Source organism: Musa acuminata, chromosome BXJ2-6 (genome assembly GCF_036884655.1).
Source record: "Musa acuminata AAA Group cultivar baxijiao chromosome BXJ2-6, Cavendish_Baxijiao_AAA, whole genome shotgun sequence".
Taxonomy (NCBI): Eukaryota; Viridiplantae; Streptophyta; class Magnoliopsida; order Zingiberales; family Musaceae; genus Musa; species Musa acuminata.
Genome location: NC_088343.1, coordinates 40,074,651 through 40,143,520, shown reverse-complemented (window position 1 = coordinate 40,143,520; position 68,870 = coordinate 40,074,651). Strand labels below are relative to the sequence as shown.

Below are 68,870 nucleotides of genomic sequence, written 5' to 3'. Positions count from 1 at the left end.
TAGTTTATTTGTGCTTTCAAGATGAGATTGCTTACTATGACTAGTTTTTTCACTCTCTTCTCTTTAGAGGGATCTTTGAATTTGCATGAGTTTGAAGTGCAAAAAGTAAGGCAAAGCTTTCTACTTGCCAACTAACATTGTAGGGTCTTGAGCTAGTTACTGTTACCTAATTTACCTTTGCTTGGAAAATTGACTCCTCCTTCAGAGATATTCACCTTGTTAATCAATCATGGAATTTGTCAGTTCTCTATGGAGCATTTTCTGTTTATTTTTCAGTTATGCTCTATAGCTGATCCACTTAATGGGATGTTAATTTTACCAATTTATTATTGAGTATATGTGCTGTGTTTTCTTAAAGTGCTTGGAATTTTGATGTTTGTCAACACGTCAGTTTTCTTGATACCTTGACTGTCACATTGCACCTTCGCTGTGTAAATTCTATCTGTTTCCTTACCCTTGGTGTTGTCATTTTATGTCTGCTTAATAAACCCTAATTATAGTGTCTCTCATGTTTCTTCCCACAGTAGATAAATGATTTAAAAAATATAGAAATTTTGAGCAGCGCTTAGTTTATATTTGTTGATATTACTTAGTCATAAATGTTTTTAACTTAGGTACAAAGGGGTGCTTCTTCATGGGCCTCCTGGCACGGGAAAAACATCACTGGCAACTTCTTGTGCTCGTTCAGTTGGTGCTAGCCTTTTCTCTATCAATGGGCCTGAGGTCATTAGTGAATACTATGGAGAATCCGAGCAAGCACTACGAGAAGTTTTTGATTCTGCCAAACAAGCTGCTCCTTCTGTGGTTAGCTATGTTTTTTGTAGGCCGTAACACTGTTATTCTTTTTCTGTTTTCATACATGAATTACTTCATATGATTTAATTCTATATGAGTTTTATGCTACTTTTCTGATTTTCTTCCTGGTAACACATTGTATTGGATGGAGGAATAAATTCTGAGATGCTTGGAGGTTTATGGACCATTTTCCAGATTTGTATTTTGTAAAGTACCTTTATTTTAAACTCTAAATCCAATGTTACACACTATTAGACAGCACTCTCCATTATATGAAGGTTTTTTAAATAGACTTAGTGATTATTCTTTTCATGATGGTCTTAAATGCCTTGGATTTTGATTGCAAGGTTGTACTTGATATTTAGGACAGAGCATGATCTAGCCTGTTTAAATTTGTCATAATGCAATGACTATTAGAATACAACATGTTTAGTAAAAAGTCGTTTGTGGTCCATGATGCAATTTTCTCATATTTAGTGTTTGCCGTGACCGTAGGCTTATATGGTTCACACTTCACACCATAGAGGATTGGTTTTGACTTTTGATGGTATAGAGTTGTGCTGGTGATTGAATAATGAAAATATGTGTTGCATATGAGCTCAACTAGCATAAGGTTCAGTTTTGAAATTGTCATGGAAAAAAGGACCTTTTTCCATGATAGTTTGCTCTTATTGGTTGGATCCTCTGGATGGGAGCATAGGTCAAAGCTCATAATATGATGGAGATTGGGGATTGGTGTGTAGTTACATATCAAGTACAAACTGATCCAACATAATTTTTTGCTCACGAGGGACGAAAGTAGGGTGTATGTTATATAGCACATTGCTTTGATATAAAATCTGATATCTTTGATGAGCAAAGGAAATAATTATCTGAGAATGGGGAAAGGGAAATGTGAGGAAGGGAAAGATAATAGAAAAATAATAAATGTCTCACAATTTTACACTTCTTGTGCATGGATGATGAAAATTTACGAACAATAATGAAACATTATTTCTCACAATCACATTAGTCACACATAATATGGGAAAAAGAATTTGGTTCATTCAAGCATCCTATGATTTTTTTATCATAATCTCTTTTTCTCTTTCTATATATCCCGAGTGGAATGAAAATTATAGACATGAAGAAGAATAAAATAACATCGCATAATTCAAGACATTATTAACCATTGCATCTTCGTTTTCAAGGAAGATATATTTTCATATTTGTTTTGATGTAGGATTTCTTGTTTTTTGATTTTTTTACTTATAATGAAACTTATTTATGGGGATGATATCTTCAATCAAGCCCAAGATGTATCTTCTTGCTTAATCCTTGGAATCTCTAATGAAGTCTAAGAATATTCTTTTTTGTTTGGCTTCTGAAGGGTGTAATTTTAATTTTTAGATATGTTATTTGGTTCTCCTGTATATGTACTATTAATAGTACTACTGTTTTTAAGGTTTTTATTGATGAATTGGATGCCATTGCTCCAACACGAAAAGAAGGAAGTGAAGAATTATCTCTTAGAATAGTTGCTACACTTCTGAAGCTGATGGATGAGATTAACATAAAGGACCGTGTGCTTGTTATTGCTACTACAAATCGCCCTGACAGTATTGATCCTGCCTTGAGACGACCTGGAAGATTGGATCGTGAAATTGAAATAGGTATTTTTTTATGATGTCTTCTTTTCCTTCTTTCAATATTGTGACACGTACTTTTTTGTAATTGTCCATCCATATACTTTTTTGTTGTGGAATTGGCTCTTCGATGAAGTCTGATGATGATGTGAGATACTTAGTGATTAAATGTTGAGATTGGCATCAATGACTCAAGAGACATCAGTATATACTTGGCACACCATTTGCATGATCGATTGGTTCACATTGAGTTTATACATATTATTTTTTTTGGAAATAATTAGTTTGTTCTTGCAAATTCTTTCTTTATCTGTCTAGAGATAAAGCTAACAAGGGAATAGTGCAATAATCAGAATGTTTTTTTTTCTCAATGTTACAAGTACCTAAAAGTCTAAAAGCATATGCCTTTCATGAACACATTCCATGTGATTTGCAATCTCATCAGTCAGAATTTGATAATGAACCTTGCAAGAATAGCATACTGTTCAAGCGATAATACCTCCTTATGTTGCTTGGTTGAATTCAATATGATGAATAAGATTCTTTATAATTGATCCCTGGCATGATTTTTCCTTTACTTTTTCCATCAGGGGTTCCATCACCAGAACACAGATTGGATATACTATGCACCCTACTAAATGAGATAGTTCACTCTCTCAGCATCAAGGAAATTCAATCTCTGGCTTTGGGCACACATGGATTCGTCGGTGCTGATTTATCTGCCCTTTGCAATGAGGCAGCAATGACTGCTCTTCGTCGTTACATAGGCCATACCTGTGATCCTGGACTCCGCAAAGATGAGGATGTACAAACTGCAGATCCAGTAGATTCACTATCTTCATCACTATTTGCATTGAATATGTCATCAGAACAGGTTGCCTCTGTTAGTGCTACAAGGCATTTGGAAAGTTCCGGTGCATCTCAGCGTGGATCTTATGAATCTCAAAAAGTTGAAGCAGAAATGTTTCTTAAAGTGACTATTGAAGATTTTGAGAAAGCCAAGATGAAAGTGAGGCCTAGTGCCATGCGCGAGGTATTTTTGTGAAGTTACTTGGGATCTTCTATTAGTGCTGTACCTTGTACTAGTGTTCTGCATATTGATAAAATTGATAGTAATTTGTAAGTATTTGAAATCCATAATATTTGTCTTTGCATGCTGTTAGCTACTTGACCAATTTTCGTATGGCCTTCTTTCATCCTATTTTTGTATGTATTGTTAATGAAGTTGCAAATAAAGCATTCCATGATGGACGTAATCTGGATCTAGTTTCCATCTCATGGATTAATATAGGCCAAAACATAGTACATAACCTGGTTAATCCCTTCCTCTGATATAGTTATAATCCAAATTGTACTTTCTCTCCGTTCCATTTGAAAGTGATGCCATTTAATGATCTTTAGTGGTTTTCTGCAAACATCTATAAAGGTCTGATTTCTCAATTAGGACATCTATTATTTTGTGTATTTAACATATGCCTAGTTAATTATTCACTCCATTTCTACCGATAGGTAATGCTTGAGCTTCCAAAGGTTCGATGGGAGGATGTGGGTGGTCAATCTATGATAAAAAGACAATTGATTGAAGCAGTCCAGTGGCCACAAATATGTCCTGATGCATTTATACGCTTGGGTATTCGCCCTCCAAGGGGGTTATTGATGATTGGTCCCCCAGGCTGCAGTAAGACCTTGATGGCCCGTGCAGTAGCTTCTGAGGCAAAGTTAAACTTTCTTGCAGTGAAGGGTCCCGAACTCTTTAGCAAATGGGTTGGAGAATCGGAGAAAGCAGTAAGATCATTGTTCGCAAAGGCAAGGGCTAACTCTCCAGCAATAGTTTTCTTTGATGAAATAGATGGCCTTGCAGTTACTCGTGGGCAGGACAGTGATGGTACATCGGTTGCTGACAGGGTTCTGAGTCAGTTGCTTGTGGAAATGGATGGTAAGTAAATGTTGATTATTCAGCAAATTCTGAGAACAGGATTAGTTTGAAGCTTAAAACATAATGATCTATATATCTTCATCTGCATCTTTTGTTTCTCTGGAACTATTCTCAAAATCACTTCATTTACAAAGAGAATTTGGATAATTGAGAAATCTTCTCCCTTTCAGATACTTTTTCTCTTCGTTAGTCAGTTGTAGAAAATGATTATGATTTTCTACAGTCGGATATAAAGTTAGTGGGTTGGTTATCATTTTTGGTGTATTTTCGTACATGATTATTAGTTGGGCTGCAGTGGGTTTAGATTTACTAACCCGTGCTGCAGAACATTGCTATTTTTTAATCATTTTTGCCTTACTCATATGGGCACTACAATCTATGTATGTTCTTTTAGTTGCTAGAAGTATACTTTTGTATAGTATATATATCCTTCTATTACATGTAATCATTTTTGGCTTACTCATATGGGCATTATAATCTATGTATGGTAGGTTATCATCTATATGTAATATTATTATACAGTCCTGTTGGATGGAAAGCCAACTATGGATCAAGATTGTTCAGGATTATTCTATCATTGAATTAGTTACAAGGGCCCCTATATTATTTGATTGTGCGTTTCATCCATTGTCATCATTTTCAATGCAAGACATTATTATAGCTCCTATTCACAAAAGCTTACTGTTGTTATAACAGGTTTGGATCAAAAAATTGGTGTTACGGTTATTGCAGCTACTAATCGTCCGGACAAGATTGACCCTGCCCTGTTACGGCCAGGTTTTTTTTTCCCTTAGTTAATGGTCTCTCCTGCTAATTGGGTCCCTAACTTCTCCATTTGAAGTTGTTGGCTCTTTTGGTAGGTACTGGATTATTTTTGTCATGCCTGGTTAATATGTGCCAGTTTGAACAGGACGTTTTGACAGGCTATTAGATGTCCAGCCACCAGATGAAAATGATCGGGAGGATATATTCCGTATCCATATGCGGAAAATGCCTTGCAGTTCTGATGTTAGCATCAAGGACCTTGCTCAGCTTACAGAAGATTACACTGGGGCAGACATAAAGTTAATATGCAGAGAAGCAGCTCTTGCTGCATTAGAAGTACGTTAATTACTTGCGTGGATCCCAACTTTTATATTGTTGACATAAGTTCAGACTTGACATATTGTTGACAAAAAGCAGGTGACAAGCCCAAAAGAATCTGACCTAGTCCAATTCAATATATAATCCAATTTGTCCTAAAGGGAACAATTTTGATTAAAATTTGGCAACATTCTAAACAAAAATGTAAAATTTTCATCATGTTTTCATTATATTATCTACTTTTTTAATCAAGACAGATTATTAATGTGAGAACTGATGTGGCAATGTCTTTTTTAAGATCTGACATGAATGTTGTGAAACCTCATTAGGAGAGTTTGGAGATATCTGAAGTATCAATGGTGCATTTCAAGTTTGGAATTAGTCGTGTCCAGCCATCAGATCTCAAATTTTACAGAGAACTCGCAGCACAGTTTCAAAGGCTGGTGGACAATCAATCTGCTAGGGGTGAATGATAAAAGGTAAAGTTGTTGCTATCCCTCTGAAAAGTTGAGAGATAAGCTTCTTTCTAATACCTTTCTTACCTTTCTTACCTTTCTGATTGGATAACATTTGAATGATTTCGTGAACTTTGCCAGCTTTTTGAGATCTGATATCCTTGCTCATATGGATGTTTGAATTGAAGCCAACAGCTAAAAATTATAGTTACTTTTTGTTTGTGATCTTATTATATGATGCTGATTTCCTTGCTTGAAATCTTTTTCTGGTAATTAGTCGTTTTTGTAGCTCAGGGCTTGCTTAAATCCTTTGTATCCTTCGAATCTAATGCAGGTTTTATCTGTCGATCATTCATGGGTTGATAGCCAAGTTTTGAGTGTGACCGATAGTACGACATCAGATTTCAGCATTTCCTCCTGTGAGGGTGAAGTATGACCAGAGATTCCTGTACTTCACAGTTCTAATGTCAAAATGTTTCATTTGTTTTCACGCCTATTATTCTTTCCTAAGCATGCTAGTATGCTAAGTTTTGAGTGATTTTTGGGTTTTTATTTATTGTGGCTGGAAGTCGTACATGAGGTGACGTTGAATCAAGCTTTGCTGATAGGAATCTCTGTTGAGATTTTGGTGACTCCAGAAAGGTGGAAGTTTATGATCGTTGTACAAAATAGGCTTAAAAGTGAAGATATTATAAAAAAACTCTGCCATGTGATCATCTTAATTTTATTCTTTTTGACATCCTTGAACCTCATAAACATGATAACAAAAGTGGAGACTCATCTGATGTTAAATGTTTCTTGCTCTTTAATCTATCAAAATTTGTATTTCTGGTATTCTTTTTCTTCTATGAATTTTACTTGAACATATATTTGTTTAGCTAAAGTTCTCTGTTTCGTGATACAATATAGATTACCAATTATTTGTGAGTATAAAGCTTGTTATATTTGCAAGCATTCCATCTCAAAAATGTGGGGGGGTGTGTTTTGGGGTGCTGCAATTTGTCACGGTCGTCGTAGCACCCAAAAATGACCCAAAAATAGTCAAAATAAGTCATTTTTGGCCGCGCAAGCCATTGATGAACTGTGGATAGCATCTTCCTTGTTACTTGAAACATCCATCTAATCCTGTCTCACCCGAAGGATTTGATGGTTGACATTTCACGTCATTTATTTATCGTGATCACTGTTATTAAATATTGTTACACTTAAACATTTAACTAAATATATATTACTTGAAAAATAAATAAAATTATAATAAATTAGTGCAATAATATATTTTATTCACATAGCTATTTGAGTGTAACAACATATTTTATTATCTAAATTATCTTAAATTCACGTAATCGACGGATTACGACAACAATGATTTCAGCATTATCATATTTAAAATATACCAAATACTCAGGTGCTACAACAATCAAGTGACCATAACATCACAATAGTAATTTTATAATTTATTACTATTTTAATTTATATTTAGGTTTGACATATTTTTAGAATGAACTTCTATTTTGAGTGCAATGTCATTAATTATGGTTCAATTTTTTTTTTTTTGTGTAATTTGCTTTAGAGTTTCACAATCAAGTAACCATAACATGATAGTAGTAATTGTATAAGGTATTATTCTTTTTGTTTGAATTTTAAGATATTTATATTTATATTTGACACAATCTAACGTATGATACTTGAGCGTAATGACTTTGGATAGAGGTGAAGGAAATATTTTATTGTTTATTTTATCTCAAATTTTCACAATTGAGTAACTGTAAGATGATGGCAATGATCATATAATTTTGTTATCATTATTATATTTTTAATATGTTTATATTCAGATTATACCTTTTTTAGCAATGATACTTTACCTACGTATAAATGTTGCCTATTATTCCACCTTAAATCTTCACAACCAATTGATCATAACATGAATTTGATTTTATTTATTATTTTTTATTTTCATTGGATTTTTGGCCTTCGTTTACTCTCACGCAGCCTTTTTCTTGGGAAGAATTCTCATTGGTTTTGGCTATAAATTGTAATAATTATTATTATAAGCTCTAAATTATAATTACTATTTTGCCAAAATAAATAAAGCACATAGATGGGCTTGATGAACCCCAGCATTTGGGCTTGGGCCGAAACGGAGCCCTCTTCCAAAGTCCTAGGAAGGTGATCCCGCTCGGCGATGGACGACGGCGACGATCCGTCACTGGCGACGCTGTCGTGGGGTTCCCCGCAAGAACTGCAGAAGCTGCCGAGTTCTAAGAGGAGGGTTGCGGATCGAAACCCTGGTGTGAAGAGTTACTTGGTCGCAGTAGAGTGTATTGGGACGCGATCTCAGGGTTCCGGAAGCAACCCAACTACAGAGGCGTCGGTGGACTTCTTGAGGTTCGTATTTTTCGACGTGAAATCATCTGAAACGTTGTTTAGGAAGAATAATATTCGACCAGTTCTCAGATGTATATTCATATTTATCTTTTACATCGTAGGCAAAAGTAATTGAAATTAGAACAACAAGAATCGTTTATGTTATGTTGATGAAGATTGTACTTACTCAATCGGACTACTCAGAGCAAATTGTTTTTGCATAATGCATCATTGTTTCCTGTATCATATCCATTCTTGTACCGCTTGACGTATATGCATTGGCCCGGTGGTGCAGCTGCAGCAACATGGTGAACATCTGTATAATTTGTTCTTGAGGTTTGGTTTGTTCATTCACATCAGTATCAAACTTTGTGGGGATGACCTTAGTATTTTTTGAATTTCTTGCCTTTTTTCTTGAGTTTTTAGAGTTTTACTCTGAAACACATGGTAACTGATATATTAATCAGCCAAATATCTCTCTGGAATTACAGAGTTTGCATTCAAGGGTGTCTAGAGAAGTAGAAGATGAATAGGTGGAATACACATTATGCTAGAAGGGTGTTCTCTTTTGTTTGTGGTTTCTAGGTGATGCTTGCGAGAGGAAGCATCCAAAACAAAAGGAAGAGGTTGTTTATTTGCTTCAGCACTCTTGATTCAGGATCTTGTATACCTTTCAATTAACTTAGGCGACTGATTTAGAGAATCTCAATCATTTCCATGCAAAAATAGTTTTTGTATCATTCTTTGATCAAGTAAAATTTTTGCTGTATAATATACCATATTAAATACAATTGTTTCTAAACTACAAATCTACAAATCGCACCATGTTTATCTATTGTTGAATGCTAACTCATTCCCGAGTAACTTATCTGTGTGTTGCTGCTGATCGTACATGTATATACATTAGGCTGCAGTGCTAATGCATTACATGTTTAGTTCTTGAGAAGTAGCAATGGAATAGTATCGGTAGGTTCAGTTGCAACAGATGGTGTCGGTGAAATAATGATGGTGCTATATGCTCTAGTAACTAGCAAAAGTGGTATATTAGTGTTGAAGATTGCACTCATTTGTTTAATTCGTCTTTGATTAAAGAACTCAGATTGGATTAGTACCCAATTATTTAATTTGCTTTCTAATTATTGATGTGTATTTGATACAGAGTACTGGAGTGAACATGAGATTCCAGGTAAGAACTTTATGAAGGATTTTTTCTTTGTCTGTCTTGAGCCCAAAAAAATGGTAAAACTAACTGTTTTTTTTTTGGACAAAGCAGATTAACTGAATATTTGAAGCAGTCATCATAAAGTGCCTTGTGATGGATCAGAGATTCCAAACGTCATCATGTCTTGTGACAAGCAATTCTCTTATAGTGATGATCTGCTTCATGATAGGTAAGAATATATATACTCATCATGGCCATTTCATTAGTAGCATTTTAGAGTCAAGGTATGCATTACGAAGGGCAGCGATCCACATATCTTGGTTTATATGGAAACAGCTACCAAATCTAAATGTCAAATTGCCCATCCCTTGATCAAAAAGATATTTGCAAATCAACTATTCATGAGATAACAGTCAATTCAATTTGTAAATCTCATTGAAAATGTAGTTTCACCAATAATGATGAGATCTACACAAAAACTATTTTCTTGAATTCTCAGAATGATTCTTCATCCATTTCTCCACATCGTCTATTTGTAGGCCACAGCATGTTTGCTTGACTTGCATTCAACACAGTAGTATTTTTGGTACCGAGGACTCTTTATCAAGAAGTTCCTGAACCAGCTATGACTTATGACACAATTCTTAACCTTAATAACACATAATTCTACACGAAAAATAAGAAAATTTGAACTTATCAATTGTTCATGGTTTGAAAAGAAAATCTGGAATTGGTCTGCCGTCTGCATATGATCCTTGAAAACCCTGATTTTTCTAGCACATTGTGTGAAAAAAAAAATCTCACTTGCTTTGTGTTCCCCTCTTCTAATCAGCGAATTTCACTAACTTGAACTGATGTAATAATGTGTGTTGTATGTTTCTTAGGCCTTCAATAAATGCTGGAAAGCTGGAACGAAAAGAGGCCGATGTCCGAAATCCATGCAAGGAAGAAAGCAGGGAAATGAAAGGAAGTTAAGGATAGGCATTGAAATGCCCTTCATTTCTCAGGTCCAGTGAACAAAGAAAAAAAAGGAAGACACTGCACTGCTGCATGAGAGAAAAGCACATACTCTTCTTTTTGGCAGTGCAGTTTTGATTCAAATGATGGCTTCATGGGTAACATTTTTTTTTTCTCCTTTTTCTGCTGCTACTTTCTCTTCACCTAAGAGCGGCACACAAACATGTCGCCAAGGTTCATGATGATCATTGTTGGATGTGGGGCTTGTGCTTCACTGGAGTCCATTCTGTCAACAATAATTGATGTTTTTTCCATCTCAATAGTTAATCCATATTGTACAAAGCTAACTTGACACAAGAATTAGTGGGGTTCCAGGTGAAAGCTGGAGCGCCATCAGGTTGATTCATGCAAGGATTCAAATCGATGAAGACAAACGGGAACCAGAAATTCAACAAAAAGGTATTCTATCCTCTTCTTATAATTTTATTTTCGGATACCGGGTTCTGAAATTGATATTTGGCTTGGAATCAGAAAATATATTAATGCATTGAAATTCAAGGATACATATTAATGGAATCAGAACACATATTCATCCATATTTGGAATGATGTACCGACATACGATACATCGGTATGTACTGATGTTTTGGAGAGGAAGAAAAAAGAAAGAAGAAAATGAAGGAGTCAGTGGAGAAAGAGAAGGAGAAAGTAAAAGGAAAGCAGAGGATGAGATGATGAAGAGGAAGGAGAAGGAAAAGAAAGGACGATGAGATGGTGGAGGAAGAGGAGAGAGGAGAAATTGAGAGAGATGCGAGGAAGAGGAGGAGAATTTGAGGAAGCATACATGTGGATGATACAAGACAACGATGCAGCAGACGATAGTGAAAGGCAAGAAGACGAGCTCGAGTTTGCATGAACCCTAAATGTTTAAACGAGTCAGAGCAAATCCATTTTAATGTGTCGTAGCATATTATCGAAAATGGAGATGGTCCGTGTATCAATTCACGCTTGGATCGATACATATCGCGATAGATTTTGATGATACTAATTCTACGTTCATGACAAAATTATCACCATAGGCTTCTCGTACTTCCACTTAAACTATTCACCATCATATTATAGAATTTCTTATTTTAAAGCCATTGACTTAACTAAATTGGGGATGGGTTATCAAATTGTTAGGATCCATATACCTCCTAAATCTCTTTTTGGGTTGCATATATTCCAGCTTTCATGATGAACTTTAATGGCTAGTTAAAGGTTCAAAGTAATACTTAAATTTATCCTTTATGAACAACTTTAATTCCTTCACTCTCTCCTTTAACATGTCTCCTCTCTTTCTACACCATCTGTTAAACTTTCCTCCCCACCCCGTGAGATAAAGACGGGAGAAACAAAGGAGGGAGAAAAGATCTGTAGGTCACAAGTAGAGGTCTGCATGCATGCCTGCCTGACTCAACTTTCTGCACCGCGAAGAATTCATCCACAGTTGTTTGTTTAAGGAAAGAAAAGATGAATCGGTTTAGCACTGAGGATGCGTTGGGGACCTATGTAAAAGCAAGAAAGCTTGAAGGTGATGATGGTTGTAGGGTAGTTTAGATGGCCACCCCCCCTATTTGTGTGTGATCATGACACACACCTTTGCACTTTAGCATTCTCATCTCTTCACCATCATCATCTCAATCCTTCCTACCTGTGATCCACACAGGAAGTGAGTGATCTTTTCCACTTGAAGTGGTTCATTAGTTCTGTCATGTCAGTCTACAAGACAAGAAGCCAAAGAAAAAAGAAAATAAAAGGCTATTATTCTGAATATACTCACCACTTTATGGCTAGCTTTGCTCACAAATCTTTTCTTCCCTGCAATTTCAAATTCATCTCATTAAACACCTGTGGATCTCAAGAATGCCATCAGTGCATGTTTGGTACATCATAGCTTTGCGGTCGCAATCACGTGTGTTAGTCGATTGTTAAACAAGAGAGCAATGTACTTTAGTATGACTCTGGGAACATTAAACAAGGATTGACAAGTACTGCGACTCTCAGAATGATAGGAAGTTTATCTCATAATAATGCTTGGGTTAGCAAAAAGGAACGCCACATCTCATCATGGATTGACAACTCTTGCATCTCTCTAAAAGGTCAGAATCGAAAGAAGAGATAGCAGATAGCAGCAAAGATTTCTGCAGCATGCAGCAACAGTGGCTTCTGGGCGGAGGTATCACGAGAGAAGAAGATATGATGCATCATTGCCATCATGAGCCGCAGATCTCCAACCCAACCCATACTTCGCTCGAGAAAGCGAGGGTCTCCCCTCCTTCACCATCGGTACTTAATCTGCCTCTGTTGTTGTGGTAATGATTGGTTTTAGCTAACAGCAAGCTTTGTTGGAAATTGCAGGTCATAAGCAACCCTTCCCGACATGAGTACATCACGCTTCACTTCCCTGCCTTAATGCAGCTTTGTAGCGCCATACCACTTGTTGACCGAGCAACAACTGCAGGTCTAGCCGCAATGATTAGTGATCAAATGATCTCCTATAGCGTTGTTAACCAAACCAAGCTTTGAAGAGAGAGAGAGAGAGAGAGAGAGAGAGAGAGAGAGAGAGAGAGAGAGTAAATTCTTTGACTTTGTAGGAAAAAGAAAAGCCAATACTATAGTCGGTATTTGAAAGCTCCAACAAAGACACCATCCTTCCAAATCAACAGTATCTACAGTTGACCCTCCTCTCTATGTTCTATCAACCATCAAAAATCTTATAAAGAAGCACCTCTTCCAGCTCTGCGGAACTCTTCTCTTCCCTCGTCCCATCCCCCACAAACATCATTCCTTCCCTCTCCAGTGGAGATCGATCATGAAGCCCATGCTGTTCGAACCTCCTTTCACAAGACAGGAGGAGGGAGGAGCAGTTGATGATCACAGTCAAGCCATGAGAGCAGCCAGTGGCCTCCAAAGCCACTTGGAGCTCAGTCTTGGCATCTCTTCAGACACCATCTTCAACGTCGCGACCGGCAGAGTTGGTGAGAAGCGCCACCGCGGTGGTTCCGGTGAGCTACCTGCAGCATTCCCAGTTCCCATCGGTGACCTTGCGTTGCACCGAAGTGACGAGGCCAGTCTTGTCGAGGCCATGAAGCGCTGGTCTGCAGCTGACATCCACAGTGGATTCGTTCACCCATGGAGCCTTGCTGCCCGGCAACAGAAGGCGGTCCTCGAGCAAGCCCACCGTTCTCCTTCTTTGACAAGGTTGGTACAAGCCACTGCTCCTCTTCCTCGTCCTCCATCTCCATGCATGCTCGTGCATGCAGTTCTGCAAGGATGAACAATGTTGTGAGGCAATTATTATGATCTTGTTCTTGTTAGCTAATTACTTTTAATTAGTCAATGAGGGATAGAATCTTCATAGCAGATGCAACTGGATTTGTTTCACATACGTGCAATGATTAGTTGGGATGGTTGGCGCTTCTCTTTCCATTCGCAATGGATTGTTCTTCATGATGGTTGTCCGAAGGAGGACAGATTAGAATGAGTGGCAAACTGGTGGTGCAATGAGTAGACCCTGAGGAGCAGTGGACCACCAGAGGGATATGCATGTAATCATAGTTGACCTCCACCGAGACAGCAGTAAAATTTTTTGGTACATTGTAAAACCGGACCGGACCGGACCGGCTGGTTTAACTGGTCGGACCGCGAATAAAGAATGCAGAACCGGAAAAAACCAACTTTTTATTCCTCAATTTTTTTCCTTCTGCATTAAAATACAAAGGATTTATGACATCATAGGGATGTCAGTCCGGTCGAGCCGGGATCTGGTTGACAACCCGGCTCAAACCCGGTCTAGTTTGGGAAGATGGGTTACCAGGATACGCGTGTATAGAGTTCTTATAGTGTGTCGTCAACTACGTAATCTAATTACTATTGGAGATACTACTGGCATACTCATAGTTCTTTCTTCTCTTTCATTGAGTAGCTATACTGACAAAGTCAACAGATGGTCAGAAGCCAAGCCATGTGTGATGGCGTCTGTTATGGGTTGCCACATTATTGCTTGTTCAGATTTTGCTGTAGTTGCTCACTGGATCTTCACCTTCTGCCTGTCAGTTGACTTCCATTACCCTTCTCTCTTCTCATCCACGATCTACCCCATGTGTTACGCTTCTGATGTATGTTATCATGAGCTTCATATGATCTCGCGTTTTACTGTATGGATTACTGTTTCTGCTATCAGAGCTGCGCATCCTGTTGGCTGGCCACCGGTGCGAGCTTCGCGAAAGAACATAGCGAGTGCGAACTTGGTGAGGGCGGCGGAGATGGATGGAGAGAAGGATGCAAAGAGACCGAAGCTGGGAGAGGGGGAGGCAGCAAAGAGCGAAATCAGATCGAGATCTACGATGTTCGTGAAGGTGAACATGGAAGGGTACGTGTTCGGGAGGAAGATCGACCTCAAAGCCCACGATGGCTACCAGTCACTCTCGCGTGCCCTCTGCAAACTCTTCCGCAACTTCCTCTCCTGTACGTGACCCCTTGTGGATGCATTAGGCTTCGATCTTGCATGCTTTGCATGAGTCCGTCGTCGATAGGTCTTATGGCCTCTTCCTTCTCTCGCTAGATCTTGGCTTTTATTCATGCACCTGTGTTTCAAACTATGTTTCTGCACTTTATTTGAGATGCTAATATAATATAGATTTTTGACATATATAATCTTTTGGTTTCAGAAATGAATAGAAAGAACTCAATTCTCTCTTTTGTTTTTTTCACCAAACAGTGCTACTTTTCTTAAAAATTCATATTATAAACTGATTTTTACAGGTTTCTGTTAATATCATATAGCATAATTCATCTCTACTTACATTTTGATGTGTCTCAGTCTCATCATAGTACATTCATTGAAGCTTTCATTTGAAAAACTTGATGAGTTTCTACAGTTTTTATAGATTTGCAACAAACCTTGAATAAAAAGAGATTTAAATGATAAAATTGTTCTTTTGAGTTTTTATTTTCCTGATATTTTTAAGAACCAATCATAAGTCTTTTTTTATCCCTTTTTTTTTCAGCTAATTGTTTAGGCAATTCAGAAGAGCAAGATGATGAGGCTGTTGATGATGGCTTCATTCTTCTTTATGAAGATAATGAAGGTGATCAGATGCTTGCTGGTGACATCCCCTGGGAGTATGTAACTTTGGGCTCTCTTTCCTGACTCTTCTGAGAAAATATCAAATGGAAATGGAACATAGTTCAAGTATAATTTTCTCTGTGTAGGTTGTTCATTACATCAGTGAAGAAACTCTACATTGCTCCCAGTCCAAAAAGGAATGATACAGGTGTGGTTATGTGAAACTACATGCTTAAAGTTGGGAAGAGTTCCAAGCATTGGTGAGCAATGAGTTTGTGTATGTTTGGTGCAGGTGGAGAGCCCAAAAAACCTACCTCAAGCAACAATTAGACTACTGAATAGAGGTGGCAGGAGAAATGAAGCACATCATCAACTAACTCTTTTGTTGTGCCTTTGTATCACCTTTGTGTTTAGTGGTAATGGTTTAGTGCTTGTTATTCATATCTGTTTCTTGTATGATGGGAGACCATATATGTTTTAGGGACTTGATCAAATGACAGAGTTAGGTTTTTGAACATGCCAATGGTTTCAAAATAAATGTATTGTATGTCTTTGCTAAAGAAAGTTTTGAGTCTCTCTCTCTCTCTCTCTCTCTCTCTCTCTCTCTCTCTCTCTCTCTCTCTTTAAAAAATAAAAAATTATATTAAAAGACATACATAACATTTTCATATAGACTCGAAGCTGAAACTTATCACTTATATAATATAATACACTAACATATCAGATGTCGTGTATAACCCGTTTTGTTCAAAGAGTCCTGCCTAGATAGAACAAATGATTCAAAGAAAAAAGAAAAGGATAAGAAGAAATATATGTAATAAATATACATCACACAATATCTAATTAAATCAGGGATAAAGATGTAATGTTTTCTGTATAAGGTAAGCATGAATAAAATGATGGAAGTTCTATGATAATAGCAGCAATAATGAGAAACCATAAAGAGAACTTAGATATTAAGAGCCCAGTGGATTTCAAGGAAAAATTAAAATAAGGATCATAAAAGAAAGTGATAAATTTTATTGCCAAGTAGTGAATTTATTTTTAATATACAAGAGATAAATTTTAAAAATATATAGTAAATCGAGAAAAAAAATTACATTTATATAACAATAAACCTTGGTGAATTTTCATGAAAAGCTGCTGATTTTTCGTTGTCTATAAGAAGTGCTTATGTTTTGGTGAGAAGTTTCCTAATAGTTTTCTGATTTTGGTGCTTATGTTTTGCTTATTTATATTTGTACTTATCGAAAGCCCTATATGTTAGAATTTTAGATTTTAACGATGAATTCAATTGATAAATTTATGGACTAATAAGCATTTGAGATAAGTGATATATGAAAAACTTTAATCATGGACTTAAACCATCAAAAAGTAAATCGTTGAAATAGGAGAATCAAACGTTGGACCGGAGAGCATCATGTCAAAGATTGGATGTAAGTCGAAGGATTGGTTGACGTGTCAGATGATGGACTTTGTGCCATGAGTTCAGGCATCGGGTCAGAAAGATTTGGTATTACGTCAAAAAGATCATATGTTGTGGGAGATCAGCATGGGATCGAACAATACGTCGAAGAAAAGGACGATGCACCAGAAGTTTGGACGAAGTATCAGATGAATAGATGACATGTTGGACAATGTGCTGAAGGCTTCATGATTATAATTAGAGTAGTTAAATCTTGATAGAAATGACTTGGAGTCTAATTGAGTTGGTTTTGGGACATAATCATGTCAACTTAATTAGAAGTCAATTAGGCTTGAACTAGGGTGAAATTAGGCCTGTTAAAAGGCCAATTCAGTAACTTGGAGTTAGGCTAGGTGATAGTGCCGTCCAAGCAGGCGGTGGTCCTACCAAAGCCTAGGTTCCTAAGTTGCTAGGCGATGGTACCACCTAAGCAGGCAATGGTACCGCTAGACTGTCAAGTGGTAGCACCACTAGAGCCCTAGTTTACAATCCTTGTCAAGTAGTAGTATCACATGGCAGAGGTAGTAGTACCTCGAAAACCTGAGGATTTAAAATTTTGGCTCTATTTTTGAAGCTATTTAGGGTCTATAAATACCTCACTTATTCTTGCTTAGTAAAAGTATGAAAACTTATGATTTTAAGTATGTAAACTCTCTTGAAAAGTGTTAAATCTCTTTCTCGAGTTTAGAAGTCATTCTAAGGGAGATGTGAGATCTTTTTATTAAAGAGAGGTATGAAGGTTCTCTCCTAGGCCTATGAAAATGACAAAGAGTTATAATAATGATAATTGATATTCATTCGTTGAAAAGAAGATCGGTAGTGAAAGCCAATAGCCTCAAGGGAAGAGGAATCGAGAGTTGACATAGGTTAGGACAATCGAACCACTATAAATCTAGTTTGCATTTCTCTTTATGCTTTTGCTTGCTATTACTAACTTATTTAGTTGCTCACCACCTTTACTCATATTCTAAGTTAAACGCATTTTTAATACGTATTTTTTTATCAAACTTTCAAATAGAAATTGAAAGTACTAATTCAACCCCTCACCCTCCCTATTTATGTCTTTACGATCCTAACACGATGAGCTTGATCTTAATGAGAGGAGTAACGAATCTAAAGGCATGCGTATTATACTAGTTATATATTCTAAGTGACAAACACTCGATATCCTAATTTTGAAAAGTTGACCTACAGGTTGATTTTGATAGCTTGAAAAGTTTGACCCTACTTCTAGGTTCATCATATCATCATCATGATAAATCAGTCAATGCATCGGATTCTTATTAAGCTCGATCCCACGAAAATGCTCTTTAAATAGGCAATTGAACTTAGTGAATTTAACATTTCTTATAAACTAAAGACTATCATCAAAGTATGGCCCTCATCGGCTTTTTGATAGAAACGACTCTAATTGAGGAGATATTTAAGGATGTCAAATGATAGACATTGCATGTTAATTGTCTTGAAAAGCCTGAAAGGGGATGTCTACCAGCATGCACTATATTTCAATTCTTACGTTACTAATAATGAGACAGAATACAAAGCTCTTTTGTTATAGTTCAAGCTTACTAAAGGCATGAGAATACTATATCTAAAATTATACGATGATTTCCAACTAATTGTTAGCCAAGTCAATGGTGCTTATGAGGCTCGTGACTCTACTATTGTATCCTACCTTGCGAAGGTAAGATTAATGATAATCAACACCTCAAAGTATGAAAAATAAATTTTTATTATTTTATAAATATCACATTTATCTTTCGAGTTTGGTAAGAAAGGAGCCGAGAAAATGCTATAAATCAAAGATCATCATTTCAAGTATTGGATCCATTTCAATGATCTAGTCAGACTAATACATACCTATTAGTATCAATATATTGTGTGTTAGTATACTGATATATATATTAATATTTCAAAGAGAAAAAAGATGAAAGGGCGGTGGAACGAAAGAGGAAAATGAATGGGAGAAATAAGAAAGAAGGGGAAGCAATTGAGGAGGAGGGAGAAGAAATGATGGACGGGGAGGAAAAGAGGAGGGAATGTAACGAGAACATCAACGGGTGAGGTCTCGTGATGACGAATTTATTTATTTTATATAAGATTTGGATCAAACTATCGAAAATAGGAATAATCCGTGTACGTATCCACGTTTGGATGGATACATACCACTTATTTCATTTCAGATAATACAATAATCCTTGATATAAATATTATCACATTTATGTAAAAAGGATGATGGTATACAAAGAAGTTTTAAGCCGGAGCCTTAATTAACTCAAGAAAATGATGATGGTACACAAAGGATGATGACAATTGTTTTTTTTGTTTTAAAGGGGGAGAGGGTTGTGAAAGAAACCATGACAATCATTTTAAACTTATTCACATATTAATCCCATCTCTAGTATAGATAGAGAGAGAAGATTTTCTTTCGATTTTTGGATCTCTTAATATAATTCCATTTTGGCCTCTTATTTCTGCAAGTATAGAACATATATTGTGCAAACAAGACATGATGTGTCGCAAAAGTTTCATTGTTGTTTTGAGCAAGTACAATTTTCAGTAGGGAATACTCGTGATAGGTGTGGGGATTTGGGGATGGCTTCTTTCGAGTTCCTTTTCTAAGCTTGTTGTATGGGGAGTCTTTTGGATGTCTATTCTCGAGCTCTCTCACTCCACAACCATTTGTTGTGTCTTCTTATTAGGCCAAGTTGCCATGCTCTTTTCCAAGTGCATCTGCTCTACTTTACAAGATTCATTGAGCACACTTCTTTACAGGACAAGTCGTTCTTGCGTAACGAAACCCATTTCTTCCTGAATTATTGCCTTATTTTTCGGATGTAGGACTGCAATTTGCAGAACATTGTAATACCAACACAAACTACTGCGGACTGTGCGGTGGCTGCTCCTTTCTACTAAAGCTCAGTGGTGTTCCAGTTCAGCATCATCATCAACTAAAGGCGTGCAGGGGGCAACTTTGCTTTGCCTTTGCATGGTGATGAGTCCAAAAGATGGGCTTGTCATTTTATTACAGCCAATAATTTCTCTCTTCTTGATCGGCTTTCCTTTCTTTACTGCTTTCTTGTCTTCCGGTGGAGCCTATCACAAGGCAAGCAGTGAATAAGAACGAGAAGAAGCAGCCATGATTGGTGGGTAGCTAAGCTCGGATCTTCTTCTACTAATTGGAAATCCAGATGAGCATCGATGACGACTACAAGGCACGTTTACGAGCTAGACTCAAATATATATCATTCGATTTTTTTTTAATATTTATTAATATAAAATTATTGTTTTTATTTTATTTTTAATCTTCTACTCATATATGAATATCTTCTGATATTTGATCCCTTTATCGTTAATAGATTTTTAACATGATATCAGAGCCAAGTTCATAAATTAGAAAAACGAGTCTAAAAAATATTAATCCTATGCCAAGTCAAATGATTTATACCGTCCAACAAATTATGATTACGAACAAAGTTGTACTACCCTTATAAGTAAGGGGTAGATAATTGAATAACACATAAATCGGAAAAGAATGTTAGAAGATATTCATGTATAAAGAGAATATCAACAAAGATGACTAAGAGAATATCTCATAATCTAACAATTTAAATTTTTGGATAGGAAATCTGATTATAATGTCACCAATTTTGTCCACAACTATAATTTGGTCCACACTGTAATCTTGATTGTTTGGTACGATTAATTTTGTTTATACCATAAGCTTAATCTTATTATCAATCTCAACTTGGCACAAATGATTTCTATGATGGATTTTATTTAATCATGACTCTGATTGGAAAAAAAAAAAAGAAATAAGAAATAAGGATAATTTAAGCCAACAAGTGGTATCAGACAGAGTGAGTAAAAATAATAATAATTAAAAAAATCTGATTGAAAAAGAAAAGAGGAAAGAGAAATTAGGATGACTAAGAAAAAAAAACAACAAAAGATATTTGAGCCAACAGTACATCTACTGTTACCTACAAGATCTGATCCACTTCCACGTAGTTCAAGAATGAGGATGGATTTGATTTCAAAGAATGACCAGCTAAACTGTTCCAATAATACAAACGCAGCAGCTTCAGCACACTGCTTTGGCACCACTCTTCGATGTATGAGATATAGATTGAGATGTGGGAAGAGTAGTTCCACTGGGATTGGACTATAATGGAGCAATTACCATGATATGGTAGCTATGACATAATTCACCTTCAGAATCAAATCCTTCTAACAGTATATTGTGATGCTTGGATCATCAAAATGATGATGAGATACATAAAAGAAACTTACTTGAAGGAGACAGTGTGTTCAAGACTGGAGAAGTTAAATTAAACCAAGAAGCATGTTTGAAAGAAAATAATGTTGAAAAATCATATAGTTGGATACATAGATTTTATTACGATATATAATTTTATTTTTGTCAATGGAATACACAAAGCTTGTTTTGAGTGGTCAAATGTTATCTGGTTAAATATATAAATTTTATTAGGGCATATAAATTTTCTGTTGGAAATGTAATACATGAAGCTATACTAAAGCCAAAAAATATCTAGTATTTTGTTTTATATGTATACTATATATCTAGAAAATATCTAGCAAGAATATATATATATATATATAACGTTTCTTTTTTTAATGATCATTTTATCCCGATCGACCATTCATTGCTTGGTTGTGCCTTTGCTTCATCATATCCCTTCATCTTGAATAATTGCTCAAAGTCTTCGATCGAGAGCCTATAACTCGTAAGCTCACCCCCTTACTTTACTCATAGCTCATGTTATTGTTCACGGACCCACCCTCTCCTTTCACTCATAGTCTTCATTATCGATCATAAGGGAGAAAGTAAGGAGACTTGTTATCAACCACAAGCGAGGAAGGAAAGAGAGCGATTGCACCCCCTCACAAGCCTCTCTCGCATCATGGGTAAGAAAGGAGAGGAGGTGATTTGCATGCCCTCACCATTGGCCGTAAGGGAGGAAGAAGAAAGGAGGCACATGCCTTTGTCGTCGTCACATTGTGGGAGGGTTGTGGGCGAGGTATATAGCGACTGGCTCAATAAGATAAGTGAAAATAACCCTTGTGAGCTGATACGTCTAATAAAAGAATAAACAAAATGATTATTTCACACACACATATATATATATATATGTATATACATATGTATATATGTATATATGTATATATGTATATGTATATATGTATATATATATATATGTATGTATATATATATATATGTATGTATATATATATCTAAAATTAGATATTTACATAGAAAAATAAGACTAGGTTGCAAACTAGTTGGCTATGTCACTACTTCTTAATTTTAGGAGAGCATGCTAATCTATAATTTTCTTTTAATAAGGAGGTTCAGATATTCTTTTTATTGAATGAAATATTAGTTTTAATCGGGTCTCTTATCATGATTAATAATAGATTAACTATACTACTGATTATTACCATGTGACTTAATTGGATAACCGATCTATCAAGTTGATCGATCGGAATCATTAACATAAAACACTCAAACTCAAATTAAGAATAGTATATCTATCAGATATTTATAGAGTAATTTTAGTTTTTATCCCCTTTTCGACTAATTCAAAATTTGACGTAATTGATAGCTAAAATATTATCTTATATAAAAGCTTTTGCGCACCCCTTCATGCCACCGAAGGTACAAATATGATTCGGGGAGGATCACTGGGCAAAGTGGAGCACCCATCAGCTAAAGGCCGGAATCGGCTGGCCGACGCAGACTCCATTGGCGACATAATTAAAAGCAAAAGCCAGTGATGTTGAAAGCTTCACCTCAGCAGATGGTTGTGTGTGTTGTCTGAGTCTGACATATGCTCACTCGACTTTGCTGGATTCTGCCTATTTGTTCCATCAATCTGGTCACAGTATGAAGCATTTATTTTGATACGAAGATTTCACCGAATCTTCATGAGCATTCGTCTCATTTTTATTCCAAGTGGATGCCTACGTTACGTGTCCAACTTTGCTTGGTGTATAGGTAAGAAGAAGGTGAAGGAGGCATTTGACCGGAATCACAACGACGTGGTGGTGTGATTCTTGTGGGGGTATTTTTCTTCTATTTATCTTCTTTGTAATATCATAATGGACTGTCCTGTGATGCCCACACAAATATGTTATTTTTTTTGGGCATTGATGCTTGTTAACTAATATTTATTCTTATTCTATAAAAAAATAAAAAGGCTACAAGAGCTCAAAGCTTAGTTTATGTGAGTCGCAATTTAAGCTTCTAATCCGACTAGAGAATTAGTACCTCAATCTTATTGTATATTTTATAAAATATTATTTAGCATGTTATGATTTGATCTTATGAGATTAATGATTGAACCGCTTATCTAAATTAATAATGATATATTGATCATATAAGTCGACGTAAATTTTAATCCACTTCGGATGTATTATCAAAAATAGTTTTGATAATACATAATATATATTTTGGTTTGATCAACACCTTCTAATTTTTTGCTAGCTAAAGAACAGTAGAATTCTGTGGAATTGATCTTGAGGTGATAAGATCAAGCATATTATTTCAGCTTAATTATTACTGTACATTAATTGAGTTTTTTTCCCCATTTTATTTTCAGAAATAACTCAGGTAAACTGCTTCTAAGAAAAAAAAATCATTTCAAAATAAATTAAATGAGTACAAGAAAATAAAAATACAAAATATGATAGTTAGACCATTTTGCTTCATAATTACCTCAACAATGATCTGAACAAATCTCTCATCATTTCCTTCTCTCTGAACTTACACCATCACAAACTGCACAGCATAAAGCCTAACCCTCTCTCTCTCCCCCCTTTCTTTCATATCATCCTTGCAATGAATCATTGCTAGACAGTTGAATTCATGGAATTATAAGATGTAGAACTCTTTTGCTGCAAATACAAGGCTCAACCACTATGAGGTGTTAAACACAGGACTGTGAGACAAGGACATCACCTCAAAGGTGGCAGAAAAAAGGTATGGATAAACTCCAGTGGGATTATGGTGGTTGAAGTTACTCAAAGTAGTAGTTGCTTGATTGTCCAATTGTATTATAGTGGGATTATGAATTCATCTCCTCGGATACTGATTGGTTTACTTGTCTTCTAATAATGCAACTCTTTTCCCCTTCCCTTTACTGATCCAACTGCGGTTCCTCTGTCCCTTAGTGGTGACGAAGCTTTTCAATGTTGGCCTTTCCCTGAGAAATATCAAGTGGAAGAATCAATGGGGTTCATTTGCACTAGTGTCGGATCTCATGATGCATGCACTATATATTGCATCTACTCCATCACATGTTTGGTAGTCTCAGATCTCTTCCCTTCTGCTTCCATCCATTGCTGAGATCAAGAGAAAGGCTTATGGACAAAAGTATAGCGAGGGACATTGAGCATGGAGACCATAAAAGACAAGGTAGCATGGCTCTGGAACATGAGAATTAACTGGTTTGCATGCTTTCAAGTATGACACGGCATCTTACCATGTCATTGGATTAATCTTGCTCTGATCTCTTGGAGTGCAGGAACGGTGTGGACTGCCACGGCACACATCGTCGCCGCGTTGATCGGCTCCGGCGTGTTGGCGTTAGCATGGAGTGTTGCTCAACTGGGATGGGTTGTCGGCCCTCTCGTCCTCCTCGGCTTCTCCTGTATCACCTACTACACCTCAGCCCTCCTTGCCAACTGCTACAGGTTCCCTGATCCCATCACCGGAACGATAAATCGCGCATACATTGACGCGGTTAGATCATATTTAGGTGAGTTTTCTGTACTGGTGCTGACTGCTTTCGCTGCTTCACCGAGCAGAGATGACTAACAAAGCTGTTGCCTCCACTGAAGGTCCTAAGCATGTGTTCTTCTGTGGCTGTGCTCAGTACGTAAACCTATGGGGAACGCTGGTGGGCTACACTATCACGGCCAGTACAAGCATGATGTGAGAGATGCTCCTTCTGTTGCATCAAACTTAGATTCGCTCTGTCAATGATGATGTTCTCTGCTTTCTTTCCGAAGCGCGGTGAAGCGGGCCAACTGCTTCCACCGAAACGGGCACAGCGCGAGGTGTGATGCGTCCGGCAACACGCTCATGGTGGTGTTCGGCCTGTTCCAGCTGGTGCTGTCGCAGTTCCCGAGCTTGGAGAACATCACGTGGCTGTCGGTTGTGGCGGTGGCCACCTCCTTCTGCTACTCCTTCATCGGCCTCGGTCTGTGCGTCGGCAAATGGGCGTCGCATGGTGAGTTCAGAGGCACGTTGGGAGGCACCACCGCTGCCGCCCCCAGCCAGAAGGTGTTCGATGTGCTGCTGGCGCTGGGGAACGTCGCGTTTGCTTACACCTTTGCGGATGTCTTGATCGAGATCCAAGTGCGTCTTTGAACCATCTGCTATCACGAACACATCAAGAAGTGCTGATGCTGCAATGGCATACATCGATTAATTGCAGGACACATTGAAGTCACCTCCTCCCGAGAACAAGTCGATGAAAAGGGCGACCTTCAGCGGAATTGGGCTCACCACCGTCTTCTACCTCCTGCTCGGATGCATAGGCTATGCTGCGTTCGGTAACGATGCTCCTGGCAACATTCTAACCGGGTTTGGATTCTACGAGCCCTTCTGGCTCGTCGACATCGCCAACATCTGCGTCGTTGTCCATCTCATCGGGGCGTATCAGGTGAAGAAGAAGCACACTACCGTCGTTGTCCATCTTATCTCCTTCCTGAAAGCATGGATTGACCATTTGGTTGCTGGGAAACGTTGATTCAGGTCTACGCGCAGCCAATCTTTGCGAGGTTCGAGGACTATCTCGCGTTCCACTGGCCGGACAACAAGTTCATCCACAGGACCTACTCGGTGCCGCTGCCGGTCAAGGAGGTGGGCTCGTGGAGCTTCACGCTGTCGAAGCTGGTCCTGAGAACCATTTTCATCATGTTCACGACGCTGGTCGCCATGTTGCTGCCCTTCTTCAACGCTGTGCTGGGACTCATCGGTGCTCTGGGCTTCTGGCCACTGGCCGTTTACTTCCCTCTGGGCATGCACATGGCGCAGGAGAGGATCAAACGAGGGGCACCCAAATGGTTTCTGCTGCAGGGGCTCAGCTTCTTCTGTTTTCTCATCTCCATTGCTGCCAGCATTGGCTCTGTGGCAGATATAGTGCACAATCTCAAGGCAGCTGCTCCTTTCAAGACTTCATACTAGTGTAGAATGGTGATGAAGCTACGTCTGATCAGTACTGTCCTTTCTATCCGAGCTTGTTCTGTGAGGGAAAGCATGATGATGATGATGATGATGATGAGCCAATTCTGCTGCTTAGTAGATCTGAAACAACAATGCTTCTCAATTTTAACCCAGAAATCATCAATCGGTTGTGCACTCCATATGATCATTTCACAACTTCCATTAACAGTTACATACTATCTATCACCTATATATATCTCAAAAAATTATACGAGATGTTCTTCGTTTGGTTCAGCTCCAGTTATGCACTCCCCCTTTCGTTCTCATCGATGATTTAGTGCAATAAACCAAAATATAGATTATATATATAATATAAGTAGAAGTAATATCCATCGCTTTCATAGCTCAGTTGGTTAGAGCACCCGTTTAGTAAGCGGGAGGTCTTGAGTTCGAATCTCAATGAAAGCAGGCTTTTTTGGCCATATTTGACATGACTCGATTTCACATTTGGCTCGCTGAAGAATAACATATCAGATCTGATCTGATGCCACTTCGCTGAAGAACAACAAAGGAAGAAAGGCAATGCAGTGACTATTTGGGGAAGTAAGACGATAAATTTCGTGCTTCTTTTTCTTCTTTTTACCTTTTCTTCTTATATTAGTACAAGATCAAGAGTGAAGATTAAAGACGAAAAAATCACTGAAGGGATGATGACTGCTCTCTACAGAATAGCCTCAGCTGCAACATGCTTAGAGGAAGAAGTGAAACTGAGGTGGTTGTCTTCACCATGGAGACCAGATGGTGGTGGATTAGCTGACAGAGATCGACTGCTAGAGTACCATCTCGAGCAGAGAAGGTAGCTGAAGAAGTTGACAAGGCTGAGGGCAGCCAGTAGCCAGTAGAAGAGGTCCAACCTATCCTTGTTGAGGTCATTGTCGCTTAGCCAACCATCCCTGGATGAGTTCGATGTGATCCTGTTCACGAGCGACACGAGAAGGGAGCTCAAGTAGAACCCGAAGGAGTAGGAGCAGTAGGTCATGGCCGTCAAGAAGGACTGCATCCCTGCCGTTGACTGCTTGTAGAAGAACTCGATGAGACCCACGGCCGTGAACATCTCCGACAGCCCGAAGATGAGGAACTGAGGGGCGATCCAAATGATGGAGAGCTGCTCGCCGGAGTCGACGTACGCCTCCCTCCTCTTCTTCTCGATCACGGCTGCGGCAACCATGGAGAAGGCGACGGCGAAGAGGCCGACTCCGATGCGCTGCAGGGGAGCGATCCCGGAGTCGTCTCCGGTGAGCCTTCGGGCCAGAGGGACGAACCATGTCTCGTAGAGGGGGACGAGTAGGATGAGCATGATGTAGGGGATGGCTTGGAGCGACGCGGGCGGGACTTGGAAGGACTTGGCGGGTCGGGTGTTCATGGCGCTCCCTTGTTGGACTGAGAAGGTCTGCAGCTGCGCCAGGACGGTGTTGAAGATTATGGTGCATGCAAAGATGGGGATCACCGAGACGATGATCTTGACCTGCTCCACTTCTGCAGCAGTGCACAGCCTCCATGCGCCCTCCGTCACGTTGGATCCATCTTGAGCTTTGATGCAGGCTTTGTCCAAGAACCTTCACGCCAAAAACTAGCAGCAATTACAGATCCTGAAACGATCACCATCCTTACAACATGAGCATGATCATTCCGGAGCTGGAAGTGCTCACCTGAGCTTGTTGCCAACAAACGAAGAGGGTTCGAGGCCACTGATAGCGAGGTGTTCGGGTGGGTCGATGTGGCTTCTCTGGAGCACTTCAGAAGTAGAAGGGCAGACTTGCTTTCTCTTGGTGAATGCAGCTACAAACACCTGCAGATGTGTCTATCCATAGGTCAAGCTAATAGAAGAACAGATCAAGGAAGGAGAACATAGACTTTTAGACGGTAAGACTGTCATCTCTGTTAAGTGTGTCATCATCTATCAGACACACAGTAATTACATCATATCTTAGAGAAGTTTGGGCTCAAGAAAAAGTTGGAGAGTGGCTTTCAGTGGTCACTAACAGAAGATAAATAGTTGCATATATGTGATAAAGCTGCTCTGCAAAGAACACATATTTGGTCACTTGCAGGTTTTGCTGATTTGGTATGAGCACTATCCCAAATTTGTCCCATGAATGTTAAAGCTTCCTGTTACTACAAACTTGAATCTTTAGGCAAAATATGTGTAGAAATAAGGAAATTAAAACTTCAATCAGAATGCTCCATACACTACTAAAATAAATTCTTGGGGTTGACAGACTCTTCTGTTTGTGATAGACTGGAGAATCTACATGCTGTCATCAATCACTCTTGTCTATCATTAATGAATGATGCCCAATGTCAATGCTAAATAGGGAAAACTGAGCTAAGAAGGAACTAAAATTTGCTTTGTCCTGGATGCCTGAGCAACTTGAGGGACAAGAGTAATGCTATATCTTTTTCATAGGCAAATTAACAGATACAGACTATAGACACTGATGAAGAAGATTCTTAGACTGTTGCTTGACAATGACAAACACCAGAAAGGAAATCTACCAATTATTCAAGCGTAAATTTAGGAGTGCAGGCATTGGAAGATTTTATAACAATGATCCAAAGAGTAGTATGTTTATGCTCTGCAAAATTAAGCATGCAAGAAGATGAAGTCTTGAATCATACCCTGGCAATTGGGGTAAAGATGCTGCCTTGTGGGGGCTTGTTCCTGTAGAAGAAGGCACCGCAGATCAAGATGACAAGCCCCACTGCCATGGCGGCTGCTGATACACCAAAGCCTACGTCCATCCCCGACCTTGTCTGAACCCAAACAAGGACAGTGAGAGCAATGAGCTCCCCCACGGAGAAGCTGAAGTAAGCTGTGTTGAAGTAGGTGGAGAGCTTCTTCGACTGATCCGGGTCATCTTTCCCAAACTGGTCAGCACCGTGGGAGATCATGTTAGGCTTCAGGCAACCACTGCCCAAGGCCACCAAGTAGAGAGCAAGAAAGAAGACGGTGGCCTTGAAGCCATTGGCCTCCATGCAGTGATCCTCCTTGGAGATCATGTTGCAGGGGGGTGGCCTCAGCTGAGGAAGATGTGCTTGGATCGATAGGAGTATGAAGCCCTGTACAAACCAAACGGAATCAGAAACACTTTGGACTTCATACTACATGTTTCTTAATCTTCATTTCTCTGTACTCTATTGGACTCCATCTTCTTCACGCTAAATGGGCTCTAGTCTTAGTTCTTTACAGCGATGGCAGCTAAAGGTGGAGAATTCAAGTTAGAAACAGTGGATGATTTCCTACTATTCTCTTGTGAATGGAAATACTGTATGCAAAAAAGATTCTGTCAGTGACACCTTGTGATGTCACCTTCACTTGTATTCTTTGTTTAGCTAAAAAAACAGTAAGAATACAAATCATTTTCATTTTCCTTTAGTCAATAATTGGACATTGTCACCTTCACTTGTCTTTTTGGATGGCTAGAAAACAGGAAGAAGACAGATCATTTTCCCTTGCTTATTAATTGAGAATCAAAGAACACATGGACACCTTTTGTGGTGGTGTCACCTTCACTTGTATTTTTGGATGGTCAAAAAAAAGGAAGAATATATAGATCACTTTCCTTTACTCAATTGGGAATCAAATCACATATAGATACACTTTTGTGTTGTCAGCTTCACTTGTATTTTTGGATGGCTGAAAATCTTGGAAGAATATAAACCTTTTTTTGTTTGTTTGTTTGATTGATTGATTGAGAATCATATGGATGGATAAAATGATGCTGTGTGATGAGAAATGAGACTTACTGAGAGCTCCACAAATCCAAATATTAGCATAGTCCAGAAGCTCCCCAGATAAGAGTCAGAGAGGAATCCTCCAAGCAGGGACAGCAAGAAAACAGTCCCTATGAAGTTGGTCACTATGTTGGCTGATTTCGACAAAGGGAAATGCATCTCATTGAAGACATAGGTTATGAGGTTGTTCCCCACAGCAGCAATTGCCATGATCTCAAATGCTTGAATGGCTGGAGAAGAAGAGTTGGAAGCATTAGTTTAGTTGCATTCACAGTACAAAGGAAGAACTGCAGTGAGCAAAGTGCTATTGAAGCTACTATATATTCTCAGTATTCTAATATTATATGGTACCAAAGACCATCTCAAGGTTTCTGAATCTAAGCATTAAGTGGATGGCTTGTAGATTCCAGCACAGAACAAGCCAACAAGCATAGCTGCCAATATATTTCCATGAAACTAGTACCTCAAGAACATCTTGTACAAATATTTACAAGCAAAGTGCCAACTGATATCCATAACTCAAATTCATAGAGAGAGAGAGAGAGAGAGAGAGAGAGAGAGAGAGAGAGAGAGAGAGAGAGAGAGAGACCTAATACAAAGACAGCAGCTCTCATGCCACCATGCTTTTTGGGGCTGCATGGTTTGTCTCTCCAATCAACAAAGACTTGAGCAAGCATGGAATCCCCATTGGAATTCTGACCTGACTGTATGTCCATGATCTCTCTTTTCCAAAATCTCTCACAAAAACACTTACTTTCCTCTGACCCTCAACAGGAGAGACTCTCTTGGAAATATTACAAACAATTGTACAAGAGACAGCTCCCCTTCCTAGAGGACTTCAGTAGCTTCTCTATGGCAAGCTGATGCACTTATTTATAATAGTCTGCTCTGGGGAGTGAGAGGGAGGGGGGATGGGGGCAGAGCAGTGGTGGAGCTTTTTGATGGTGTGATGTGGCTCTCTTGGGTGAAAGGATTTGTGGTTTGAACAGTCCATGGCAAATGGGAGTCTCTGTTGGAGGGTCAGAATTTTGTTGTGCTTTTGAATGTGTAAAGTGGGGAAGCAGCAAAAGAACTGTTCTCCCACACACACACTTCTTGGGATTCAACAGTTCACTTGATTTGATTCCTCATACCATCCAAAAGTATCAATCACCTGGTTTTCTCATCAAGCTGAACATGAACTGAATGATCACAACTATATTTCCTCAAAGCCCTTTTTTTTGCTGTAAAATTGATTCCAACATTGGTGGACAAACAAAGGGATAAGAATTTTATAGCATCATGTAGCTTATTTTTCTTTGTGCATGCAATTTTTTGTTGCTTTTAGCTCTCAATTTTCATCAACAAAGCAAAATGAAAAATCTAATCTTCAGAAGCAATAGGTGAAATCATATTCTACTCTATCAATTCTTGTAAAGGAGAATCAGCTGCTTGACTTTGTGTCCCAACTTAAAAGGGAATAAAATAGTGAAGAATCAATATATAATTCCCTTACAATGAGGACCTAAGTTATCTCTTGCCCACATTTGTATATCCCATCCTCCTTCCACCATGGAAGTAATGACCTTTCTCTGAGAGAAACATGCAAGTATTTATCCTAAACTAAAACCTATATTCTAGATTAAAACCATAGTTCTATTTCCAATGTTTATAAATTCTACTATATTTTTCCTCATAAAAAGAAGAAAAACAAGTGCTTTTGCCAAAACATAGCCTAATTACTTGTGTGTTCATCTCTGGATGGAGGATCAGAAAACTTTATGAATGCTTTGTTTCTGACATGCTTCATTTATTGATGAATTTGCTATGATTAAGATACAATAGTGGCCCTTTTTTTTTTTTGTTTCATGTCATTAATGCACAGTGCAACTTTGGATGATTCTACTGAACTTGAGTTTTCTTGATATAGCAGTATTCACCAATTCTCTCCTAATAATCATTGACACAACTTATCCGAAGTCCATCTAAAGGGTATCACCAACTCCTGCCACAGAACATGCATCTGATTTCTACCTTCTCAGCTTTTCATCAACTAGCACACTGGAGAATATATTCCAGCATGGACCTGTGTATGATCATCATCTGTTGCAAGCTCACATTGAAGAATCAAGTGACAAACCTAAGTATGTGTTGATCATTAATTAACAATAAACTCACCATCTCTTCCACATTGGGTAGTGCTGCACTTATTTCTCCTACTAACCACCACTACCAATCTCACTACAGCTTCTTACCACTACTCCATGATGCTGCTGCCATGTCCCATATTCACCACTCCCACTATTAGGTGGTATTGTTTTACCGATTACATCTTCATGCTATATTACTTATTAATTTACGATTTAATGTACGATACTTTCGTCAATACAAAGAGACGATGAAGTTCCTCTTCATGTGTGTTACTTGAGCTAGATAATCATATTACACTAATTAGAAGTGTAAAATAATCATAGTGATTTGGTTCCTATGGCGCCCAGCTCAAGATCAAGGAGATAGGGGGCACCCCACCAGCAAGCTACTCCCTACTGATAGGTGTGCTGTGATGAACCTCTGCACAAAGGAATAGTCCATTTGAGGGGGATGGATTATGAGATAACTGTTCCATTTCAATGTGATCGTGTGGACCCTCAGAGGTCCAGAAATCCACGTAATTTGGTTGGTGGCAAAGAAAAGGTCGCAGAGGACACCACCACCACCACCACCATCACCACCATATCTCTTCAATTATATTGGGTCAAAAAGACAAGACCAGGATGCCAACCCTCCCAAAGAGTTGATGCTTCTACTATCTTTTTCTGATAGAGAAAGAGAGAGAGAGAGAGAGAGAGAGAGAGATCCAAGGAGTACTAGGGAAGGAAGGATGCTGTAGATATATTCTCCCACTCATGGCTGATTTCACCAGCTTGCCAAGCAAGGTTGACGGATAAGATGTTTCTTTCATCTTTCTTGGCACAGGTTTGAAACTTTCTTGACCATGGTTAATGAAGACTTCATTCTTTCTTTCTGTAAAGCTCATGAGGTTCCAGAGAGTAGAAGAACATCAAACTGTAGGAGATCTGAGTTGACCAGGTGAAAATGAGAACGACTTGCATGAGGATTGGTTGTTAAATAATTCAGAGTGTTGAGGATTTTTCTTGTCCTTAGAGCCTAACAGAAGATTCCCATGTTCATGTTGTAAACAAGACATGACGACTCAGATGAATGATGTAGCACTGCAGAATAACAAGTGATTCACAGATGGAACAATAAATCTATGGCATCCTAACACAACCTTTTTCTCACTTGTTCTTCACGAAACTCGATGGAGCTTTCTTCGTCAAAAGATGTCATCTTGTAGTCCTCTCTAATGCATACTAGATAGGCAGCATCATCATGTGCAGACGCAGCCATTGGTGGCCTAATCTTTATCCTGTTGTAGCAGACAAAAAGAGATAAGAGTGCGGTCTCAAGGCTTGTTTGTTCTCAATGCAAATCCAGAGTCTAGAGTATTAGGCATAACTTTGATTAACCACAAGTCCACAGGATATACCGATTTAAATCCTCTTCTTGCAGCTCTCCAAAAGTCAACCCTGGGTTGAATGTTGAAATGATCTCTAATGAGTTAAGACACAAAAGTCTATGGTGGCACATTCAACCCCTACCATTTCCTTATAGAAAGAAGGAAACAAAGCAAGACAAAATGGTGAAACGACACTACAATCTGCCGACCAACTGCATTTATTTTAATCTACTGAATTGCTCAGCATGAAGCATACATCAGAGGCCAAAATGGGAGTAGTTGGCCAGTGAGCACACACAAAAGTTAGCTGCATTATGCTTTTAGCTTGCTTCTCTCTTTCTCCTCCATCTATCCTCCCTTTGATCTTGTTGGCTAGCTTCTCTCACTAAATCCCCCTTTTTCTCATCCAATGGATCTATCCATCTCGCAACCGGTCACATCGATGACGCAGAAGCTGATGCGAAGAATGACAAGTGGCAATCAACTTATAGTGGTGGAATTTTACAGTCAGCTTCTATCATCTCATTCCACGAACAAGCCTCTCAAAAGAGATAGATATGCAAGTCAAAGCCATATATACATATATATGGCTCCACTGACGTGGAGTTGCACATGCTATGGACAAGTGATCCAATAATGTGTTGAAGCACAGATTTGCCTTTTTTTCTCTTCCTGGAACAGGTAAAACACAATTGGATCACCCAATGGCTGATCTTAGAGGTCTGGGGATAAGTTTCAGAGACTATTCATGCTCTTGCCGACAGTGTTGCTTTCTCCAAAAGGGTTTGACCTTTTGCCAAAGTTTCCTGAAAACTTAGTATCAGCAAAAGCTTTAGGGTTGTGGTTCAATGCATCTGATGGGGATTGACAGAATGATGTGTTCCAAGTCCATGTGTTCTTCAGGTCAGGAAAGCAATCATCGTTTGCCTTTTGGAGTCTTCCTGCACATGATCCAACTTTGCATTCTTTCTCATACACTATGGACTTGTGTTGCAGCTACTAAGTCTATAATGCTCGAGGAAAAAGAAGGCTGTTTACATGAGGTTCTTATGGTTAACATTGGAGGTGTCATAGAACCTAATCTGATAAAGCCTAATCAATATGATGACAAATCTCAATAATATTGTTTTCATTGATAAAGATAAGTGTATGCTTATTGAAGCATGAAATAAGTAAACAAACAAACATAAAGTGTTTATTGGCTTGTGATAATATGTCAGTTGAACTATATATATAAAACATAATCTGCTCTATTTTGAAATATGTATATATATAACAGAAAATACATGTCATATGATAATTTTTTTAATGATATTTTGACTTGTTGTACTATAGGTTTTCATGCTAAATAGAAGACATTGCAGATACTGGTCAAAAAGTATATTTTAAGATAAGAACTTCATAATAAAATGATATAAAATTCCCTTGGGATTCAACAGGTAAGTTGGGTCCATTTCATACTTTTCATTGAGGTGACATGTTAAGGGGAGAGCCCGAATGTGAAGATGCCACTAAAGTCAAGAGAGACATTAGGAGGGAGCAGGAGAGGTTGAGATTGAACAAAGCGAAGTTGTCCTACAAGTGACTCTCTCTCTCTCTCTCTCTCTCAAGCACACACAATTCATGAGCTTCTAAGAACACAATAGCATTAAGTTAGTTTAGCTTAAAATCTCAATAAACTCAAAAGGTTATCTTCATTAATTATCCTAATTCTCTTTTGTGAATTATCTTAAAAATATATTTACCTTCATCAATTATGGTAATTATCTTTCATAATATTTGAAGCCTTACTCTTCCCTCCTTCCAACTAGAGATGGTTTCATGATTCAAATTCTTTGATTATTCAATTCGTAGTTCATAAAGAAACAATCTTGTCGCATTCAAACTACGGTCGCTGATATTTCTATCCTATAAAATTAAAACAAAACCTTGTTCTAATAAACCATCTTCCTCTCCGAGCTATCCATGTAAGTCATTATCTTCACGTCTCTATATTATCGTATACGAAGGATGGAGAGAGAGAGAAGTTTATCGGAGATTAAAATGTTAAAAAAGAAAAAAACTGAAGTGTTGAAATCAAATCTACACTTCCAAAATGTCTTGTGTTTCTATAGCCATGAACTTTGGAATTCATTTGTCTACCGACTGATGCAATCGAAAATACGCAAACCATAGTATTTAATTTGGACTAGTGAACATAAAATCTTATAATTTTTTATATTTTGTACTTTGGAGAACATAGATGTACATCAGTAGTTGGACCTTTGTTTGTCAATTGGTTGATTGATTTTTTGCCTTCCCGAAAACTCCAAAAGCTTTTTTGTTTATGTCGATCATATGTAGGCTTCTACTAGTCCAAATGAACAAAATAAACTTCTGGTATGTGTTGTTCTTGATATGCTTGATGGATGATCAAATAATCTTTAAATCTCATGTTACTATTGTCACAGTACCAAAGACCTGAATTCTATCTTATCATTGTCTCAGTGTTATTGTAAACACATACAAACACATTTAAGAGGTATATCCGGCCTTAGTGTTGTTAGGTCAGAATGAAACATCAGCTTTCAGTTCACTGCATTACTCCAAACTCACCATAAAATAATAGTGTGTGAGTGTGTGTGTTTGTTTAAGCCAAAGCTAAAGAATCTCTTGGGATCTCTCAGACATAATCCCAGTAGCTTATTGCGGGTTATCCTCATCCTTAGCCTCGATTTGTCGCAGATCTTTGTAGCATTCACCAGCATCTAAGCAGCCAACAACAGTGTCCCTGACCTAACTCAATGGCCTACACAGTTGCTTGGAACAGTAGAACCTCCTGTTGCAGTAGCATTCTTTTCTGCAATCCATGATGAGGCATGATAGCCATTAGAGCACTGCAGTGGAACATTATTGCTCAGTAGGAGGAGGTGCAGTGGGTGAGGCATGTATCTTGTCCACATGCAGTGTAAGACATGTTATTGGAGCCCCTCAAATAGTTGTGGGGGGAAAGCGAAGCCAGCAAGAGCCACTGAGTGACACCTTCCATGTGTAACTCCTAATGCAGCAATGAACTGAATGCCAAAGCTCTTGGAGCTCCCACGAGGAAACCTTTTGTTTCGTCAAGCCTAAATGCGCCAATAGGAGCATCACTTTTATCTCCATGTTTGATGATGCTGTGATTGGTCATGTAGAGGTGGGAATCTCGATCAGCATGACAATTGATTGATAAGGATTTTACCTTTTCTGAATTTTGGATCATGAATAAAATAAAATGGTCTAATATGTCAGACTTATACCGATATCCAGTTCGAAGAGAGTTAATATCGATCAATCTAGATCGTAAAAGAACAATCTTACATCTCAGTATGTTCCACGCAATGATTCTAAAACATCATCAATCTTTTGGGAGCTTAATGGTGTGGGCATTTGTTCTTCCATTTCTTTCTTTGCCCATTATCTTAGGCTCTCAAGAAGGATACTGAAGCAAGGGAGTTTGCCATCAGGATCTTCTTTCTCTGATCTCACAGTCACAACTCTCAGTGGCTCCATTTCAATTCCTAAAGTTGAATTCTTCCTTGTCCACTCAGATCTATCTTAAGAACTTGGACTTTTTATGTTGGAGTGCACTATACTGGCTAAGCTTAGAACTACATGTCAACCATTCTTAGTGGTTGTGAGCTTGTCATTTGCTATCCACACCTCTTAGAGATCTTTCATGTGCTCCTCCCTATGTATCTGATTTGATTCCTCCCTAACCTTTACTTCCCACTACTTTGGATGTTGGAGTTATTTTCTTCTGTTCTCTGAACCTATATGTAGTGCTCTTCAGATCATTACACTGTTGCTAGATGCAGACTATTATTCTCTGCTCACTATCATTGGTTAGTAGAAAACTTTGACCAGGGCTGATTCACCTGTAGCCAAATGATACTGTAATGTAAACTTCAACATTGTCCTTTGATCTTTCCAACTGATCTCTTAATGGGTCTTCCACAGCTGCCACCAAATTCAAGTGTGCAGCCTCAATGGAACCTATGCCTCAGCAGCAGGGATCCTATAGAATACAAAAATGTGACATGCAATTGCAAGTCATTAATTATCATGTCAAACATGTATAACAGATAGAGATTTGCATTACTATATCATTAAGACTACTGATGTTATTTTCATTTTATGTCATCAATCATTCTAGACAAAATCTTGCTCTAATCAACAAGAAGCATGATATAAATTATGTTGTTACATCAGACTTGTTTTGCTTGACTAACAACTATATTTCTTTAGGTCTGTGTTCCTTGTATCCTCCTCCTTTCTCTCCATACAACTTCCTTTTACCACACGTAGACAACTTTCTCTCGTCTGCAGCAACCCTAATAGCTACTCTTGTTGTGTTTTAGAGTACTACTACATGCTGTTTTAGAGTACTCTTGTTGGGTTGGCCTTATTTTTTATCACATTATGGTTGATTTTGCAAACCTTGGATTTGCTTCCTAACTCTCTCTCTTATAGTTGTTTGATGGGAAAGACCCAATATGGGTTATAATGATGATTCTTACGATCAAGAGGGCAAGAATGATATCAGCTTTTTGATCTGAGATGCTAATAATGATAGCTGTTTGATTGTAGGTTGTAATTTTATGAAGCAGTCACAGTTAGAGAGGAGGAACTTTACAGTGTAAATTTTGAAAGATCAAATAGGGCTGTTTTGGCTAATGATTTTTTTCTCTAGTTTTTTTTTTCTTTTTTCATTGAGATGTTAAGGTTGACTTTTGTAATTACAGATTTTAAAATTAATATAATTCTCTCCATTTCTGGAAAAAAAGAAAAAAAGAGTGCTATTGCATGGGTTGAAGAAACTGTCATACAGCAAGCTTAGCTCATTCTTGGGCTGACACTTTGCTCCTACTGCACAAAAGCCAACCTATCTTAAGTAAACAAACTACACAAAACCCAGTCAACCCATTGTTATTACCATAATCTAATACATGCACATCAAATGTGTGTGTGTGTGTAGAGAGAGAGAAAAGGCTTTGATGAGCATGTATTAGATGATGATAGTGATAATATGTTGGTGATATTATAAATAGAATATTATATGTATATTATAATAATATATACATAAAATATTGCTTCCATCCCCTCCTCAAGGGCACAAAACCACTGGTCTTTCCTCCACTTGGAAGAATAGTTTTGTTTTTGTTGAACCTGGAATCTTGTCTCTTGTCAAATGCCAGTGGACAGTGTGACCATTGATTAATGAATTGGGTCTGTGTGTGTGCATATAATGAGTTCAACTGGTACCATGTTTCATGCCAACTCAGGTTCCAATCATATAATATGGATGCCACCTCTTCCCCTGACCTGCTTGCCCAGTGTGACACCAACAATTTCCAGGCCTCCCTCAGGCTTAAACAACACACTCTGGATATCATATTATGTGCATCCTACCATCCATCAAAATATTAAGATATATATTCTTGTCCTCTCTCTCTCTCTCTCTCTCTCTCTCTCTCTCTCTCTCTCTCTAATACTAGACTTGAATTTAGAATGTGAATATGAAAATAATTAAAATAATAGGATGTATAGCTTCTTTTTTTTTTGAAATGATATGTATCACTGTTAATTGGAGTTTTCCACTGATTAAGTAGACAATAACTACTAGCTGTATTTAATCATATGATATATATATCTATAATATTTTTAGTTTGTGATAGGGAGAAGTTTACCCCAATCACAACTGTCATATTGACTTCAATTTGTTTGATTCAGCCAACTATAAAGCATATTGATTTTTTATTATCAAAGATAGTACTGTTCATTAATGATTTTAATTTTCATCTCAATTCTAACTTTCCATTAAAGGATCTTTAGATGTCTCATTCAAGATCTAGGCATCTTAACTATCTTCTTAATTATCTCGAATGTCTTATGCATACATCATCTGATTGACTTAAATATCATCGACATCTATCATATTAGTTATATATATATATATATATATATATATATATATATATATATATATATATATATATATATGTGGGGGTAATAACGAGGGCATCATCAAATTATAGGGAGCTAATCATCACCCTCAACTCCCCACCAAACCCACTTTATGGAGGCATATGGAAAGCTAGACAGCCTCACATTACATGTGACACCCCGTCACCTTTAAGGCTTTGGCTTTCAGTGTGATGATGACGAGGTTGGAGCTTTATAATTAGATCCTTTGCTTGCTTTGATGTGATTGGCCAGGATTTGGGTCCCCACTGGGGACCACACATTATTTTCTAATCTATATTAAAGTTACAATATTTTTTTTTCTAAAATATAAATTATATCAATCATCTTTCTCATTTTTATTTGTTTTGTGTTTTTCAGAGGCAATTTGTAAAGCCGTCATAATTAAATTAGGAAAGGCTCCTCTTCCACTTTTGCCCTTGAGAGTCCCGCGAATTGACCATCAGGGATTCGGCTCGGTCCGATGAGATCAGGACCGTTGACGGGCAGATGGATTCCCCATGCCGTTCAAGCCATCGTTAAAAGATCAGCGAAAGGCCGGTCCCGGTGCTCACGTGGCGCTCCCCCGTGGCTCTTCTGGAACGAGGAAAGGCGGTGGCGTTCTCGTTATTTGGGTGCCAGAAGAGGGGTGTTTTGGAAAACCGAGACTGTGTGGTGTTCCCTCGGAGCAGGATAAAAGACGGGGAAGAGATGGAATCCGGACTGAGCGCATCGATATTGGAGGGGAGGAGACCGTCTGATGAGACGGGTGTACGATGGACGGAGAGGATAATTACGCGGGATCGCGATAGGGAAACGGGAAACAGCATTTTTCCGTGTAGGGTTTCGTAGAGACAGCAAGTAAAAGAAAGGAACAAAAAAGGAAAAGAAATGAGGAAAACAACTGTCGCTCTCTTCGTTAAAGCCGGAGTGGTTCCTTGACACCCGCCTCTTCTTCGTCCGCGCATTTGTTCGTATTATTCTCCGCCTCCTTCGTGGTGATGTATAGGGTTCTTCCTCGGCTTCTCGGTTGCGGTGGCGTCGTCGTTCTCGCGTCTTGGTGAAGATCCCTCGATCGGTTCGCGCGGTAGAGCTGAACCTGCCAAGCTTGAATTTGGCAGAAACCTCCATTTTGGGAGTGTCCGAAGGTTTATTGCTCGGTTTGGTTTGGATTTTGGATTTTCCGTGGTGTTCCGGAGAGGCGGATTGGTTTTAAGTTTGGAAATTGCGGTAGATTCCTTTTTCTCTCTTCTCTCAGCGTTGGCGTTTGAATGATTTGATCTGATTGTAATTGTGTCAGTTTTTTTACTTTCTCTTTATGTGTGCACAGAAAAGATTTCTGGTTGGATTTGGGTTCTCGCTGAGAACATTGGAATCTTATGCTCAAGGAGTGGAGCAAATTACACGTTTTTTGTCACTTTGGTTTTTCGTTGCCTCAGATCTGTGCTAACGGTGGAAAATTATCGCCAAAGGCGGCGCCTTTCTGGTGCAGCGCTTGCGGTGAATCCGGAGGTGGTGAAAAGAGGGCGCCTTTACGCCTCCAACGGCCGTTAAAGAACGAAGCTCCGTCCGTTTCGAAGGGTGGCAGGGAGAAAAAAAGCAGGGGGCGTCGCCCGAGGCCCTTCTGCTAGAGTTTCTCTGTCACGAGGAGCAAAAGCGTCAATTTTGCAGAGGGGTCAGAGGTAGGAGTTCAGATGCTCTTTTAGCTGTCGCATCTTTTCCGAAGCAATCGAGGACCCGCTGGCCTTTTGCTGGGGCGTCTGTTCGAGGGAAGAACTTATGGTGCTGTTTCAGAGTTAATGCGGTAATCAGGAGGGCTTTTATTAGTATGTAAGCTGCTTTTCAGAACTCGGAACTGCAGAGCCAACTGTTCTTGTTGTTTTCTTCTGTAAAGTCCAGCGTTCTTATAATTTCCTTGAGAAATTTCAGTCAGTTGTTATGGCTTCGGCACCACCAAACAGTTCATCCGCAAGGCTCGGTTCAGGTTACCGTTATTTTCTTCTTTTAGTTTGATGTAACAGAGCTAAAGTTTTTGTTCTCATGCTTGATGTTCTTTCCCTTTTCTTCTTAATTTTTTTTTCTTATTGATATGTGGTCTTTTCGCTTGACTAAATCTTTTTTTAGATAATTATGACAGTAAATAATAATTTCAAGATATACCCAATGAATAAACTGGCTTTGAATCCCTTGAAAATTTCATCATCTTTTTTTGCTGCAAGGAATTTTTGTGTAGCTTTTGGATGTTTTTTCTTTCTTCTTTCATATGCCTAATTTTGTAGACATTCCTTGTGTTGGATGCTCACCTTCTCTCGTCGCCGTTAGGGTCACTCTGGTTCTTGTTAAATGTGGTCAACGAACCTATTTAGGCTTTCTTTTGCCTCATTTTTGACAATCCCTCCTGCATCAAAGATTTTTTTTATTTCCTAATTAAAGAAAAATATATTCTCATTTTAAGACAGGTAGTTTACTTCTAATTTATCATCTTATTAACCACTGGTCATTCTTAGAAATCCATGGTTCTAAGATGCTGAGTTATCATTATTATAAGTTGTTCCTGACAACTGGTGGAAATTTTCTATATCTAGGGCCCTGTGGAGATGTCTTGTACCAGGAACTATGGAAAGCATGTGCAGGGTCTTTGGTTACTCTACCTCGTGAAAAAGAAAGGGTTTATTACTTTCCCCAAGGCCATATGGAGCAGGTACTAAGAAGATTTTGGTGTAGTTAATTCTATATCTATTTGATTATCTGCTTCATATAGCAAGAGACATTACCGTGGTCAATTTTTTCCTGCTTGTGATTTGTTGATCCTTTGTGTTGATCTACATTTGCATGCTTTAGAATATATCAACTTCTTACTTATTATTGATATCACTTGTCAGCTGCTAGTGATGTAGCCCCTCTAATCCTTGTTTGGGACAACAGAGTTGATTGATAGATCCATTATACTTGAAACATGTTACCTTATTTTCATTGTGGTTTATGAGTTCAAATTATTTCGTTAAAGTGGCCTACTTCGCAAAAGATAAAATAACTGGAGATAGATGCACATATTTAATCTAATTTCTTTTTGTGTTGACTTATAGCTTGAAGCATCAACAAATCAAGAGCTTGACCAGCAAATGCCTTTGTTTGATCTTCCATCAAAGATCTTATGCAGGGTTGTCCATGTTGAACTCCGGGTAAATTACTTCCAAGCTAGATTTTGTTCTCTTTTGTCTTTCTTCATGCTTAATTTACCCATGGAGGGAATGGTGTTTTATTGTTTTATATGCTTTTCTAGGCTGAACCAGATACAGATGAAGTATATGCGCAGATTACATTGCAACCTGAAGTAAATGTGAGTCTTTCTTGATTTATCTATTACTCGTAGATCCTGCTATAGTCTATGTTAGAAAATCTCAGATGCTGTCCTTATAAAGATGCTTTGCAAAGGCAGTGTATTGTAAAAAAAAAAAAAATCAGAACCTAGTTATTCTTTGCTTTGTACTGTGATTTTGTCGTGAGAAAAAACAGGGCTTTGTGTTTCTAGTAATTTTATGACCTTAGAGTGATCATATTAACTAACCGGTAGCTTTCCTTCGTGTCAACTTGCTGTTAGTTCTTGATTTCATTTTATGCTGCTTTAATTATATTTTCAAGCATAATTTATATTTTTTTCTGCTGACTTCTTTTTTCTTTTTTATCTTCTTATATTTAATTAGCAAGATGAAGTTACCAGCCCAGATTCACCACTGGCTGAGCCCGAAAGGTGCAATGTCCGTTCCTTCTGTAAGACTCTAACTGCATCAGACACAAGCACTCATGGGGGTTTCTCAGTTCTTAGAAGGCATGCAGATGAGTGCCTTCCTTCACTGGTCAGTTTCTATTTTGAAATTTGAATTCCTATTTCCATTCATCACATCTAGCTGCTAACTTGAATTTGCAATTTGATACTTCTTTTCACTTTCTCTTGATTTTGTCCACTGGTACTTTTCTTGTTTGTTTAGGATATGTCCCAGAACCCACCTTGGCAAGAATTGGTTGCCAAAGATCTTCATGGGAATGAATGGCATTTTCGTCACATTTTTCGAGGTTTGTATATATCTTGTCAGACTGTGATAAGATGCTGTCTTCTGCTTTGTTGCTCGACATTACACTTAAGTCAAAAGTTTTCTTCTGTCATCTGAATTCCAATCTAGAACTTCCGGAATCAGAGAAATGTTGGTGTTGAAAGTTACTATACTTCAATGCACCATTTCTCTGATTACCTCACTACTTGTCTATAGGAGAATTTGTCTATCCCAGTATGCCTTTCCAGGCAATGATTGCTACTATCCTTACCTTTTGGTTGTCTGGATATGCTAATGGCTTTTGGTAGCCTCTCTTTATTAATGCTTAGCATTTGTTTAGATAGTTGTTTGTATTTGTAAAATTGACGTTGTCATCTTTTCTCACAACAAGCAGGACTCAATAGTGAAATATGTTAATTTGAGTTTCAAATTCTCTTTCAGGACAGCCCAGGCGCCATCTGCTCACTACTGGTTGGAGTGTCTTTGTTAGCTCAAAGAAATTGGTAGCTGGTGATGTATTTAACTTTCTCAGGTAATGGTTACTTTGTTGGAATTTATTTATCTATCATTTATCTTCCAAGAAATATGTCATGCTTATTGTGGACCTTGGATAATTTGCTTTTGTCATGAGAAATGATAATGAAATACTTGTATGTGTGTACATGGCAGAGGTGAGAATGATGAGCTGCGAGTTGGTGTGAGAAGGCTTATGAGGCAGCCAAATAACATGCCATCATCAGTCATATCCAGTCATAGCATGCATCTTGGAGTTCTGGCTACTGCATCTCATGCTATTGCTACTGGGACTCTTTTTTCTGTTTTCTACAAACCAAGGTTAGTCTCTTCTTTAGATTTTTACTATTATCTACTTATTAGTTTCTTTCATGTTTCCTCAGTTTCTCTATCTACTACGAGTTCATAATGTATGTAGTGTATTGTTTGTTTTTATTTTTTGGATTACAGCTCTAGGTTTAGAAAGATGCTTGGTTCTCCAACTTCTTTATGCAACTTATTTGTTTTTCATTAAGAAGGAAATATTTACTTCACTGAGCTGGAAATGTTTCAATATTTCAATAGGTATTTTGATGAGAATAGAAACCTTAAATATTACATTGGTTTTTTATTTCTATGTTTTAGTTTATCTGGTTATTTCTGGATATCTAATGCTCCATGCTTATGTAAGATACTAGGAGTTTGCTTTATATATCTATCCAAATTCACAAATTTTTAATGAGAACTAAAAACAGAATTATAAGTATTGTTCATGTTTTAGGACAAGTCGATCGGACTTCATCATAAGTGTCAACAAGTATCTTGAAGCCAAGAATTATAAATTCTCTGTTGGGATGAGATTTAATATGAGATTTGAAGGTGATGAAGCTCCAGAAAAAAGGTGCTCTTGGTCGTGTGTAATGAGCATAAAATAAAATATATTATGCTGTAAATTTTGTGGTTAACCGGGTACTATTATCCATTTTTACAGGTTCAGTGGCACTATTGTTGGTGTGGACACAACATCTCAATGGGCAGGGTCAGAATGGAGAACTTTAAAGGTAGGGAGTTCCTGCTATGAGCTGATGAGATTTATGCCAAGTGGAAATTATAAATTAGCATTGTTTTGTATCAGTGATTTTCACTTTACGAGTCACTGGATGTTTTTCTATGTGTTATGAGGTGTGGTTTGACTTTTATTTTTAGGTTCAATGGGATGAACCTTCGTGTATCCGGCGTCCGGACACAGTTTCTCTGTGGGAATTGGAACCACTTCTTGCAGCTGCTCCTCCAACCTTTCAACCAGTGCAGAGAAACAAACGTACACGACCATCAGCTGCACCGGCTGTATCATCAGATCTTACTCCAGCATTTGGTATTGATTTTCTCCACATCTTTATCCTTTAGTAACATTTTTTACAAGGTAGTTGGAACTCCTCAGTTTGTTTATTATCTCATTCTTTTCAAGATTTTTCTAAACAAGATAGATTCATCACTAATTCCACGTTAGACCTTCCCATGGAATGCAAATATCTATTATTTGCTATTTTGTTATAGATATGTAACACTATTTTCCCCATAATGCAGTGCCCTTTCGAGTCCAGTGTTGCAAGTTACACATATTACTAGATTCTTTATTGGTATATTGTACTGGTATCAAAGAATATAAATGGGTGGTTTTAATGATTTTTGTGATATTAGGCTTCTTATTGAACATGTTGCACTATCTCACCTTTTTATATATTCTTCTCCTACAAGTTTCTGTATCTCCATGTTGTCACCTTGCTGAATTGGACATTTGGGTGGGCTTTTACATCAAATTCTAGTTTTTTTGTCTGTGCAAAGCTGCTGTAGTGTAGAGAGTTAGTGCTGTTTAAGATTACTTCAATAGTCGGGCTGTGCATCTTACAGATTCCCATCTCAAGCTCAAGCACACTTCGAGTCTACAGGAAAGTATTCAATAGAGATACTGACAGAAGAAATTGTGTGGAAAACTGAAAGCTAGTCTTTGGTTTAGTGTAGAAACTAGAAACTATATCTGCTTTTGGGATTCAACATATCCTGGTTTTATTTTCATATGATTCCTTTTTTTTTAAGAAAAGAAAAGTGAACCTGCTACCTTTTTCAATTGACAATCTGTAAATTGAAATACAAGAGTTCAATAAGAGTTAAGAGTTCAAAGGTTAAAAATACAAGATACCAGCAATTCCTTCAGTTATGGTGTTGATAATGCATGCTTGATCTTTTTACATAAATTAAAAACTGTATATTATAGTCTTCCAGCGATATCATTAATTGAGGTGATCCCACATCATTTGAAGAATCATGAAATGATTATGTTTTACGTATTTACTTTGGTACTTCTTTTAGTCTTTCTCCTCAAAATTTTATCACTAGTCCTTATGCTATCACATTTCTGTCTTGTTGCAGGTTTATGGAAATCCACCGTTGAGAGTACCCAAAATTTTTCATTTTCTGGGTTGCAGGGAGAAAAAGAACTGTGTGCACCATCCTGCCCCACATCTGTGTTCCCATCAGCATCAAAGCCTGAGTCAATTGAATTTAATGGAAATAATGGACCATCAGCTATTAATGGCGCCATGTACTGGCCATTCAGGACAGAACCTCAAACTGATTCCTTGATGGCAGACATAAATAAAGAACAAAGTGAAAAGAAGCAGGAAACTAGCACAGGCTGCTGGCTGTTTGGAATTCAGCTAGTTGAGAGCTCTGCAGTAGGGGAACTCTCTCCACTGACTACCAATTCTTGTGTTGGAGAGGAACAAGCAGTAACATCGTTGGATGTGGAATCAGATCAACAATCTCAACCATCAAACATCAACAGGTCTGATGCCCTCGCTGTCAGCAGTGAGCCGGAGAAGTCATGCTTAAGGTCAACCCAAGAGTGTCAAAGTAGACAATTGAGGAGCTGCACCAAGGTCATAAGAACTTGCTTTCTCTCTCTCATTTGCTGCTCCTATTATCGGTACAACTTCACTAGTATAAAACCTTAAAATAGTTCTCTAGATATAGATGCTAGCAGTAGATAACTTATGTTAAAAGAATGTATGATGCTTGAGAGGTGGCTTAATCGTCTCTTTTTCTGCAGGTTCACATGCAAGGAATGGCAGTTGGGAGGGCAGTGGATCTGACTAGATTTTATGGATATTATGAGCTTCTTCAGAAGCTGGAAGAGATGTTTAATATTGAGGGAGAGCTCTACGGTGCAGCAAAAAAGTGGGAGGTCATCTACACAGATGATGAGGATGACATAATGATGGTTGGTGATGACCCATGGCAGTAAGGCTCTAAATCCATTTCCTTGAACTAAACTATGCAAAAGCTACTCGAAAAAGAATTCTTCAATTATCGATCTGTTACAAATTAGTTTATCTATGCTGGTGTCATATTAATTTCGATTCGGTTTCATGCATTTGCAGTGAGTTCTGCAGCATGGTGAGAAAAATATACATCTACACTTGTGAGGAGGCCAAAAGGCTGACTCCCAGGGTGAAGCTTCCGGCTGTTGGCAAGGTCATCAGGCCTTTGCCCAAGAAAGCCTCTTGTGATGCTGATGCAACCGAAAACAGCTCGAAAGATCAGGCTCTGGTTGCTGATTAGGGTTGCTGACACTAGAAGGTAGTGCATGTTTTGTTATTTGTGGTAGGCCGGCCAGCCAGCCAGCCGGCTTTGTGTGCGTACGTAGACCCTCTTTGTTCTTTCCGAAGCTGCTCGACCAAGGCAACAGCTAACGATGGAGCAGCAGTTCATAATTAGCTTGTCGTTGCGGCAAATATGAAAACCCAGGTGATCGGCAGCCAAAACCAGCTCCTGTCAGATCTTGGTGGAGATGGGAAAGGAAGTTGGATAGAGGATGATGGAAGTCACTACCGTCTTCTTTTCCATGCCATCAAATAGAACTTGTACATATCTTCTCCACTGTGATACTTACATTGTTGCTTTGTCCAATCTGTCAAGCAAGTTTCTTCCCTCAATTACGTGCATTGTTTGTTTTCCTTGTGTTATGACTTCCATTCCATATGTTACATCACATGAAACTTTCATCGGTTAGGAACATGCACCATAATAAATAGAGAACTTGTTTGCCTTATCTATCGACATGTATCTCTTGTTGCATAAAGCTGTCATTAAGCTTATATCATCAGAAAGAAATCATCTCCATTTGTGTAACTTGGAAATCAGCATGCAGCATTGGCCACCGGGCATCGACAGGTTGGGCGCGAGAGGCTGCCGACATGGAGATCTGTGGAGTGGTTCACGTGTTGCACTGTAGGTTCACATGCAACGCGCTTGTTGCTGTCTCCCTCCGGTCAAATGGGCTGGTGAGAACCGAAAGGAAGACGAGAAGGTCAAGGGGAGGTAATTGCTTTCTCTCACTAGCCAACATTATCAATTTGTCAAGAGTCAAAATTGGGAGTCGAGTTGGATCTTCTTTTGATGTGTTCGTTTGGTTTGTCAAGTGAAAATAAATGCCTTAAGAGGACATTTATTTTATTGGTTTTGTTGGGAATGCTAAAATCACAGATATCCAATTTGCAATCTATAAAGAAAACTAGAGTGCAATTTTGCCATCCAGATTAGAAAGTTCATTTATACAAGTCTAAACAGACATAATATTAAAAATAACAAAGAACTCTTTCGATCAAGATTATAAGTAAATAAAGAACTGTGTTTTGTAGAGGTTGTCGACAAATGTTAGTGGTTGACTACTGAAAGGGGAGATCTATACAACTAAGTCGGGTCGGATCGTGTGGAAATAGGTAGGAAGAACCTGCGAAGGTTGACTTGAAAATTAAGATCCGACCCGCATGGCTTATCAATTGGGTCGGGTCAGGTTGGTTAAACCAGGTCGGTTCGATCCGATCCGATCCGATCGAACCGCTCGTCTGATCAAAGGTTTTGATCCGAATCAGATCATTCCTGTTAATACATCGTGATGCCGTAGAAGGACACCATGCGACCTGCCACGCCATGCTTTACCTCTTCTGTGGGGACCGCACGACATAGGCTCAAAGATCAGCGTTGGAGGAAAGTCGTGTTCGCTGTTTCACGATCGACACCTACTTCTCCGGACCTATCGTGTGTTGTTTCGTGCTTTTTCTTAAGTAATAATCGAATCGTTGATAAGAATCAGACGGTCAGGATTCCTGACCGCCCTTTCGTGTCCCGCAAAAGAATCCTGTGTCTTAATAAGCACCGCCGGCATTTCCAGCGTTCCTAAACCTCGGGACGGCTCCAACCCCTCGGTGCCCTAATTCCTGCAACGATGAGAAGAACCTCCCGCTTCCTCTCATGCAGGTAATCCGATGCTTCCCTCTTCCCTATTGTCTTGTTCTGACTTCTTTCCTCTGCTAAATCCCACCAAACGAAATGAAGCTCCCTTCGATCTCGTTCATCTTTGATATGGGACCTCCAGCAATATGACAAAGATCTGCTGAGAAATGGTATCTGTCACATTGTGTAACCCAACTGTTCGTCAAATGGTCTCTCAAGTACACGAAAGGGTTCTGGACTAGTTATCCCCACCTTTTGGTAAACATGACCCAGTTGATGGCCTTCTGTGTGTTAGTGAATGTAAAATGATAGTTTTAGGTTCGCACACTATGGTAGTTGGTATCGATGCGCACGAGTTATCATAGCGTCAAGCGTTCAAAGATAAATGGGCCAGTTTCTGGGAAGGTTCGGGTTTGTTCTAAGTTTGGCTGGTCAGCATAGTAATCTTTTGTATGTGAGTAATGGTGTTAGCAGTACCTTTGTCTAAAAGAATCGAGTCTGCTATTATCTGCTTATGATCTAAAGTCTCGGTTTATCTGTTATTTTCTGGCTATGCGTATGCATTCTCTAGTATATAATCAGTTACGTGTATGGATTTTTTTTCTGTGAATTGGTCGTTCTATCTATTCGAGCTTCTTTGTAAACTTGACAGCTCTATACTGGAGAGAGCCACTAATGTAAAGGATTCTTTCTGGTTGACTAGTCAACATAGTATTTCGACATCTGGACCAGATCTTGTGAATGATGGTATGGATTTCAATCAGAAGTCCGGTTGCATTTCCAACTTAACAGACAAATGCATTGATTTACCACCATCTTTTCCTACAGGAAGCTCCTCAGTTAGACGGAAGGCGGAATACACTCTTTATAAGGGAAAAGCTGCCTTGTCAGTGTCACCAGTTCTTCCAACTTTCCGTGAAGTGGATGTATGTGCTGTTTGTTTGCAGAAGTTATATACTTTGTGTTTCGGTCTAGATCTTGATTTGAACTGTCAGCTGACCTTTGTTTTGTACCAGTCTGGGATTTCTAGAGTATATAAAAAAGGCTGTGTTATCTTGACATTTTGGCCTGCCATTGGTCAAAGAAAGTATGATTGGCAAAAGAAGCAGGTAAAGTTTTTCATCCTCATTACTCCTGAATTTATTTTCTTATTTGAGCCTTTTCTTCTTTGTTGTTTTACTTGTCTAGCTATTATCAACCAAATAAGGTTTGAGTTTTAGAAGATTTGTTTTGCTGAACCACATGCTTTTAGATATAGTTTGTTGATTTATGGGATCATTGCTTGCTAATAGGCCTTTGCCCTGTCACCTACTGAAGTTGGAAGCTTTATTGGCCTGGGACCCGCTGAATCTTGTGAATTTTTCCATGATCCCTCAATGAAATCAAGGTTTTCCAGATTGATCATATATTGTTGATTGCATTTTTTTTGCATATTTCTTTTCTAATGTATCCTCTTTTTAACTGAGTTGCAGCCTTGAAGGCCAGGTGAAGAAATCACTATCAATTTCCCCAATGAAAGATAAAACTGGATTTCTTCTAAACTTTTGTAAGCCATCTGTATATTGCTTGTCTCCTTTGCAACTGTAATTCATTTTAGAGTTGAATTGTGATACTGAAATGGTTTTTTGATATTTATGACTTACTCTAGCCTTTGCCATCTCGTAATTAATTTTGAACAAAAATTTTTGTGAGATATGTTGTTTTACAAGAACAAAAGATTATGGATGTTGCTCATCCTACTAAAACATTGGGAGAGGGTGAGCTAGTGAAGATTTTGATTCAGATGTTTATTCTAATTTAGATTTTGACTTAGAGCAACTACTTGGGGGACTTTCATGAGATTTAATGAAGTTCTGTGCCCACCCTCCTCTTTGATACAAAGTAACTTTTTCCAGATTTAGTCTGGCAATGAACATAGATGTAGTTAGTTAGTTATATACTTCAAAAATCGATTATCAATTATTTACTTGCCGAGATGATTAGTGATGGTTGAGCATTTCAAATAATTCATTGTGGGGGCTCCAAAACCAAAATTCGAAATTATAGTATTGTGGATCAAGATAAGAAAAACAATTATTTTAAGAATTAGGAATTAGAATTTTCAAAAACAAAGTTGCAAATTTTCCTAATGCTCACTTTGCCACACCCAACTCCCCTCCAACAAAAAAAAAAAAACAATTTAACTCCCTTTTGAATTAAAGTGTCCCAAAGTATGAACCCAGTAGCAAGTGGGTTGTACGAGTTGGGTCTCATAGAGTGGATGAAAGCAGTTAACTTAGGTAGGTGTTTTATACTCTCAAGTTTGAGTTGGATGTTACCTCATATTTTTTGAGCGATCAATTGTACTCGACTACGTTGCAACTGATAGTGACTTCTATCTAGTCCAAAACGTGTTTGAACCTATTCTGTCTGATACTTGGTTGGTCCCAGCCATTTCTTACCATATTCATTTGTTTTGGTCAGTTCCAGCTAGTTATTATCTTATTGTGACTGATTTCAAGGTGTTAATATATTTTATACATTTTTCAACCAATTCCTTGGATTGGTCGATCACAACTTACTGAAAGAACAGACCTGATAGCATTGTCATCAAAATTATAGCTTATCCTTCATGAGCGCATGTGTACAGAAGGACTTGACCTGTAATGAACTTTACAATTTGTATGTTGACAGATATTCGGCATTTCATTTCTATTACTTATGCACTGTAATTTCTCCCCTGTAATTAAAGCAATCTGCCAATTTCAATAAATCTATGTTGCTGGAAAAGGACCTCCGGGAAAATTTTTTATCACTGGCAGCCTGTTAAGGAAATTGGTTGGTTGGTTACTAAGAACATGTTTAAAAAAAAACTAAAGCTTGATCCGAAGAAAAGAGAGTGTGAAATTGGTTGGTTGGGTACTGTTAACATATTTACAAAGAGACTATAGCTTGATACCAAGAAGAGAGTGTCGTTCATGCTATACAATTCTAGTTGACATTTTGTTCTGTTGAGTAGTATCTGTTGGACCTTTTACAAGAGCAGTTATCTGATGTTATGTTCACTGGATGATTGTTTGCATAGGTGGAAAATAAGGTTGTCTTAGTCATCAAATCCTTCAGTTTTGAAAAAGCCTCTTAACTCTATAAGTTTAGTCTACTTCTGTAAGTCTAGAATGAAAATCTGAAAGAAAATAGTGGTAAATTGTTTGACCTACTGAGCTACACTTTGTGTGGTAAATTGTGATTGTCAGGAGCAATTATAATTGAAGAGATCAATAGAAACTTGGTCTTTTACTTAAAAGGGGCACACTGAATGTACATTTAGACTTGATCTCTTTTGTAAGTTTGCCTATAGTTTCTGAAGTTCTCGATGGGAAGTAGTATTGCTTTTCCTAAATTTTGGATGTTATCTATTATGATTGTATTTGATTCCGTTGTCTGCTTTTAGATAAGCCAGTTAGTGAAATGTTTGTTTTTTTTAATTTTTACTTCTTTTTTCAAAGTCCTAACACCATAATTTTTTTGAGGATTTGGACAGCTGTTGTTAATAACATCCAGAAGACAAATGAGCGGTTCTCTCTTCCAGTTACAATGGCTGAGTTCACAGCAATTCGTACAGTGTTTAGTGTAAGATTTTTGTTATTGGTACTCCAGTCCCTTTTATTTATGGATTTTGCTCCTGGCCTGTGCACAAAGTTAAGTGCTTATGACTAGCATAGACTAATGGAACTTAAATTCATCCAGTTATTTTATAGTTCTGCAAGATTTCTTGTTGACTGAATTTTATATTTAACACACATTACTGTTAACCAATCCCCAATATATGGTGGGTTTTGGGTGCCTGTTTCTATTCTCGCTTCACGAACACATATGCATGTATGCTTAATCATTATGCACGATGTTTGGATTAGATATACTTTTTTTGGATTAAATAGGATTTACATAACTGCTGATTTTGATAATATATTATTTTCTCAGATTATTTATTTATTTATTTATTTTATTGTTTGATGGTTCCCTAAAATGGTGGACAGCAATCTTGCTGCCAGTGCCCATTGCTTTCCAAACACTTGGATAGACCTGAACTTGTATCTACATATCCATGAAGTTCTAAATAGCAAATATGAATATTTGCATTTTACAACCACTTTTTGCTCAACTACGTTTGGACACAAATTTGTGCAGTCTAATTTACTTCTGTAATGGGATGATCTTATTATGAGGACATACTAACAAACCAGATGTTGGTATCCCAGAGCTAAATGCATGAGATGTCCATAAATGTTAGGCTAGATTCATTCTTGTCTGATTGAAGTTACTCAGTTTACTATCTATTTTAGTGAACATGTTGACAGGTTTGATGTTTCGCCAGGTGAAAAACAGACGAGGCAAGGTGAGCCCTGCCTCGCAGCTGCGAGCACCCTTCGCCTGAATGTGAGCCCTTTCACCTCGTGTTCTCGCCCATCGACGTCAACTGCCGTGAGCTGTTCATGCTGATCGCCAGCGCCATTGATAGTTACAGTTCCTTCACTTCGTCTTCTTCCTTTGTACTCTTCCTCCACCGTTTCTTTTCTTTCTTTCTCTTCCTCTTCTTCCAGCACATCTTCCTCCAATGCCTCCTATTCTTCCTTCCTCTTTGTCCTTCGTTTCTTCTTTCTCCTCCTACACCGGCCCTTCCTTTTGTCCTTCTTTTTCCTCTTCAAGTCACCAGTATGTACTGGTGCACCATGCATCAGTACTGGTACTGACCAAATACGTATGGTTCACCCAGGGACTGACACGGATTCAGTATGCGAAACAACAATCCTTGGATGTGGACATATTGATACAATTTAGATGTTCGTAACATGCATCATTAATGCAAGAATTTACTTTTGAAATTTCATGAAAGATTCATATTATGCTTACAGATATCTGTGAGAAGACAGGAGATTATGGCAATAACATTGTGCTGATGCACATTGCTGTTTGTTCCTTTCCTGTTCAGTTTATATAGTTGATAAGTAAAAAATAAATAATTTGAGGTGGGATTCATTATTTTATTTTGACATTGGCCTGCTCTTTGTTGTTGATTGAAGTTTTCTTTGTGCTGTCCAAAAGGCAACATTATTTCTTTTACTAGATAGCTTGTAGTAAGGGAATTTATTTGGTTTCTTGGCTTACACAAGTAATCCAAAATGAACAATAAATGATTTATAGTTTGTATTATCAAGTCTTTGGTCTTGTAATGTTGGTCTATCATGTGTTGAACATGAGATGTGTGGAAAAGACTTTCCTAAAAGGAATAAACTAAATAGGCTCATGTCAATACGGGGCGTAGTGAGTTTCAATGTATATAGGCATATCCCTCTGTGGGCCATAGAAACTGGTTATTGTTGTTTGGCCAAATAAAATGCTGCAATCAGAATAGTCTCTGCAAATTTTTATACCTTGATACAAGTTGGTTATGGTGTTTCTAATATGAATGATAACTGCACAAGATACTGGTTGAGATTGTTTGAAGATTGCTGCATGCCTATTAATTGTTAAAACAAATTAGGATTCTTGGTTGTATTTGACCCAATGTTGCTTTTTCATAGTATGTATTGCCGCATATCATGGGTTGGACCCAGGCTGCAAGCCCACAACTGCCAAGCACCGCAACACATACTCCAAAAGAGCAGATTGAGGAGCGGCCGAATCCATCTTTAGAGTGGGGAAGGTAAATCAGAGCTCGGTTTTCCGGCATTGCCTTCTCTGGCACTAAAGAAACAATGTTGCTGAACACTTGTCGGTGTAAAACTCCCACTGCTGGATGCTGAGTTTGATGTTTGAACTTGTTGGACAATGGGATGTGGTTCACGGGAATGGTGTTTTATGTTTGTGATTGGATCTACCGTAACTGCAACTTGTCTTAAACTGTGGCTGCCAACTGGACCTGCAAAAAACTTTTTTTGTGATCTGCAGAAAACTGTGTCAGGCTTGAGAGGACAAACAGGCATATCTCAGATCTAAAGTTTTTTGCATCAAACTTAAATTGCTGAAGTACTGCTTCATTGCTATTGAGAATGGATGATAGGAGTCATGCTATATTTCTGGTATATTTTGATGGTTCTATTCCAATGTTGTTGTATGGTGTAGTAAGATTTGGCTGCTTCTTCTTGTGTTGCCTCAAGAATTAATTGAGCATCGTCCAGATCACAGGACCGGAAACTTTTGTCATTGGAGCTGCTTCTCTTGAGCCGGTCATGGAGAGTGGCAGCGCATACGGTCGGCAGTGGGACAAATCTTTATCCGGAAGAAGCTTGGGAAACAAGGCAAGGCTTGATTGTGGGAAGAAGCTTGGTAGGCTTGCGGAGGAAGCTTCGGGTGGGAGACGGTGATGAGGAAACTGTTCGATCTTAAGGTTGACGACGAAGAGCAAGATGTGTAGTACAATATGGAATATAGAATGAACTAAAGGTTAGTTACTTTCACACATCATATATATTAATGGTGGTCACAACTTAAAACCTAAGCCATAAATTACAGTGTTGTCTAACCATTATGTATAATTTATCTTTGAAGACAATTTTATTCTGTGGGGAAAAAAAGGAAATTAAGAAAACATGTCTGTAATATCACATTCAAAGAAGTCTAAATCACAGTGACTAAATGTGCAGTTCTCAGGATTGGTGAGACCTGGGGGAGGTCAGTGGAAACAAAGGCAGCAGCTCAGGTTCGGGATTCCGGGATCGAGACCTGGGCGACGGGTGCAAGTAAAACCGCCTCTCTTTGATGGCCCTCTCCTCCTCTTCTTCGTCCAACTCGTCAGCCCCGTCGACGCCCTTGTGCTCGCATATGTTGAGTCCGGCGAAGTCAGCAGAAGGCGACGCAGAGGCTCCCGTCACGGAAGGCGACAGCACGGCAGGGGTAGGGGGCTTGGACGTGGAACCCGGTTTGAGGATGGTGAGCTTCGGCCGAGAACGCTGCCTGCGCTCGTGAAGCCGCTTGAGCCCGGAGAGCTTGGTGGGGGAGGAAGGAGGGGCGGGGGCGACGACCGGGCGGTGGGCTCCGTCGCGCTCGTTGGGGCCGGTGAGCCGCTGGACGAGCTCCTTGAAGGTGGTGGCGTCGGCTCGGACGAAGGTGGTGGAGGGAGCGGTGCACTCTTGCGCTGCCGACCCAGCTTGTGGCTTCTCCATGGAGGGACGCTTCGTTGCGTGAAGCAATCGGCTTGGGGTGGTGTCTGCATGCACAAGGAAAGATATATAAGAGGAAATCAATCACTTCTTCTCACGTGGAAGTTGGGAAGATTTTTCCTATTACACTCGATAGAAAAATGAAACGCATACATGTGATCTATACGTATTTCTCAGTGTCGCCACTTCAACTACTTGGTTTGGCTAATGATTTCTATTCCGAGTGTTAGCACGTACCAGAGGAAAGGCCACAAAGATACCAACTCCTCATGCATGTACCTCTCCCCCCTTTGACAAAGCAAAAAACACTACGTGCACCTCTACAATTACGTTCACCATGCATGTCATGGCATTAGAAATGCTGGATTAATCGTGCAAGATCTGTAGGAAGGTGTCTTCATCTGTCAAAACAAGGGACTCCTTTTTCCGGTTTGATTAACCATGAATAATTACGAAAAAGTGGGTTAGCTTAATTAATATACATCTATCTGGTAGCATCTTATATTTATGGAGAATGAGAGAGAGAGAGAGAGAGAGAGAGAGGACCAAATCTGGAGAGGTTACATGTTGGTGAGCTCGTTTCAGTTCTTGTATGTGGTGAGTAAGATGGGAACGAAAGGGAAAGGGGTCGAGGAAAGAGCAAGGTTTCAAACTGATTGATACACACTGGCTCAAAAGAGATGGCTTTCCGTGTATGACTCGAACTCCACTCAACATTTACTTGCGCTAGAAGGACCTTCACGGAACCCACGACAAGTGTTGTTGTTGTTGTTGTTGTATGTGGGATCAGAACCCCTCCATACAAAATAATGGAACGCAAATAAGACAACTCTGAGTCATTCAGATCAAAGAGTTGTCGATGCCAAATCCTATGGACACCAAGTGTGAAGACATCTCATCTGATTTCATGGACCCAAAACCCATCGTGTGATTAATTCGAATAAAATGGTGAAACTACGAAACGAAACGAACCATCCAAAACCTTTTTATGATCGAACAGCGGAATACCTTGTGCGAGTCCTCACTCCGCCACCTTCTGCTTCTGCTTCTGCTTCTTCTTCTTCTTCTTCTTCTTCAACAACTGGTCATCGTCGATGGAAACCAAGAGCTCGGCATCGAAGCAGAGGGGCATTGTGTTGGCGTCCGTGAAAGATCTAAAGGAATCTGATATTCCATCTTGGAAGGAGAGAAATGAAGCGTGGGGGGCAGTCAGTCTGTTTGCGTCGAAGTATCTAATTTAGACATATTTAGTAAAAGGGGACCGAGTCAGCAAAGACAGAAGAAGCGGGAAGGATCGATAACAGATTTTAGAGGTTGGGTTTGTTAAGAGTCAAAAAAGTAATGATAGATTCCAGAGGTTGGGCTCCATATATACTCGGTTTGTTAAGTCAAACCCAAGCAGATAAAGACTTCATAATTTGGGATGAAGGAAGGCATCGTTTTAAATGTTGATATAAAACCATTTGGGACAAATCAGAAAGGATGTCGCTGTTGTAATATCATGGATAAATCCCAAGTCAAAAGTCAATATCACGTGCCAATCACATGTAAACTATATTATAAGGTTTCAGTCATATGACATTACCGTATCGATCAAGGTATCGACCATATAGTGTTCAGGTGTCATCCTAGCAATGTCGATCATGTAGTACTAAAGTATGGATATGTTCTCTAAATTAGATCTATATTAAAATTTGATGAATATATTATTATTATATTTGAACTTAAAAATTTTAGCTTAGTGGTATGTATTAGATATCCTATCACACATCAAAAGAGATTGAATGTTCACTAAGGAACTTAATAATTATGACATTACCTTATGCGTTATATATAATTTATTAGTAAGTGGAATGACGTTGACATAAGAAAAGCAAGCAAAAAACACTTAGAGGTTTCATTGTGATGTGGCAATCAATTAAAAAAAATCATGAGATTCTAAAATCTATCTTTTTCAAGAATTATTCTAAATTAAATTGATAGTATTAAGACACTCTCTTATTTTATGTAAATTAAAAAAATTTAAAATACTATTTATTATATTATGTGGTCATACGTAAGATATATTATAGATCTAATTAAAATTTGATAATTATTATCTATCGATATAATGAAAGTCTAATTATAATAAGATTCATTAGGAGATAATCTTAATGGAGACTCTCCTAATTATTATAACAAATATTTTGTTGTCATATAACATGACATCTTAAGAATGAATTAACTAATTATTGAGATTACATATCAATTCTTAATCTTTTTTGGTCCCTAATACATTACTTTGTTTAGTGAAAGATAAGAACAAAGGATAATGTGTCGAAGTATCTAATTTAGACATATTTAGTAAAACGGGACCGAGTCAGCAAAGACAGAAGAAGCGTGAAGGATCAATGACAGATTTTAGAGGTTGGGTTTGTTAAGAGTCAAAACAGTAATGATAGATTCGAGAGGTTGGGCTCCATATATACTTTGGTTTGTTAAGTCAAACCCAAGCAGATAAAGACTTCATAATTTGGGATGAAGGAAGACATCGTTTTAAATATTAATATAAAATCGTTTGGGACAAATCAGAAAGGATGTTGGTTGTAATATCACGGATAAATCCCAAGTCAAAAGTCAATATCATGTGTCAATCACATGTAAACTATATTGTAAGGTTTCAGTCATGTGACATTATAGTATCGATCATGTGGTACTAAAGTATTGATCATATGGTGTTAAGGTGTAGATCGCTTAATGTTTTGATATGTTCTCTAAATTATATCTATATTAAAATTTGATGAATATATTATTATATTTGAACTTAAAAATTTTAGCTTAGTGGTATGTATTAGATATCATCAAAAGAGATGTCTGTCCACTAAGGAACTTAATAATTGTGACATTATCTCATGCATTGTATATACTTTATTAGTAAGTGGAATGATGTTGACATAAGAAAAGCAAGCAAAAACAAGAGGTTTCATTGTGATGTGGCAATCAATTAAAAAAAATCATGAGATTCTAAAATCTATCTTTTTCAAGAATTATTCTAAATTAAATTGATAGTATTAAGACACTCTCTTGATTTATGTAAATTAACAAAATTTAAAATACTATTTATTATATTATGTGGTCAAACGTAAGATATATTATAGATCTAATTAAAATTTAATAATTATTATCTATCAATATAAAGAAAATCTAATTATAATAGGATTCATTACAAGATAAACTGAACAGACACTCTCCTAATTATCATCCTAAATTTTTTTGGTGTAAAGACATGATATCTTAAGAATGAATTAACTAGTTATTGAGATTATAGATTAATTCTTAATTTTTTTTTGGTCCCTAATGCATCACTCAATTTAGTGAAAGATAATATTGTGGTAAACAACATGGAGCCGTGGCCTCGGGGCCGACGCGGCTCGGTTCGGGTCCGGAAGGCGGGATCTTCCTGGTGCGGCCCTCGGATTCGCCGGGGTAGTCGGCCGCGGCGGTCCAATGGGGGCGGGGGTCGGCCGACTCCGCCGGAGGGGGCTCCTCGGCTGGGGATGCGCTCCGTCTGCAGTCCTGCACACAGGTCGGGTCAGGAGGCGCGACCTGACCCCTCCGACGATCAAGTCAGTAGATGGTGGTGGGGGTTTCGGAAGGAGAAGAGTTTGAGCTGTCTCCCTGGTGTGTCCTCTCCTCGGTCGTCCGTTCCGTCCCCCTGCTCGTTCAGAGTGCGAGGGTATTTATAGGGAAGCTTGCTGCTGTTTGATGTGCCCGCTTGCAGGGGCAGATGGTGGCGTCTGACATTGGTTTGGCGTGGCGTGAAGAGTTGAGCCTGAGCGGGTGTTAATGCGCCTCGTGCTGTATTCTGGTCCGTTTGACCGGGTACCGTCGCGTCGACCGAGGTGTGAGGCGCGGCTGACGTTAGTCGAGTCATCGTAATTACTATCCTCATCATATTCCCCCCCGGAAAGAAGCTATGCGTCGGTCATTGTAACGGGAGTCCGAGGCATGGCTTTAGCTTTCTGACGGGCTGGTCGCGTAGGCGCGGTCTTGAGGGCATGAAGCCGAGGAGAACGACGCAGGCGGGCTGGCCGTGCAGGCGTGTCTCGGGAGGCATGAAGCCGAGGAGCATGACGCAGGCGGGCTGGCCGCGCAGGCGTGTCTCGGGGGCATGAAGCTGAGGAGCACGACGCAGGCGGGCTGGTTGCGTAGGCATGTCTTGGGGGCATGAAGCCGAGGAGCACGACGCAAGCGGGCTAGCCGCGGAGGTGTGTCTCAGGGGCATGATTCGAGGAGCACGACGCAGGCCGCGCAGGTGTGGTCTCGGACATCATGCGGCCGAGTAGCACGACGCAGGCCGCGCAGGTGTGGTCTCGGGCAACACGCGGCCGAGTAGCACGACACAGGCGGGCAGGCCGTGCAGGTCTAGACTCGGACAACATGGCCGAGGAGCTCAGCGCAGGCGGGCTGCGACCGAGGAACACGGCTCAGGCGGGCAGGACGCGCTGAGGGGGGCTCGGCAGTCTATGGCCGAGGAATGCAACTCAGGTGGGCAAGCCGTCCTGAGGTTTGCTCGGCAGTCTGTGGCCGAGAAGCTCGGCACAAGCGGGCTGCTGCCAAGGGATGCAACTTAGGTGGGCAGGCTGCCCTGAGGTGGGCTCGACAGTCTATGACCGAGGAGCTCAGCGTAGGCGAGCTGCGGCCGAGGGATGCAACTCAGGTGGGCAAGCCATCCTGAGGTTTGCTCGGCAGTCTGTGACCGAGGAGCTCGGCGCAGGCGGGCTGCGGCCGAGGGATGCAACTCAGGTGGGTAGGCCGCCCTGAGGTGGGCTCGACAGTCTATGGCCGAGGAGCTCGGCGCAGGCGGGCTGCGGCCGAGGGATGCAACTCAGGTGAGCAGGCCGCCCTGAGGTGGGCTCGGCAGTCTATGGCCGAGGAGCTCGGCGCAGGCGGGCTGCGGCCGAGGGACACGGCTCAGGCGGGCAGGCCACGTTGAGGTGGGCTCGGCAGTCTATGGCCGAGAGATGCAACTCAGGTGGGCAAGCTGCCCTGAGGTGGGCTCGGCAGTCTGTGGTCGAGGAGCTCGGCGCAGGCGGGCTGCGGTCATGGGATGCAACTCAGGTGGGCAGGCCGCCCTGAGGTGGGCTCGGTAGTCTATGGCCGAGCCGCGTAGATTCAGAAGATTTTAAGCCACGAGCCGAGAGGGGGTCAGGTAGATACTGGACCTTGGCTCGAAAAAGGCTGAGGCAGGGCTTGGATTTCTTTTCATGAGGACTACATGGGGTAGCCACCGCGGATGGTTGACCTCTGTTATGGAGCTCGTGGTCGGGGGCCGTCCCTTCTCCTCACGGTCGCCCAGGCCTCCGCGGTGATGTACCGGTTAGCGTGCTGGAGTATCTCTGGCACCGTGGTGGGAGGCTGCTCCGCGAGAGACTAGAGGAATCTAGAAGGTAGCAGGCCTATCATAAATGCCTGCGCTAACAGAGAAGGGTGAGTGTCCGGCAAGCCCCGGATTTGCGTGGTAAAGCGATCCACAAAATGAGAGAGGGGCTCGTCCTCCCTCTGTTTGAGTCCGAGGAGCAGTGCCGCGGAAGGCTTCGACCGTGCATAGGCCACGAAGTGGAGCTCGAAGTCCTTGACGGGCTGGTTGAAGGAAGATATTGTTCCGGTCTTCAAGCCGCCATACCACGAGTGGGCAGGCCCTCTCAGGGTGGTAGGGAACGCTCTGCACATCAAGGCATCAAAGGTTCCGCATAGTGCCATTTGGACGCGAAAAGCAGCTGCATGGTCCGCCGGGTCGATGGAGCCATCGTAAGCATCCAGAGAGGGGAGCTGGAAGTTCGGGGGGACTATCTGATCCCGTATCTCAGGCGTGAAGGAAGACCCTTGATGTGCGTCCACCTCGAGCTCTCCCTTGGACCTGCGAACCTCGTTCTGCACCTCGTCGAGTCGCTGACTGACGAAGCGCAACTGGGCCCATAGGGAGTTCAAGGAGAGTGCCTCGGGTTCCGGGCGGCCGCTCGGGTTTGCCATCACTGGATCCCAGAGTGGGGTCGGTTGGACTCGAGGTGAAGTGGGGGGCTCTGGATGAGGAATGAGCGGGATGATGGTCTGCACTATATCCATCAGAGCTCGGACCTGATGGGCGAGGTCCTAAAAGGCCTCGAGTGACACGGGCGTCGAGTCGGCTGGGGTACCATCGGGCGGCGACAAGCCCGGGTCGTTGAATATTTGCCAGTATCGTTCGGAGGTCGTGGCGGGGTGTTCGTCACGATGGCCTCCGTGCGGGGGATGTTCCCCTAAGGCTTCGGTCGGGTGCGATCGGTCAGCCGTGGACTCGTCTGAGCCACTCGGGTGATGACCCGACATTCCAGACCCTCCTTCTAGCGCCAATCTGTTGTGGTAAACAACCTGGAGCCGTGGCCTTGGGGCTGACGCGGCTCGGTTCGGGTCTGGAAGGCGGGATCTTCCCGGTGCGGCCCTCGGATTCGCCGGGGTAGTCGGCCGCGGCGGTCCGATGGGGGTAGGGGTCAGCCGACTCCGCCGGAGGGGGCTCCTCGATTGGGGACGCGCTCCGTCTGCAGTCCTGCACACAAGTCGGGTCGGGAGGCGTGACCCGACCCCTCCGACGATCAAGTCAGTAGATGGTGTAGTGGGTTTCGGAAGGAGAAGAGTTTGAGGTGTCTCCCTGGTGTGTCCTCTCCTCGGTCATCTGTTCCGTCCCCCTGCTCGTTCAGAGTGCGAGGGTATTTATAGGGAAGCTTGCTGTTGTTTGATGTGCCCGCTTGCAGGGGCAGATGGTGGCGTCTGACATTGGTTTAGCTTGGCGTGAAGAGCCGAGCCTGAGCGGGTGTTAATGCTCCTCGGGCTGTGTTCTGGTTCGTTTGACCGGGTATCGTCACGCCGATCGAGGTGTGAGGCGCGATTGACGTCAGCCGAGTCTCATCGTAATTACTATCACAAGAACAAAGGATAATGCAAGTCTAGTTTTTATTTGTATCGTTGTAACTTTTGGATGGTGATATGTCTATATATTAGATAAGAATTTATTAAATAGTATTGAAAGGTACATATAGTAAATTTAATATATTATTATTTGATTTTGATTCTAAATGTTAAGATTTTTTTATAGCAAATATATAATTATAAATTTTATGTCTACTACAATTATTTCATTGAGAATATCTCTAATTAATAAATCAGTATTAAAGATTAGAAATCAAGAATCTAGAAATTAGAATATTTTGGCAAAAGTATCTGGTCTATCCTTCAGTTAGTTTCCTTTTAATATAAGTGAAAATAATAATAACTAAATTTAAAATGCATAGAATCTATTTTACTCCAATTATTTATTGTTTAAAATGAGTCAATTCTTATAATTTTCAACATACACTTATTATAAATTATTTTACGTGATTTTCTTGATGCATTAACGAATTAAATTTTATTTTAAGTATTTGATTTGCTTTTAGCATGTTTTACGATAAATATTTGCACTAGAAAATAATAATAATAATATACAGTTTAAGATTTTTGTAAGAATCTAAATGAGTTATATGTGTTACTGACAAAACATTTACTGCAGATTAATGAAGAGCACTACAATATGTGTCCCTTTATACTGTAGACTATAATATTATTTAAGCAACATATACATGTAATACTATAATTTTCATAATTAATTCTTGTAGTTATCATTTTACTGCTTAGATATATTTTTTGAATAATAATGGTAGTTTGCCCAAAACTACCATTTTGATGATTATTTTTAGTAAAATAATAAAATGAAATATTATTAATTATTATTCTTTGATATTTTAGCATATTCTTGGTACATTAAATGCAAGAAATCTTGGCTGTTAGTTTATAATTGTTTTATCATTAGCGAAAGTTTTTTTTTGGGGTAAAATTTAGTTATATTTGTTTGGTAGCATCAATTGTTATAAATTTAAATTTTTGGGTAAAATTTAGGTCCAATCATTACAATCATCAAAGAGTTGAATATTGCCCTCAAGGAGAAAAATAAAACTCCAAATTGGGTTACTCTATAGCGAAAGTCTAAAACAAGTCATTTTCTATTAAATTTTCAAATAAAATATTTTATAAAAATTTATAAAAAAGATCATTATTTATAATATACGAATTAATCTTGAGGAGGAGGAAGAGTTCTTCTTATGTTTTGTCCATTATTAAGATTCGTATAGAAAAGAGTAATTAAAAGTATTTAATTTTGATTTATAATTTTTATTTAATCTTATTTTATTTTTTTTATCATTAATAATAATTATTTTAATAATTTTAAACAATTCAAAGAAAGAGTAAAAAACTAAGTTATCAAACAACATAGAAGGAGAAGAAATTTGAGATCATAAATGGGGTAACGAGAAAGAGCAATGGCGTCAACCCGACAGAAGTCAACGACGCCCGGTCAAATATGATCAAAACGAACCGAGTTAACGTGTTTCCACATCGATCTCGCCACAACCTCCAACTCGGAGACACACAACGATATCGATCTCGATCCCCACTTAACGTGTGCTTCACCTCCTCGTACTCGACTCACGCCATATCGACGACGTGGGAGACGAAATAGGGCTCTAATGCAAAGTTGGATTGGTATTGTCGATCGATTGCATACGATTCCATCGCAGTTTTCAGAACACGACTTTGACCGAACGACCACCTAATCTACCGACAGCAGCACTGCATGCACACCAAAATTAGGATCACGGACTTCGACTCAAGTCACGAACGACGTGACAACCGACGCCAACCATGCTTGACCTATGGGTGATTGGTTCGGAAGTGGGGCATACGAATACATTGGGGGAGCAGCTTAGCTTACTTGCACTGGTCATGGAATAGAAGTTGCGTGCGTGAGTACTAAATCGACTTGGTTTCAAGAGTTAGAATTGTCTCTTACGATGCTTAATGATTGTTGTACACGTTTTGCTAAACCACCTTCCTGTTCAAACTTCTTCACCTGATGATTTGTTCTCCAAAGAGAAAGGATAACGAAGTTTCAACGAGTTTGTGTGTTCCACAACATAATTGATAGATGTGTGAGAGCAAGTAATTCCATATAGTTTATGAGTTGGAATTAGAAGAGAATGTTCGTGTGTGAATGAATAGTGAGTAGAAATGATTTGAATACAACTCCATCATCTTGGATTAGCAGACCATAGTTCGATTCGAATTGGAATCAAACTAGCTTGATGATTTGAACCGTTTGTATAGAAATCAAAACTATCAGTTTCAAAATCAAGAACAGAAGTAACTTGGCATCTTTATATCAATCAAGCATCATAGGAACACCACAACATTGGCGAAAACACACTTGAGATCACATGCAATGTCAAACCATGCTTCATAGAACGTGAAATGATAGACAACCCTATATGTATCCTCCTGTCATATGATTCGAATGACTAGTGGTCAAAGTGAGATGGTCATTAATATTTCCATCTCTAAAGTTCTGCTTTACCTCTCGTATGCAAATCAAATTAGATCTCCTGCGTGAATGTTATCGACATACGTTGGTTAGAGAATGCTGTTTCGTCCTTTCTCTTCGACAGTGTGAGATACATTACTTGAACCCGTCCATCGACGGGAACACACGCCCGCTTTCATGGAACGACTTAACTCACCACGTGTGGTGATATTGGCGTGCGAATACGCTGCTATCCCTTTGTCGTTGGCCAAGTCAGCTTCCGGTAAGCTAAATCCTGACTAAAGTCGGGACGTGAACCAGACCTCCTCTATTCATGGACGCATGCGTCCACAAGTCGCACGTTTTACTTGAGTACAAGTTTGGCGGCCATCCGACAATCTTTCTCTCGTGCGGCCCGCGAGAGGAATAAGCTCCTTGCATGTCACGTCTCGCTTAATTTTACTTGCATTTGTAGGTAGAGACATCTTAAGGTAAGTCACCACCAGAATAATAAACCTTGGACGGGTTGGAAGATCATTTGATATTTCAATATTGCTCTTAAAATTAATATCAACTTCTAACTACGTCTCAAATTAATCCATCGGCTCTACGTCACTTGTATCATCTACATTTGGATTTTGTCAAACATGTACTCTTTGAGAAGGAAGCGCCTATATATTTGGAATCCTTTCGTTTCATTTCTATCCCAAACAAAAATGAGATCACAATAATTATATTTGTTTTCAAATTATTTATGTTCAACAACTGGTATAAATAGTCAACTCACATCTTTCTCGTTTCTATCAGAAACAAAAGATGATATCGCATCAATTATGTTTGCTTCAATAAAAAAAAAGAACTTTATTTATGATGAATAACTTGTATAAACAGCCCCCTCATATCTTTTTATATATTAAAAGGAATAATGTGCAATCACAATTACTGTTATATTCACTGAATAAACAACTACCATTTTCAATATTACTGTGCTTGTCACCACCACCACTTCATTCTCCGTCCTCCTCCTTCCGAGGTCGGTGGCTGTCGACGAAGCTCTTGATCTCCTCCATGAGCACTGTGGATTGCTTCAGATCAGGGAAGGAGTAGAAGGAGTGGAAGGCCTCCGGGTACTCCACCAGCCGCGCCGACTTGCCCCTCGCCCTCAGCCCCTTGTAGTACCTCCGCTGCCAGTCCTGCAGCGGGTCGAAGCCCCCTACCACCACCATCGCCGCCGGCAGAGCCTCCTCCAGTTCCCCCACCGCCCGCGGACCGAACACGTTAGACGCCTCGTGGTCCCGGTCCGCTCCCTCCGGAAGGAACGCCCGCCACAGCCAGTCCGTCCTCTCCACCGACACCAGCGGTGCACCGACCAGCCTCAGCTCAGCCTCTGTGCGCTCCTCGCCACCGAAGTAGGGCTGGATCAGCACCATTCCCGCCAGTCGCAGCCTCTTCCACCCGCCGTCGGCGTCCGCTGCCCAGCGCCGGGCTACGTGGTGGACGATGTTTCCGCCGGCGGAGTCGCCCACGAGGAAGCAGCTGGATAGGTCGGCAAGATCAGCAGCGGAGGGGTCAGCGTACAAGAGGCCGCCGCCGTCCAGGAAGCGGAGCACGTGAACCCCGTCCTCGTACTGCGCCGGGCACCGGTGCTCCGGCGCGAGGCGGTAGTTGACGGATACAACGACGGCGTGGACCGTGCGGCAGATCCGGCGGCACACGTCGTCGAAGAGGTAGGAGTCGGGGGACAGGAATGCGAACCCGCCTCCGTGGAAGAAGACGATGACGGGAAGCCGTTCACCATCAGAAACGGAAGAGGGGACGAAGAGTCGGAACCACAGATCACGGGAGAGGTCAACGGGGACGTCGGCGGTGCGGACGCCACGAAAGGGTTTGGCGGAGGCGGCGACACGGGCGTCGAGGAGCGACACAAGGCGGCGGTTGACGGTGCCGTCTGAGCGGCAAGCGGCGTCGTTGATGGCGGAAACGGCGGCGATGACGAATCGCTTGGTGCGCGAGAGGGGGGGAGCCACTGCGGCGGGCGACATTTCTGCCGTTTAGACGAGCTCGTCTCGGGTGAAGGCCTCGGGAGCCGCGAGAGAGCGAGTTGGAGGAGACGAGAGGAATCGAGCTCGGATATATGGACTGCGAGAGAGCACGAATGAGGTGACGTCACGTGGTAGACCAATATGCGAAATCCGACGCTTATTTATTCAAAATGTTAACAGAACTGCAATAAACTCCGTCCCCAACTCTGTCACATCCTCTCTCTCTGACAAGAGGGCCCCCGTGACTTATGTGAACCCTTCCGCTCTGTCTTGGAAGTTTCACACGTTACCCGAGTACGAAATCGAGTAACACGCCGTGGACCAAACGTGTCATGCCAATCCGTCACGTGTGCTCGAAGTCTTGCAGTGCCGTATGGATGTAGCACAAGAGAGGAAACATGCATGAGCATGTATTCCAATTCGTACAAGTATACGATACTGCATGGCAAGTAGCCACCCAAGTCGGTAAACTACTCGTGTATTGAGGCTTCGTGCATGCATGCATGAGGAAGTTGGACGTCAAAGTTCGGTTGGGGCCGACGATTCCGTATGACGCCATCATAAGATTCAGAACAGAACCCTCCTCGCCAGTTTGACCAAACGACCAGTAAATAAAAACGTGAGATCACTGCAATGCACACGAAAAACGCAACACCAATTTTATGTGAAGGAAAAAAAAAGAAGTTGTGTGTTCAAACGTTTTCTCTTCAACGGTTGTTCTTAGAAAGGCCAACTTCTTGACTTTGCCAAACCATCGCTCCACCATTCTCTCTCGTGTTTTGGTTCCATAAATCTGACCATAAATACGTGTGATTGAATATATCAAGTAGTTAAATAAACGAATAACATGCATATAAGATGAGTCCTCACTCCGCCACCTTCTGCTTCTTCTTCTTCTTCTTCTTCTTCAACAACTGGTCATCGTCGATGGAAACCAAGAGCTCGGCATCGAAGCAGAGGGGCATTGTGTTGGCGTCCGTGAAAGATCTAAAGGAATCTGATATTCCATCTTGGAAGGAGA

At 39.7% G+C, this 68,870-nt stretch overlaps 8 protein-coding genes, 1 long non-coding RNA gene and 1 other non-coding gene across 18 annotated transcripts in view; 7 read left to right on the top strand and 3 right to left on the bottom strand.

Annotated features, from left to right (window-relative positions):
* Positions 1-6,602, top strand: part of LOC135615581 (calmodulin-interacting protein 111-like) — a 12,424-nt gene extending 5,822 nt beyond the window's left edge. Inside the window, exons 4-11 of one of the 2 annotated variants that reach the window (XM_065114295.1) lie at positions 615-804; positions 2,240-2,447; positions 3,011-3,453; positions 3,930-4,356; positions 5,053-5,133; positions 5,267-5,457; positions 5,769-5,918; positions 6,229-6,602. In XM_065114295.1, coding sequence (XP_064970367.1) covers positions 615-804; positions 2,240-2,447; positions 3,011-3,453; positions 3,930-4,356; positions 5,053-5,133; positions 5,267-5,457; positions 5,769-5,912 — 1,684 coding nt within the window. In that variant the 3' untranslated portion in view covers positions 5,913-5,918; positions 6,229-6,602. The remainder of the gene's footprint in view (positions 1-614; positions 805-2,239; positions 2,448-3,010; positions 3,454-3,929; positions 4,357-5,052; positions 5,134-5,266; positions 5,458-5,768; positions 5,919-6,228) is intronic. The other variant, XM_065114296.1, reaches the window with a different exon arrangement.
* Positions 6,603-8,093: 1,491 nt separating this feature from the next.
* Positions 8,094-10,661, top strand: LOC135613671 (uncharacterized). Its single transcript, XR_010487352.1, has 4 exons — positions 8,094-8,279; positions 9,418-9,444; positions 9,532-9,649; positions 10,305-10,661. It is a non-coding gene; the product is annotated as an uncharacterized LOC135613671 (long non-coding RNA).
* Positions 10,662-12,963: 2,302 nt separating this feature from the next.
* Positions 12,964-16,005, top strand: LOC135586880 (auxin-responsive protein IAA25-like). Its single transcript, XM_065110705.1, has 5 exons — positions 12,964-13,619; positions 14,602-14,885; positions 15,428-15,542; positions 15,633-15,694; positions 15,779-16,005. The coding sequence occupies exons 1-5, from the start codon at positions 13,231-13,233 to the stop codon at positions 15,814-15,816; spliced, it is 888 nt and encodes a 295-aa protein (XP_064966777.1). The 5' UTR covers positions 12,964-13,230; the 3' UTR covers positions 15,817-16,005.
* Positions 16,006-24,236: 8,231 nt separating this feature from the next.
* On the top strand, positions 24,237-26,321 carry LOC103989376 (amino acid permease 6-like). The gene is made up of 6 exons (XM_009408203.3): positions 24,237-24,389; positions 24,499-24,732; positions 24,815-24,908; positions 24,986-25,334; positions 25,414-25,641; positions 25,734-26,321. Exons 1-6 carry the CDS (start codon positions 24,242-24,244, stop codon positions 26,163-26,165), a joined length of 1,485 nt encoding a protein of 494 aa, XP_009406478.3. The 5' UTR covers positions 24,237-24,241; the 3' UTR covers positions 26,166-26,321.
* A 217-nt stretch (positions 26,322-26,538) lies between these two features.
* TRNAT-AGU (transfer RNA threonine (anticodon AGU)) lies at positions 26,539-26,612 on the top strand. Its single transcript has one exon. It is a non-coding gene; the product is annotated as a tRNA-Thr (tRNA).
* Positions 26,613-26,748: 136 nt separating this feature from the next.
* On the bottom strand, positions 26,749-30,764 carry LOC103989375 (protein NRT1/ PTR FAMILY 4.4). Its single transcript, XM_009408201.3, has 5 exons — positions 30,529-30,764; positions 29,952-30,169; positions 28,824-29,264; positions 27,854-27,993; positions 26,749-27,760 (listed from the first exon to the last, which is right to left on the bottom strand). The coding sequence occupies exons 1-5, from the start codon at positions 30,653-30,655 to the stop codon at positions 26,866-26,868; spliced, it is 1,821 nt and encodes a 606-aa protein (XP_009406476.2). The 5' UTR covers positions 30,656-30,764; the 3' UTR covers positions 26,749-26,865.
* A 9,582-nt stretch (positions 30,765-40,346) lies between these two features.
* Positions 40,347-47,959, top strand: LOC135615579 (auxin response factor 7-like). 4 transcript variants are annotated; one of them, XM_065114287.1, is made up of 15 exons: positions 40,347-40,650; positions 40,860-41,404; positions 42,006-42,121; positions 42,507-42,602; positions 42,704-42,760; positions 43,125-43,277; positions 43,410-43,494; positions 43,914-44,004; positions 44,142-44,306; positions 44,746-44,865; positions 44,956-45,025; positions 45,171-45,339; positions 46,395-46,903; positions 47,074-47,264; positions 47,405-47,959. In XM_065114287.1, exons 2-15 carry the CDS (start codon positions 41,359-41,361, stop codon positions 47,583-47,585), a joined length of 2,049 nt encoding a protein of 682 aa, XP_064970359.1. In that variant the 5' UTR covers positions 40,347-40,650; positions 40,860-41,358; the 3' UTR covers positions 47,586-47,959. The 4 variants fall into 4 exon arrangements, with proteins under 4 accessions (XP_064970359.1, XP_064970357.1, XP_064970360.1 ...); XM_065114285.1 differs by having other exon boundaries at positions 40,751-41,404; XM_065114288.1 differs by lacking the exon at positions 44,746-44,865 and having other exon boundaries at positions 40,751-41,404.
* Positions 47,960-49,137: 1,178 nt separating this feature from the next.
* LOC135615580 (single-stranded DNA-binding protein WHY2, mitochondrial-like) lies at positions 49,138-55,321 on the top strand. Of its 3 annotated transcripts, none has more exons than XM_065114290.1 (8): positions 49,138-49,283; positions 49,912-50,006; positions 50,088-50,185; positions 50,276-50,368; positions 50,552-50,646; positions 50,732-50,805; positions 52,780-52,868; positions 54,821-55,321. In XM_065114290.1, exons 1-8 carry the CDS (start codon positions 49,252-49,254, stop codon positions 54,944-54,946), a joined length of 702 nt encoding a protein of 233 aa, XP_064970362.1. In that variant the 5' UTR covers positions 49,138-49,251; the 3' UTR covers positions 54,947-55,321. The 3 variants fall into 3 exon arrangements, with proteins under 3 accessions (XP_064970362.1, XP_064970363.1, XP_064970361.1); XM_065114291.1 differs by lacking the exon at positions 54,821-55,321 and adding an exon at positions 53,614-54,278; XM_065114289.1 differs by having other exon boundaries at positions 49,912-50,185.
* On the bottom strand, positions 54,929-57,564 carry LOC103989371 (VQ motif-containing protein 31-like). 3 transcript variants are annotated; one of them, XM_065114292.1, is made up of 3 exons: positions 57,407-57,564; positions 55,902-56,445; positions 54,929-55,181 (listed from the first exon to the last, which is right to left on the bottom strand). In XM_065114292.1, the coding sequence occupies exons 2-3, from the start codon at positions 56,399-56,401 to the stop codon at positions 54,929-54,931; spliced, it is 753 nt and encodes a 250-aa protein (XP_064970364.1). In that variant the 5' UTR covers positions 56,402-56,445; positions 57,407-57,564. The 3 variants fall into 3 exon arrangements, with proteins under 3 accessions (XP_064970364.1, XP_064970365.1, XP_064970366.1); XM_065114293.1 differs by lacking the exon at positions 57,407-57,564 and having other exon boundaries at positions 55,902-56,588; XM_065114294.1 differs by lacking the exon at positions 54,929-55,181 and having other exon boundaries at positions 55,819-56,445.
* A 9,084-nt stretch (positions 57,565-66,648) lies between these two features.
* LOC135613669 (probable carboxylesterase 18) lies at positions 66,649-67,929 on the bottom strand. The gene has a single exon (XM_065110704.1). It carries the CDS (start codon positions 67,847-67,849, stop codon positions 66,815-66,817), a length of 1,035 nt encoding a protein of 344 aa, XP_064966776.1. The 5' UTR covers positions 67,850-67,929; the 3' UTR covers positions 66,649-66,814.
* Between the last annotated feature and the right edge of the window lie 941 nt (positions 67,930-68,870).

Coding starts and splice junctions, on each gene's coding strand:
- LOC135586880 (XM_065110705.1), top strand. CDS start 13,231: ATGAAGCCCATGCTGTTCGAACCTCCTTTCACAAGACAGGAGGAGGGA. Junction 15,543..15,632: donor GCTGGTGACATCCCCTGGGA/GTATGTAACTTT, acceptor TTCTCTGTGTAG/GTTGTTCATTACATCAGTGA. Junction 15,695..15,778: donor TCCAAAAAGGAATGATACAG/GTGTGGTTATGT, acceptor TGTTTGGTGCAG/GTGGAGAGCCCAAAAAACCT.
- LOC103989376 (XM_009408203.3), top strand. CDS start 24,242: ATGCACTATATATTGCATCTACTCCATCACATGTTTGGTAGTCTCAGA. Junction 25,335..25,413: donor ATGTCTTGATCGAGATCCAA/GTGCGTCTTTGA, acceptor GATTAATTGCAG/GACACATTGAAGTCACCTCC. Junction 25,642..25,733: donor ATCTCATCGGGGCGTATCAG/GTGAAGAAGAAG, acceptor ACGTTGATTCAG/GTCTACGCGCAGCCAATCTT.
- LOC103989375 (XM_009408201.3), bottom strand. CDS start 30,655: ATGGACATACAGTCAGGTCAGAATTCCAATGGGGATTCCATGCTTGCT. Junction 30,170..30,528: donor AGCTGCTGTCTTTGTATTAG/GTCTCTCTCTCT, acceptor CTTCTTCTCCAG/CCATTCAAGCATTTGAGATC. Junction 27,994..28,823: donor TCTTTACCCCAATTGCCAGG/GTATGATTCAAG, acceptor ACACATCTGCAG/GTGTTTGTAGCTGCATTCAC.
- LOC135615579 (XM_065114287.1), top strand. CDS start 41,359: ATGGCTTCGGCACCACCAAACAGTTCATCCGCAAGGCTCGGTTCAG. Junction 41,405..42,005: donor ATCCGCAAGGCTCGGTTCAG/GTTACCGTTATT, acceptor TTCTATATCTAG/GGCCCTGTGGAGATGTCTTG. Junction 42,122..42,506: donor CCCAAGGCCATATGGAGCAG/GTACTAAGAAGA, acceptor GTTGACTTATAG/CTTGAAGCATCAACAAATCA.
- LOC135615580 (XM_065114289.1), top strand. CDS start 49,252: ATGAGAAGAACCTCCCGCTTCCTCTCATGCAG. Junction 50,369..50,551: donor ATGATTGGCAAAAGAAGCAG/GTAAAGTTTTTC, acceptor GCTTGCTAATAG/GCCTTTGCCCTGTCACCTAC. Junction 50,806..52,779: donor TGGATTTCTTCTAAACTTTT/GTAAGCCATCTG, acceptor GGATTTGGACAG/CTGTTGTTAATAACATCCAG.
- LOC103989371 (XM_065114292.1), bottom strand. CDS start 56,401: ATGGAGAAGCCACAAGCTGGGTCGGCAGCGCAAGAGTGCACCGCTCCC. Junction 55,182..55,901: donor TTTCCACTGACCTCCCCCAG/GTCTCACCAATC, acceptor AGTTTTCTGCAG/ATCACAAAAAAAGTTTTTTG.
- LOC135613669 (XM_065110704.1), bottom strand. CDS start 67,849: ATGTCGCCCGCCGCAGTGGCTCCCCCCCTCTCGCGCACCAAGCGATTC.